Below are 60,948 nucleotides of genomic sequence, written 5' to 3'. Positions count from 1 at the left end.
AATCATTGTTCTTGGTCAGAAATATATCTGCTGTTACTTGAATCTGCCGAATTTTTAGTCTGATGATGATGATTGATTTTTGATCTGTTGAGAGTTCCCTATTTCGTGAAATACGTTAATATGGAACAGGGATATAATGGTCACTATGTACTTTTCTCTATATTCAATTTTGAGTGATTTTTTTATAAAAATCTAAAATCATTTGGGAGATTTTTGTCAAAAGAAATTTTTTGGCTACAAATAAAATAGAATTATGATATTTGGAGAACCATAATTTTTTTCTCTAAATTAAAGAGTTTGTCAAATTTTAAGAGTTATTTGGAGATGCTCTATGAGTTAGCATTCAGTTGATTATGTTAAAATCAAACTGACTAAATGAAAAACTTTAATCGAAACCAAAACGACGAAAAAAGGAAAAAAAAAATAAAACTAAACCGAACAAATAGGTTTGCAGTTCGACCAGTTTGTGATGGCGTAGCTAGTAACATAAAAGCAGTAAAGCAGCTTCATCAACATAAGACCTCACCAGGTCAGGCAATGAGGGACCCGGACCAAGATATCTTCACTGAACAACCCACCGAGCTACTAACTGCACGAAACAGTATCTCGGTATAAAACACGACTGATACGATGGCCAGAATAATCAACCTAGCTCGGTCCACGTCTAGACTGACCACTATTTCTACCAACAAACTTTCTAAAATCACTAACAGAACTTGACACACACAAAAGGTTCTCCGCATCACGTATCTTGCTCGATATACGAGACATAATGAGGAGCTGCCACATCAGCTAACCGATTCTGTGGGGACCAAGAGAAGAGGAATAATCTATTGAGGTAGGTTTGCACAAGGTGAACCTATAAAGCACCTATTGTGCAAATCCTGAGGTAATTCTTTTTTCTTACTATGCACCCTATATTTCTCTTCTCTCCTTACTTACTTTATTCTTCTTACAAAAACTGATTAGACCGTCGGAGCAATTTGCCGGTGTCCCCCACCGCTATATCGTTTGACGTTCTATTTGTTCTGTCCTTTCAGACTCTGTTGACCAAATCAGACGGCAATGATTTATCAGTTTGATTAAACCATAAAAAATAAAAAGTAAACAAAAATTATTTTTTGATTTATTCAGCCAGTTCGATTAATTTAAATAATCAAATCCAAAACAGAACCAATAATAAAAACCTAAATTGTTTATGTCAAAACTAAACAAATTAAAACTAAATTTATAATCAAATAAAACCGACTAAAAATTATCGGTTCGATCAATTAATCCGGTCCGCCATTTTTTTCTCTCATCTCTATTGGGTAGAGAGAAAGAACAAAAAGAATGAGGAGCGGCGAAGTACGCGTGGAGGTCATGGTAAATGCGAGAAACGCGGCACAATTGTTATGTACATGCAACTCCATGTCACTACCCTTTTTGACACGTGTCCTTTTGTCTTCTCTCTCTCCCTAATTTTATCACTCAAATAATTACCTTTTTTGCTTAGCTATTCCAGTATTTAAATTTGTATGAAAATATTATCTATGCCCTTTTAGCAGCTATGACTGGCAAAGAAATTCTACACAAAATGAAGGTAATTTATGCTGATTTTTAATTAATTTGATCCATATTATTTCTCTTTCAATTTAATTTGTTTTTTTATTTGCTGTTTCTTGATTTAAATTATGGATTTTGTACAGAATAATTTGATTCATGTATGTCTGTTCTTGAAATTGAATTGGGTGATTATTAGTGATCATATTGAAGATAGTGATTTTACCAAAAACCCATATGGCCAAATTGTTGTGTGATTTAGTTTTGTTATGATTGATGTGATTTATTTTTATTTTTTTGTGAAGAATTTGGTAATTAAGAGCTTAGAGAAGACAGTCAATTTATTTGCATATTAAATTGTGAACTTGTGCGTTTGTAGCGATTTAAATACATAAAAAAAAGCGTTTTTGGGAGAAATTGAAGCCATAGCTTAGCAAATTGTTGCCTAGCGTTTTAAACTATTTGAGCTATATCTCATTGGTATTCCATCCTTTTTCAATTTAGCATTTTAGAGCACATTTTTGTTATTCATGCACGAAATATGAAGCTATGAAATGCGTACTAATAGGTAGTCGTTTTATGTAAAACATCGTTCTTATATCAAACAATCCAAACTCGGAAATATGCTATGAAATGCCAAATTTAAAAGAATGAGGTCTGTGATAGCAACAGTTTAAACGATATGCTTAAATCGCTACAAATAGTAAGGATATTATATGCAACTAATCCTTATATTCATCATCTATTTTTATAATTATATTATTTGGCTGTTTTGGTGTTTTTCAGTTCTGCAATTTTGTATCGATGCTACATAGGTGGACATTATTAGAATTTCAGTTAGCTTTTGCTGGTTCATTCAGCTGTTGGATAGCTAATTATGCTTAAGTTGTGAATATGTGTATTTACTATAGCCTAAATGTTTGAATGTGCATATGGCAGGAAAAAGTTGGGTTGAGTTCATCTCCAGACTCTGGAAAGGGAAAGAGTAAGATGTCGAAGCATGTGACGCATGGCTATCACTTGGTTAAGGGAAGATCACATCATCCCATGGAGGACTACATGGTTGCAGAATTTAAGGAAGTTGGAGACAATGAACTCGGTTTATTTGCAATATTTGATGGTCATCTAAGCCAAGCAATACCAGATTATCTGCGGTCGAACTTGTTTGACAATATCTTGAAGGAGGTAAGGCATGTTCTTCTTGAGTTGCAGATCCGAATTTATGGTTTTGTGAAGTCTATGCATAGAGTTCGCTCTGTAAAAGTAGTGTTTGAAGTATCTTTTAAGAAAACATTTCATCGATGGAATTCCGTTATAAATTTTATTGAAAATCAATAGAATTTGTATTTCCCATTTAGAGTACAATGGGGACGTTTTCTTCGGTAATATCCACGATTACCAGGTTTTGTCTTCATAGTTGTGTGCTTCTCAAATCTGTTTCACTGATGACTTCAGAATAAATTAGATCCTTAGATTTGCGTATTTTCAACATACGCTATGTTTGGTTTAGGGACTTAAATAGCATGAAATAGAATAACATTGATTAAGGAATGAAAAAGCCATTCTTTACTTTTTGAGAGGAGTATTTATTTTACAAAATCATGGATTAACAATTAATAGGCATAATTTATAGAAATTAACAATTTATTTGGTTCAATTCTACTATAGAATTCATTTCATTTGCAAATGACATAGACATGGCAAATACAATAAAAATTATATGATAGTAGAGTTGCTTAATCTTTTATATGTATATCTAATGCAACTATATTAATTTACTAAATTTTGAGAATTTTATGGACCAAGTGCATAATTAAAGTATTATTCTTCACTAAGGAAATCAATCTGTGCGTGTTCTTTTGAAAACTTTCCTGCAAGCAGCCAGACTTCTGGACAGAACCAGAAAATGCCATGAGGAGAGCATATCGTATAACAGATACAACTATTATCGACCAAGCAGCTGATTTTGGTAAAGGTGGTTCAACTGCCGTCACTCTAATACTAATTAACTGTCAAACACTGGTAGTAGCTAATGTCGGTGATTCTCGAGCCGTAATCAGCAAAAATGGTGTGGCAAAACAATTGTCAGTTGATCATGAGCCAAGTGTAGAAAGGAAGGAGATTGAAGATAGAGGTGGATTTGTATCTAACTTTCCTGGTAAGAACTTCTCAAGTTTAGTGGAGAAATTGACCAACCGTGATTGTCGTTCATTCCTTCAGAGTTTGAAGATAAATTGTTTGTATTATTGGTACTTTGGATACGCCACTTTGGTCTTTGACATTGCTTCTCACAATATATATGGAATTTCATAACATTTTTGTGCTGTGATGAATTTTGTTTTTTGGAGGAAATAATATAATGATTGCGTTATTTGAATTGAATTGTTACGTTTCCAATTGATGTTCCAAGGCTGCAATATGCTTGGAGTAAGTTACTGTCTTGTTCTGTGCATCTGTTTGTCCAAATGTACACGTAGGCATTGAGCTTTATGTTTTGTTGTTTGGTGTTTCAGTTTCATTTTGGAAATACTTCTAAAATTCAGGTATTTTATATTTATAATTTATTCTTGTAAAAAAATTGTTATGTTCCCTATATTTTCCATTTTAGGGTTTTCGCTTCCGTGCAACATAGCATATAATAATGTTGATAAATAAAAAGCCCTCTGTGTTTCTTTGAGTAGAGACTAAATATGCATTCGGACTTTTTTTCCTTTTTTTATGTGTATGACAAGTATCTGGTATCAATTGTTAATCTGCTTGTATCCATCTGTAAATTCAGGGGATGTGCCACGGGTGGATGGGCAATTAGCAGTGGCAAGGGCATTTGGTGATAAGAGCTTGAAAGAACATCTCAGCTCAGAACCCGATGTTGTCAAGGATGTAATTGGTGATGATACAGATTTTATTATCTTGGCCAGTGATGGCTTGTGGAAGGTTGGTTAAACTATAAACGCTACCCTAATGTTTGAGATTCTCGTGCTCTTATATTCTCGAGATGCATTGAATTTTTTCCTTCGTCTGAAAATCCGTCTTCTGTATGATGGCAGGTGATGTCAAACCAGGAAGCAGTAGATGCCATCAAGACCGCTAAGGATGCTCGTTCTGCGGCAAAACACCTTACCGAAGAGGCACTTAACAGGAATAGCACAGACGACATTTCCTGTATAGTTGTAAAATTTCAGTGATCTACGGATTCCTCTATCCAGTGTTGTTTGGTAGGTGAGGGTTTCATTGACGACTAGCCCTTAGCCGGTATATTAACAAACTTCTTCCTTTCTTCTGATATTGTAGTTGCTACGTCACCTCTTACAACATGGTCTGCTGCTTGATTAACTAGAAATTATATCTCCGAAGTTCTGTAAAATGGTTGGATGTGAAGCTGGTACTTGATTTACTTCAATTGTCTATGTTCCATAGAAGTTTCAAATAAATTTCTAATGACATCAGAATCTTGTAATTTAAGCTTCTGCCAGTTCAATTTTTTTTTTAATCGTACTTTACATTTTTATCTATAGACATAGATTACATGTTGCCGGGCGGCAGCCACCCCTTAGCCGTTAGTCACAGATTGTCTTTTTGTAAATTCCGATTTTTTTTCTCTTTTAATTGTGTCATTCCGCCTCCTGTTCAGACGCTAGTTGTTTTTCTAATTTCTCTCTTTGCGTTGAATACAAATGGTTTCATTTTTATATGTATGTTCTTTAAATCTATTCCTTTTATCTAACAAGATTAAGTTGTCAAATCATTCTTATGATGAGTATTTCTTTTAGCAATTATAATGAGAATTTGTGCAACTGTGATGTTAACATTGATAAAGAAGGGGAATGAAAATGCTAAGAGATTCAAGAGGAAGAGCAAGCTCAAAATGACATATACTTGGAAACTATGTCCAAGAAATTGGAAAAAGAAAACCAAGGAAAATAACTTCGCCTTCCATTATAACAATTTGTGTTTTTGCTTCCATCAGAATTCAAACTTGTGTCTGCAACCATGATCTCTCTATCGTCGTCTTACCCCATTTTCCATTTTTAGCTTTAGCAGCGTCGGCGTTCATTTTTAGCTAGCCCAGCTCCGGCTTCTTCCATCTCGCCATAGGTTTAATCATAATCGGTATGTTCCCGCCAAACGATTCTTGATATATTTTCATATTTTCAGTTAGTATTCTTTGCACGAAACATCCGGTCTCTCTAAACATAACCGTTTTCTAGCAAACCAAATCATCCCACATGTTATTCATGATCCCAAATCCTTTTTGGGAATGAGTATTTATTCAAATGATAAAATATTTTCAAAACACATATTTTTTAACTCCTTTATAATTATATTATGACCGTGTAAAATTGACAATTTTATCTTCTCTTTTGACAAAAAAAAAGCCAAGAGAGATTACAAATATAGTTCAAAAAATCCTCTCAAGATATGAAAAAAAGAAACATAAGATGAACCCAAAAAAGAGATAAGAAATTAAAAACAAAACACAGAAAAATTAATCATTAATGGACTAAATTTATTTCTTGCAGCCGTTTGTCTAATTGGATGCTTCTGATGAAAGATGTCATATCTAGACTTGCCATTTTTCTTTCGTAATGAAGGGCTGATCTCTATATGACCACCATCCGCCTTATCAACACTCACAGAAGAAACATAGTTAAGCGCACAAGATATAGCATTGTTTATCTTATTAGAAAGATGGCAAAAGGTATAACAAGTCCTCGAAGTTTTCTTAAAAGTACAGATCAGCCCTTTAATTTTTTTGGCACAAAAAACCCTCGTTTCAAAATCAAACAAAAAAACCCTTTCGTCCGTCACTTTTACAAAATGCTGTTAGAATGGCGATGTGGCAGAGGGAGAAAGTTTTATAATTATCCTTAATGTTTGAAATAGTTACCAATTTTATATTTAAAGTTTTTTTAAAATATTATTTCACCCTCTTTTTCATCTAATCAAACAATATGATAAATCAAACCAAAAACAAATCAATTAATTTTATAATTATAAAATTTATATATATTGAAAAATAATTTATATTTTTAATTAACTATTGAATTTAATTTAAAATCTTAATTAATCAATTAAATATAATTATACCTAAATTTCGTCGAACTTGCAAATTGACTCATAACTTGCAAATTCACTGTTTCATCTCGTTCGTCTCAAATGAAGAAGGCTTCATCCCTCTTCATCTTTTGTACTCTTGTGGCCGACGGAAAAGAATATTTTTATTTTTATTTTGACAAAAATTAATAAAAAGGTAAAGTGTGTGTAGGTCTTTAATTTAAAATTGTAAAAGGTTTCATTAGAAAATTGTTGAAAATATTAAGGTTATTTTTAGACTTTTTTCTACTATATATAACGGAAGAATTTTTTGTTCAATTCGATTTTGAATAAGGAGGGTTTTTTTATGCCCAAAACATGTTTAAGGGCTGATTTGTACTTTTGAGAAAACTTTGAGAATTTTTTATACCGTTTACCTAGAAAGATCGTTAGTCATATGAAGTTGTTCGGCATCAGATTGAGAATTAAGACCTCCTTCCTTATTAACAAAAGTGTTAATCTACAAGTTATCACCACATGCAATATTGGTAAATTCAAAGGTATAGTAATAGTAGGGGCTGCCTTAGAAGAAAGAGTGACAGCCGAAATGTCTAATTTCAGATCCTCTAAAAATACATCAAATGAGTTTGATTCTCTTTGCAACATGAAAAAACCAAAAGCTCTGCCCTCCCTCTCTATCGATCCAACGGAGGGAAGGGCAGAGGCTTTTGGTGTTCCCAATGAAGAATTGGGGCCTTCTAATGGATCAGCCTCTTGGATTTGAGTCAAATCCTCATTAGTAATCACAACCATGCACAATATTGCTTAAGTCACTAATAATAGGATCAAATATAGCATTGTAGACATCTATATTCCGGACATGTAAAAAACGATAAGGGGCTGAAGCATCTAATGATTAGTTTTAGAGAAATTCGTCCGGATGACGAGCTTGTGATCCGCTTGTTTGAATTCAAGCTGATTAGATCAGTGCGCAGTTGCAAATTTAAAGGATTAAAACATAATTAGTCACAGATAGCCAATAAAAATCCAAAGAGATTGTGATATAAGCATAAGAAATTAGACTAATTGCAATATCTTAAAATTTTATGGGTCAATTTGCAAGTTTGAATTCAAGCTGATTAGATCAGTGACATGTTTTTCGTTTTAGATATTACCTTACTATTACCCTTGTCCTGGATTGAAAATCTTACCTTCTCGGCAACCAAAAGACCCTTAGAAGTAGTCTTGGAGGGGCCGAAACTTCCTTGGAAGTTTCATGCTCTTAATTTGCCAACATTATAAGTCAACTAAATTGCTTTGCCTCTCAATAATAGTCACATCATTAGCATTCTCAAGTGCAACATTAGAAGCATTAGCAATTATAGAAGACTTAGATTTCTTTTTAACAACTTTTTTTCATTTACTATTGTTAACTAAAGTGGAGGTAGACTTACTTGAAGATGGTTCTTCCTTAGGAATATTAATAGGGACAACCCTTATATTGTTATTTTGAGTCTTAGGAGCACCAACAAGTAGAGCTAGAATGACCCTTGTAGCTTGAAAATGTGGCAATATGAGAGGTTTCCTTCACAAACAATATATTGAAAGAAACCATCATCTTCTTTTATTCCAATCATGGGAGCTCTTTGACAAGATCCATTTCAACACTAAATCTAGCATGTATGGGGTGAAAATAGTTTTTACTAATATGAATTTTTAGAAATTTACCAAAACTCGAAACAATTGTCTCAAAATAGCTTGATTGTAGTAGTTTAGAGGCAATTGAGCTTAATCAAAGTTGTTGCAAGAGTGGATTCTTGTTTAGGATCAAACGCAGGAGTCCATCGGAATAGACGAAATAGAGATGTGTCAATCCTATGAGAATCACAAGCCATAGTTTTCACTTTCAATCGTACCCACAAATGCTAAATTGATATTTTTTGCACTTAAAAAACTTTAAATTAATTATTCATTTTGAATTTTTCTTGTAGAAAAAGTTTAAAAAAATCATTCATAAGAGTTTTTTTGAACTTTTTTGAATAGAGAAGAGCACAATTTTTAAAATTAGATAAAATTAATAGTACTGAAAGATGCAAATTTAGATAAAATCAACAATTTTATAAGATCGGGATGTAATTGAAAATGAGCTAAAAAGGTGAGTTGTTGAAATTAATTGAATTTGGAAAATAAAATAAAAAGGAAGTGCCTTGTTATTTGAAATGAGAATATGGAGAGTTTATGTGTTGTCCCACATTGCTTAGGAGAACTCAAGTAATTGAGTTTATTAACTTGGAATTTCTCACTTGGGTTTGGGCCCCAAAGGGTACCCAATTTTGTGAACGGGCTAGGAGTTACATCCTACCGTCCGTCCGGTCGGTCGGCCGGCCCGGCCTGGCCTGGTCTAGGTTGGGTGGGTGGTTCGGTTGGCACTATTATTTTTTTTGATACATAACAGATTTTTATTTTTCAAATAAACCTTTGAACTGCTCCATACGTTTTTGACTGTTGTAAACAATTTATTATCAAAAACGTTTTCAGTATTTATGTTCCATCTTTATGATTGTCTCAACAGCTCTTTTCCTCCAGCCTATAAATACTGGTCCCTTTTTCATTTCTAAAAACACAGAAACAAAGCAAAAGAGCAATACTCAGAAAGTGTTTGCAGAGCTGCTTTCACAGTGCAGTGAGAGCAGTATATTTTCCGGCTGTTTTATCCTAGGACGCCGCGGTTGCTAGTCAGCTTTGCACCACCGAGCTGTGCCGCGAACCGTCTAAAAGAGAGCGACCTAGTCCGCGACTCAGCCTCATCGTGATTCTGTTCAGTTTCAACAATTGTTCCAACAATTTTTAGACGTGTCCTTTTACAATTGCTGCCATGAACTCCGATGAGGTTGCTCCCTACGGTTCCTCTAATGTTGATGCCAACAAACCATTCCGGTTTGAAGGTTTGCATTTCAAAAGGTGGAAACAAAAGACTGGATTTTTCCTAACTATCAAGAAGGTGGTTTCTGTGTTGACAATGGCAATGCCTGTCGTTGATGAAACTGCCGAGGAAGAAGAAAAGGAAAAACAGAATGGTGAACTTCAACAGTGGATGACTAATGATTACTTGTGCAAGAATTTTATTCTTAATGCACTAAGTGATGATCTCTATGATTACTACAATGATGGAAAGACTGCAAAGGAAACTTGGGAGGCGTTGCAAAAGAAATATGATACCGAAGAGGCGGGGACTAAAAAGTATGCAGTCAGCCGCTACCTCAAATATCAAATGAGTGATGAAAAATCTGTCGAGGTGCAATCCCATGAATTGCAGAAAATAGCTCATGAGATCATCTCCGAAGGTATGGTTCTTGATGAACAATTTCAAGTTGCTGTTTTAATTGACAAATTACCTCCTTCGTGGAGGGACTTTAAGAATTCTCTCAGGCACAAAACAAAAGAGTTCTCGCTGGAAAGTTTGATCACTCTTCTTCGGATTGAGGAAGAGGCGAGAAAACAGGATCTAAAAGATGAAGTGCTGGTTGTTTCTAACAACACAAGAAAGTTTAGTTCGATGAGTCTGAAGCCTAATGGCAAGAATTTTAAGAATCAGAATCGCAATTCGAACCAAAACCAAAATGTGAATCGCAACAAAGCGAACCAGAATGGTAATCCTTCAAGGAACCATATTGTGAAACAGGCACCACCTGTTAAGAATGACCTGCCACCATTTCTATGCTTTAACTGTGGAAAACCGGGTCATATGGCACGCAAGTGTCGGAACAAGCCAAGTACTGCTCCACATGCTAACTTGACTGAAGAGCCTTTTACGGCTATGATAACAGAAATGATGGCTGAGATCAACCTTGTTGGTGGATCAAGTGGTTTGTGGGTAGACACGGGCGCTAATCGCAATGTTTGCCACGATCGTGCTATGTTCAAAACATACACTGCTGTGGATGATAAGAAAGTATTACTGGGTGATACTCACACCACTACTGTTGCTGGAATTGGAAGTGTTGAACTGAAATTTACTTCAGGAAAAACACTAATCTTGAAGGATGTGATGCACACTCCTATGATGAGGAAGAACTTGGTGTCTGGTTATCTTCTCAACAAGGCTGGATTCTTTCAGACTATTGGTGAAGATATGTACACCATTACTAGAAATGGTATCTTTGTGGGAAAGGGTTATGCTTGTGAGGGTATGTTTAAGTTGAATGTTGAAATTATCAATAAAGATGTTGCTTCTGTTTACATGGTTTGTGATTTTAATACTTGGCATGCAAGACTCTGTCATATAAATAAAAGAATAATTAACAACATGAGTACCCTAGGATTAATTCCTAAAATGAACCAAACTGAGTTTGAAAAATGTGAATTCTGTAGTCAAGCTAAGATAACTAAAAACTCACATAAATCAGTAATTAGAGAATCTGAACCTTTAGATTTAATACATTCTGATATATGTGAACTTGACGGTACCTTGACCAGAAATGGTAAAAGATATTTTATCACTTTTATTGATGATTGTTATGATTTTACACATGTGTATTTGATAAAAAATAAAAGTGATGCACTTGACATGTTCAAGTTATTTGTAACAGAAATTAAAAATCAATTCAATAAGAAAATCAAGAGATTTCGTAGTGATAGAGGTACTGAATATGAATCTAGCTTGTTTATAGAATTCTATAACTCACATGGTATTGTGCATGAAAGAACAGCACCTTATTCTCCTGAAATGAACGGTAAAGCCGAAAGAAAAAATAGAACACTTACAGAAGCAGTATTGTCTATTTTATTGAATTATGGAGCTGCTTCTTATTGGTGGGGTGAAATTCTGTTGACTGTTTGTTATGTACTCAACAGAGTCCCGAAATCAAACAGGAAGATTTCACCTTATGAGATCCTAAAGAAAAGACAACCAAATTTGTCTTATATGAGAACTTAGGGTTGTTTAGCCTATGTTCGGATTCCTGATCCGAAACGAATAAAATTAGCAAGCAGAGCCTATGAATGTGTTTTCATTGGGTATGCAGTCAATAGCAAGGCTTATAGATTTTATGACTTGACTGCACGAGTTATTATTGAATCAATAGATGCTGATTTTTATGAACAGAAATTTCCTTTTAAATTAGGAAATAGTGGGGGCGAATCATCTAGTAATGTTCCTGTGGTCAGGAATAATGAGATTACTAATGATAAAGAACCAGAGATCAGAAGAAGTAAAAGAGTTAGAATTTCGAAAGACTTTGGAACTGATTTCCATGTCTATTCTTTAGAGGAGGATCCTACGAACCTCCAGGAAGCTTTAACTTCATTAGATTCTGATTTGTGGCAAGAAGCCATAAATGATGAGATGGATTCATTAGAGTCCAATCATACATGACATTTGACTGATCTGCCTCCCGGTTGCAAAACCATAGGTTGTAAATGGATCTTAAAAAAGAAATTGAAACCTGATGGCACAGTAGACAAATACAAAGCTCGACTTGTAGTCAAGGGTTACAGACAACGTGAAAACGTTGATTTCTTTAATACATATTCACCTGTTACTAGAATAACATCCATTAGAGTGCTGATTTCGATCGCTGCGCTATATGATTTGGTCGTACACCAAATGGATGTTAAGACTGCTTTTTTAAATGGTGAACTGGAGGAAGAAATTTACATGGATCAACCTGAAGGTTTTGTAATACATGGTCAGGAGCAGAAGGTGTGCAAGTTAGACAAATCTTTGTATAGTCTAAAACAAGCACCTAAGCAATGGCATGAGAAATTTGATAATCTTGTCATCTCAAATGGTTTTAAAGTGAATGAAAGTGACAAATGTATTTACTACAAATCTGAAAAGGAACTTTGCACTTTCATATGTCTTTATGTAGATGACTTGTTGATTTTTGGATCAAATATTCATGTTGTGAATGCTGTGAAATCAATGTTGAGTGCCAACTTTGATATGAAAGATCTAGGTGAAGCGAATGTCATTCTTGGCATAAAAATAACTAGATCTGAAAAAGGAATTTCTTTAGATCAATCTCACTATGTTGAGAAGATTCTAAAGAAATATAACTACTTCGACTGTAAACCTGCATGTACACCTTATGATCCAAGTGTAAATTTTTTAAAAAACACTGGTGATAGTGTACGACAGTCTGAATATGCGAGCATCATTGGCAGCCTTCGGTATGCCACTAATTGTACTAGACCCGACATTGCATATGTCGTTGGATTACTGTGCAGGTTTACTAGTAAACCTAGTATTGAGCATTGGCATGCTATTGAAAGGGTTATGAGATACCTTAAAAGAACAATGAATCTTGGATTACATTATCTGAAGCATCCTGCTGTACTTGAAGGGTATAGTGATGCAGATTGGAATACATTGTCAGATGATTCTAAAGCCACAAGCGGCTATATTTTCAGTATAGCTGGTGGAGCTGTTTCTTGGAAATCAAAGAAACAGACGATTCTGGCTCAATCTACGATGGAGTCAGAAATGATAGCACTAGCTGCTGCTAGTGAAGAAGTAGGATGGCTAAGATGCCTGCTAGCTGAAATTCCCATAATAAAGACTGATACCAGCTGTGTTGATCCATTGCGATAGCACCGCGGCTATTGCAAAAATTGAGAACCGTTATTATAATGGTAAGAAACGACAGATACGTCGTAAGCACAGCACTGTTAGAGAATTCATCTCAACATGAGCTGTTAGAGTGGATCATGTACGCACAGATGATAATTTAGCAGATCCTTTGACGAAAGGATTAGCTAGAGAGAAAGTCCATAAAACATCAAAAGGAATGGGACTAATGCCTATACAATGACTCATTCATAATGGTAACCCGACCTAACTGACTGGAGATCCCAAGAAATAGGTTCAATGGGTAATAACAAATTATGAAGTTGATTCAACATCACTTATACTTTAGTATCCTTGAAAATAAATTTAAATAATAAAATTATGTATCAAAAAAAATTTAAATAATATATATATTTACATATTTGAAAATAAATTTAAATATTTAAAATTTAAACACATATAAAATGTTAACTAGTAAGTAAATTGAAAAGGTATTAGATGAAATGTAATTAAATCAGTAATAGAAAATTATAAGATTTTTAAGTTTTAGCCTGTTTAATAATTTTTAAGTTTTTTTATTTAAAAGAAATAAATTAAGTTGATTTTAAGGTTTGAAGTTGATTCGACCGGCATGGTTAGATTTTTAAAACACTGATCGGATAATAAGCACGTACAGCAATAGAAAATAAAAAATACTACATACATGCACGATCATTTTTCCTTTTATTTGATTATGAACTCATGATACAATTATATTGCTCCCATAATTTTTGACTTAATAATCAATTTGCTCCCTGATTTTACACGCGATAAATTAATTTTCTTATCTATTAGTCCCATAAACTTTATCAATTTTTGAAATAGCTGTAGGAGAGCTAATTAATTAAGGATTTGGATTGATTAATAGGCTTATGGGACTAATTAATAAAGCAAAGTTAATTATAGTATTAAATTTTTCATGGCGTACGTACAAATCCAGGGATAAATTGATAGGTTTACAATTTATTATTTAGGTAATTTAGAGATAGGGTGACAGAAGAGAGAGAGCAAATTAATAAGTTTATCTGAACTGGGATCGCTTGTAAGCTGAATTTGGTGGAGGTGGTATGGTTATCAGATATTTGCCCCTCTCATCAACTTGCCTGCATGGATTTTCCTTCAGCTGATGACCACCAAATGACACTTTCCGACTCGATCCTTCTCCGTATGATTCCGTTGAAGTACTCTTCCTCCGCCGCTCATTGTGTCCGGCCAAACGCCTCCGGCAACTCCTCTTTGATTCATCAAACTCCGCTAGCTCATGGAACCTAAAAACATAAGGAATATATACATTAAATTAAGTTAAAGAAATTTTAACTACGTTGTTGCGAAACTTTTCGAATTTTACATTGTGATGTTTTGTTCTCGTATTTAGAAACGGTTTTGAAATTCTAAAACTCTATATTTATGATATATTTTTTGTATAAAATATGGCTGGTTTTGCATTTTTCTATTTTCGTTTCAGCGTTTTTATGGTATACACTTGCTTCACAAAAAAGAGGAATTCTTGATAATAGATTGATGTATTCAATTTTTTCTAATAACTTTATTACATTGATTAAATATTTTCATATAAGTTAAAATGGATCTCTACACGTTCTAGTTTCAATAAATATTCACATAAGCTCACTCAAAGATTTGAGTTGACGAATTATTTGATATTTTCTGGTCCATTGTTAGAATAAAAAAAATAGTTACTGAACTACTATAAATTTTTTACAGAACGGTTACTAACATTCAATTTGTTAGATAACTAAACTTTTATTTTACAAAAACAAAATTTCACTATAGAAATTCAAGCAAATAATTATCCACATGGCGATGAAAAAATTGAATAATTAACAATTTTCCGTCTTCATGTTACAATATTGCCATAATTTTAAATTAATCTCGTGTTGTTATATGAATAGAAACCCCGTTACGAAAACATTATAAATTGAATGTCGAGAATCATTATGCTAATCCATCGTTACGTTTAAAGTCACATGGTATTTACTATTAGTGATCGTAAAGTATTTAGAGAGATCGTGAAAAATTTGTTTTAAAAAAAAAATCACGTAAAACATGAAGCTTGTGATTATTTATAAAAAGAAAAAGTTTAGAGAAGTGAATTAGTAAATTAACCTGCTGCATTGTTGGCAAAACCTCTGTCTGAGACCAGCAACAGCAACAGCCGCTGCCTTTGCATGAACCTCACAAACCTTATGGCGCCTATGGTACTTCTTTGCATCACTTAAATCAGCTCCACACCTCTCTACTTGGCAACCAACCGCCGATGTTCCGCCACCACCACCGCCACCGCTACTAGGCGCTCGTTTCCCGTACGTCACGACGCTAACTTGTTTCTTCTTTTGATCATGATCACCATAACCAACACCACCATTCTGATCATCTTCTTCCATATCATCATCTAGGAATTGATCGTCTTCGATAATGCAATCGTCTTTCGCCAACGTTCTCTCTCGAAAACCGCGTTTTCCTTCGAAGGTTCGAGCATCCATTGTTAGATAAAGAAGGAGAGTGAGCAAAAGATTTGGTGATGAAACTGGTTGGATGGGAAATTGAGGTGTAGCTACTCAAATTTATGTGGGTGCTTGAACTACTTATTGAAGGTTGAGAGTGAATGTTTTTGTGACCCATGTAGTACCCCATATTTGTTCTTAGCATCGATTTAATACAAAATATTTAATTTGTATCAAAATGGTACAAAAAATTTAATGTACATTTAAGGCGGTGGTTCTTGCATAAAGTCAAATAAATGTATTCTGATATGATATTCAGGAAAAAAGATATTTGTCCAAAATTCAAAGAAGGCCAAACTCATTTTAAAGTTTATGTGCAAATTTTTTGCTTGTCTGGTGTTTTTTTAAACTTCTGAATTTATCTAGTCTATGCACGTAATTTATTTTGCGTTACTAGATCAAGTTTTAGATGGAGAAGGAATGTACATTATACATAGTTTTGAACACGGACCTATTGAATAAAACACTTAAAAAAGACACAATAGACAATAATTTAAAACTATATGAATTTTTTCTCATTTCTATATTGTTGATCACGTAGAATATGACATGGCAAATAATTTTGTTACTAAAAACGATACATTCGCAATTTTCATCCTTGAGATAATCCATTAATTATAAATAGTACAAAAATCTATTTAAATAACAAACATTGAAGAGGACCAAATAATATATATATATATATATATATATATATATATATATATATGTTCGATATTTAGACAAATTCATATAAATATATGCTGATATTCTTTTAATTATCACATCTCACATCAGCATTCATCGGCCTAAATTTATGCGAAAATCATCATTTGAAATGTAAATGAAATGTATAGTATCACTTTGACGTCAATTGAAATTTTAATACCGAGTTGAAATTAAGCGAAAACATTTGGTACAAATGAGTTAATAAGCCAAGGAAAAGGTGAGAAAGGTTGTAGAGGACCACAAAGCTATACAGATATATTCTTAATGTATTTGTATGAATGTGTCAGTGAAAACAATGAATCCATTAGAAGGTTTTGAGAGCAATATTTAAGGCTTTGTAGTTTGGCTTCTTGTGATTTTTCTATCACTTGAAAAACAAAGGTTTCTGAGTAATTCTCTCTTGCTATTGATGGTTAGAGTGAGAGTTTCTTTTTGAGCCTGAACTTTGTTTGGTTCACTCTCAATTATTGGTACCCAATGTGGTCCTCACTGAAATTTATGGAAGTGAAATTGCTGTATAGATGTAATCATTGTTGAAGCAAGCATCTAGGTGTAAGTATCAAGTTCCGGTAAATAGGGTCGAGCGTTAGGTAGGTTCGGTTAAGATAGAACCGAGAAACTCTGAAATTAAATTAATTGATCGACTAAATGCTTGCAACCGAACTAATTGAATATGAAATTCTAACCGAAACTAAACCGATTGCATAAAAGAAAGAAAATTAATACTATTCAAAACCGAACTGAATCGATAAATCGTTAATTCGGTCGGTTCTGTTAAAACTCATAAAAATATAAGAAAAATAAAAGTCAAATTGTTAGTTTATCCGATTGGTTCGGTTAATTTAGATAATCTCAAATCTCTCGACAATCGAGATCATGATCACCAACTGAAGAATTCGAACTCTTGACCTTGGCACGAGTATGCTTTCATAGATACAGTTTTATATAGCGGCTAAGTAGCAGGTATTAAACTATGTGGTCCCCGAACTTTCACTAAATTTCAAAATAAATTATAAATTTTATTTTGTTTCTTTTGGGTACTAAAGTTATAATTTTATTTCACCGAAGGCCACTTGTCGAAAATTGATGCCCAGTTATAATTTTGTTTCTGTTTTGTTTCAACAGTTAGTATACTTTTATCAAACAACACTTATACTTTAGTATCCTTTTTAAAATAAAATTTATAATTCAATGACCTTTCTGAATTTATTTGAAATTTTAAAAAATAACATTCTACCATGTAATCTTCCGATGAAGCGAAATGATACCTTTAGTATCTGAAAAAAAACTCAATAAAGTATATATACCCATTTCAAAGTTTCAATGATTCGCATAGTTTAATACCCGCTAAGTAGCACAAACACTTAATTCAACTAAAGTTTTCAGTTACGAAAACATATCAAAAATTTGGCGTTTCGGATACGAAATTTCATTTTCAACATAGGAAACATGGTTATAACATCGTTTTGCTAAATCCGTGTCCAAATATTCCATTTTCCGTACCCGTGTCGATGCTATATTATATAGCCACTATCACAGACTATTCATATGCTTATTATATTACGATAATGCCACTATTTTAATGACATGTTATAACATGATCGGTTAGTTCAAGAATGACGTGATTAGTCTATCTAAGAAAGAAAAATGTGGTTACCATGCACAATTGCTCTGTCTGTATATACAGAAACTAATTCATATTATATTGGAATGGGAAGATAAATATTGGAAAAGTAAAAGCATTGAGAAGTGATGATAATGAGAAGGACACATCAAAGTTATAATGGAGAGCTGAGTACGGCACAATAATCTGCTGCTTTTGAGTTGGACAACCACAGATTTTGTACTGTAGCAGACTGCCCTCTGATTCCTTTATCTTTTACTTATAACCTTTGATTCTCTTCTAACTTTTCTAGTCCATCTTAATTCACTCTTGTAAAGAGAGTACGTTACTAGTGAAGACATTAATTCTGAATTTAATACATTTTGTTTGTTATAAGGATAAATGTTACTCGGTTAGGTTGGAAGTATTGATATACATTTGTAAACACTAACATGTTAGAATTATTCCTAAAATTTTATCTAATTTATGACTATTTTTAATTGGTTTAATCACTCAAAAGTTTTCCAGTTTTAAACTTTTTTTTTAATTACACCTTGACTTAGAGAAATCCTCTCGGAATCCCCCACATTTATATTCTTTTTCAATTGTACCCCAAAATATTGAATTGATCTCTTTTCACATGATTTTTTTTAAGATATAATCTTTCATTTTTAATCTATATTCTAATTAAACACTAATATTATTAATAATGTAAAAAATCATTCTTCCTAAAATTATATCTAATAACTTTTTAAAATCAAAACCATAAAAATTTCCAATTTAGGGTACAATTGAAAAAAATATAAAGGTGAGGAGATTTTGAGAGGATTTTCCAACGTGAGGGTGCAATTGAAATGGAATTTAAAAGTGGGAGGGTTTTGAGAGAGTTTTTCAACGTCAGAGTGCAATTGAAAAAAAAAATTAAAGAAAAAGAGGGTTTTTAAGTGATTAGGCCGTTTTTAATTAGATTTATTCTTTCATTTTTCAACAAGGGAAAACTTACCTTAAGAAAGAGCAAACTATTATCAATGAGCGGCTAATAATCACCCATAGCATTGCAACTTAAATATACTTATCACAAAACTCTCAAACTTCAAAATGGCTCACTAAATTCATTAAACTTTACTTAATGATCAACTAAACCTTTTTACCATAAAACTGCCCAAAAAACGGCCCAAGCTCCTTTTTTTTTTCTCTAAAAAATGACAAAAATATTATCCTTAATGTCAATAAAAAAATCAAACCAACACAACTTAACCGAATCTAAAATCACCCATCCCGTAAAACCAAATATAATCCATCAATCCAACTAAATCATACCTAAATCACCAATCCATCCAATTAAATCAAACCACTCAACCAGAAACCGCCATACGCCGCCGCCGCCGAAAAAAATTCATCCAAAAATTAAATAAATATTTATTTTTCAATTTCATAAAACTAAATAAATAATTATTCTAATATTTTAATAATCTAAATAAACATTTATTTTTCTCAATTTTTTTAAATTGGATCGTTGAACAGACCCACCGTTAGGGGTGTGCAGTATTCAACCAAAACCGAATTAACCGACCGAACCAAACCAAAATTCTAATTTCTAACATTTCGGGTTCGGTTAATTCGGTTTTGGTTCGGTGAACCGACCGATGCACACCCCTACCCACCGTGGTGGGTCTGTTCACTGGATTCGATTTGAAATTTTTATTTTAGAAAAATAAATATTTATTTAATTTTTTAATATTAAAAAATATTTATATATTTATATATTTAATAATTTAAAATTGAAAATTAATTATTTATTTATTCGAGAAATGATGTGTATCGAAATTTAGTTTTGTTTTGTAAATTTCATTGACTTATTTGCCTTTTTTTTAGGACTTTTGCCAATTTTGGTTTTTTTGATTGTGCTAATATATCCATCATTTATCCAAATTTGTAAACTTATAAACTTTGGTTAAATTTATGCCTTATAAATATATTTTTTCAGTATCAAAATAGTTATATATATAGCTACTATTCGAGGGATATGTTTGGTTTATGAAATAAGTTCGGAATGATATAGCTATTTTGTATAAAATATTTACTTTTTTTACTTTGATTCATAAAATAGTAATTGTATGTTTTTAAGAAATAAGGTCATGTTTGAGAGGAGTGTTTATTCCACAAATTCTTAAAATATCCGTGAAATGATTATTTCATAAACCAAAATAAAAAATAGCCATTTCACACGGAATAGTGATTCTATTTCGCACATATTTCATGAGCCAAACATAACTACTCTTAAAAAGTGAAAGATAGCTATTCCATTACTTAAAAAAAAAACCATCCCTGAATGAAACATAGCCAACATGGAACAAACTTGTGGCCATACACCGATAATTTTCCGACTAACTAAAGATAATATATATATATATATATATATATATGAGATTCTATTTTGCACCATCTTCCACTCTTTCAGGAATTCAGGGTTTTCGAGGAAAGTTCCCAGTCTTCAATATTATGATTAGGTCGACTCGATCAGAGCAGATCATGAATGAATATAAAATCGAAACATAAATAGGTATTCTAGCTCAAAACAGTTACATTGCCTCAAATAATTGTGTAATTCTGGAATTGAAGAAATAGTACCACCATAGGCTGGAACATCTAATTATGATATGACCCAACATAAGGTTTCACATGCCTATTGTACCTTCACATCTCTCAATTCCAAACCTTTGATGAGGTGATGCCTTCCACTTCCGCACATAGGTTCATTCATGTTGAAAATAAGTTGGTGTATATTCTGTGTGATCCTGTTTAAATTAAAGAAGGCAAATCTTGTCGCAGAGTATCTAAATTTTTTGTTTATTTTTTTTATAATTGGGTCCTCCAATTGTATATGTTTATTTAGAGAGATTTTTAGGTAGACTGAGTTTACCAGGTCATCCGTAAACTAGCCTATCACATTGTGACACGTCATTAAAAATAATGGCATTATTGTAATTTTGTTTATTACTTATTTACACTTTTTTTTTTGAAATAAAAAGTTCTATTAATCAAAATCTGATTGATAAGTCAGTACATAGAATTTGATAATTGGAGGGACATGCCCCAACCAATTCGATAAACTAAAATAGTCATATGCTAACACATGAGATTTTCTATCGTAATTAATAGAACATGTATGCATCTCAATTAAGCTAAAGTAGTCATGTGCTATCAAACTAATAATATTACAAGCAAATAATTGTTGTTGAAAGCATCCATTACAACTTTTGAAATAAAGAGAATTAGATTAGCTTCGCTTGCCATGATAATACTAACTTTAATCGCACGACTGCTACAGCTAGCAGCTATAACTTCATCGTTAAAGTCCCTAATCACATCTTCTGTGACATATCTCTTCTTTTGAACATTAAAGGCATCATCTATACTGACGCAAAACATACCGATATTTGGTAAAATCCGTCATAAGATGGTGGCTCTAATTGTTTTAGAGATCCAAGTCGCTTGCATTGCAAAAAACAATTTCATCTCCAACGATGAAAAAAACTACTCTTAATTTCGATTAGAACATATCTAATAAAATTAAGATACTAAGGTAGAAAATAATTTCTAGATCTAGACCAAAATTGGCCAAGAAAGAAATTTTATTTAAAATGAAAGACAAAAACCATGGAAAGGACTAAAAAACTGAATTAGAGAGATTTTGGAGGTGATTTTTGGCCAAAAATGGCCAAAAACCACCTCCCAAATTAACAAAAAGAAAAAACTTACTAGGGTTTGAGAGGTTTTTCAAAAGAGAGAGACAACTAGGATTTTAATCTTTATTTATTTACACTTTTGAATAGTAATATTACGATAATGCTATTATTTTAATGACGTGTCATAATATGATAGGTTTAGTCTATAGATGACGTGTTGGAATGAGTCTATTAAAAAATTTCTCGTTTATTTAATCATATTCTTAATGACATGATTTATGAACGATTAAATTAAAAAATTTAGGAATTTTATTAAACAAAATTATAGTTGGAAGATTTGATTATGAAAAAGAAAAACTGTTTAGTAGTTTCGTTTTCAATTATGCTATAAAAAAACTATGGTCATAAAAGATTATGGAGTAAAAGGAAATTCACTTTCTAAGTGATTCAGAGTTAAATAATTTATTTTAAATATTTTGATCAATTAAGTATAATTTTTTGGATTGGGATTCTCTCAAATTCAAATGAATTTGAAGGGGTCATGTTCACGATCTACACCGTTCATTGTAAAATGAACGGTGTAGATAAAAAAAAAGAACAATTTTAATTAAATTAATCTACACCGTTCATTTTACAATGAACGGTATAGATCGTGAACATGACCCTCTCAACTCTCAAGTTCATTTTAAACTTGAGAGAATCCCAATCCTAATTTTTTTTATTCTAGATCAATTAAAGATATTTTTTTTTTATTTTAGGTCAACTGAAGATAAAATTGGATCCTCCCGGTCTATAATTTATTCATGTTATATAATTTTGTCTTTAATAATTTTAAAAATAGAGATTCATAAAAAAACAAAATCTTAAAAACTGAAAGTATTATTTTTAATTAATCAAAATAATTGATAGTGGATGATTTAATTGCAGATTATGAATTTAAAAATCGGATTTATTTTTTATTTAAAAATCATGCATCTACCTTGACCCTTTATTCAAAAATCATGCATTTGTCTGCTTTGGAATTGCGTACAATTTCCATATTTCATTTTCATAAACATTATTACTATTTTATCCAAGCTAGAGCATCCGGTGACCTTATAGTCTATGAATTAGGATAAATGATTATGGGATTACGAACTTTCTTAAAATTATAAAATAATTACTGAACTTTAAAACATAGTAAATGGTTATTAAACTATAATTTTATTCAAAAAATTAAGATTTTCAGTCATTGAAAAAAAATAAAAATTAGAGTTAATTTTTGGTTGATTATGCGTACAGGTGATATATTGAGATATAATTTGTCATAAATAATCAAATACTAATAGCCACATATGCATAATCTGATCGAAAATCACTTATAAATGTTCCGGAATTTTAAATTTGAAAGTTTAGTATCATTTTAATTTGTTTTAAGTTCAGTTACCATAATTCATAGCAAATTGTGGGTATATGGAGTTGAGTTCGAATGATATTTGGAGTAGGATCTGGCGCATCAAAGCTCCGCTCCACATTTGAAATTTCATTTGGGGGCTTTGCGCGGGTTACCTCCCTACGGCAGTTGCGTTGGCGAGCCGTCATGTTTTTGTGAATTCAGTGTGTGCGTGTTGTAAGTCTGGGACTGATTCAGTAGGGCATTTATTTGTGGATTGCCCCATAGCTGCTACTAGTTAGAGACTGGCGGGGCTGAATATTTGTGTTTCGTTGCCGGGGAGTATTTTGGATTGGTGTAAGAGTTGGGTTAGTAGTCTGGGTGACGAGGAGTTGTCTCTGGCAGCATATATCAGCTGGAATCTTTGGCTCAACAGGAATAACGCAGTCTGGAAGGATCAGGTTGGTACTGCTTCTGCGGTTGTTGAAGGGGCGTGTTTCTAGTTGGCTTCTTGGCAGGCAGCAAACTGCTGTTCCAAAAACTTGGGTACTCCAGTCATTCTCAGAGACGACGGTCGTATAAGATGGAGTCCCCCACCGGTTGGTTGGCTCAAAGTAAATACAGATGCTGCAACTTTTCCAGGACAGCAGCGTGTGGGTGTAGGCATTGTGGTTCGTGATTGGCGTGGAGCTGTAGTCCAAGATAGACAGTGTAGTGGGTTTGGAAATTATTCTCCTAGGTTAGCAGAAGCTATGGGTATCAGGGAAGCGCTTAGTTGGTTGAAAGATACCGACAAGATAATTGTGGAGTCGGATGCAATGGAGGTGGTATTGGAGATTAGGAATCAAGAGTCGTCAGAGTCTGATCTCTTGATCGAAGATTGCTCAGTATTGACGAAGCAGTTTGATAATATTTTATTTTTGTTTGTGAGGCGGTCTGCGAACCAAGCGGCGCATGTGTTAGCGCATCACGCTAGTTCCCTGTCAGGTCATCAGGAATGATTCTGTCACTTTCCTGAATATCTCACTAATGTAACTGCTTCTGATTTGATTTAATAGAATCATTTTTCTCTCAAAAGAAAGTTCAGTTACCATATTTATAGTTTTGGAAAATTTCAGTTACCCTAGGAATAAATGATCCCTATGAATTAATCAGGTATTTCTTTCATGAGCCTGAAAATCGAATTCAATACAATTCAATCATCATTGTCTTAATTAATAAGTGTTAGAATATATTAATCACATCCAATGATAATAATAAAAAAATCAAGCGGTCTACAAGTGAAAAGACTAATAATATTTCACATAAATTGATTTTATTGCAAAATAAATTCATCTATTATTTTTAAAATTCATGGAATTTCTTTGTAATATTATAGTTTCAAATGATTTACCTGTAGGAATTTCAAATTTCCCATGTCACACCACTTGTCATTGCCATGTTATCAATATAACATCTATTTAAAAGTAAAATACATAGTTCGATAACCTTTGAGATTTTATACTAAAATACATCATTATATAAAAAAATAAATAATTTTTTTATTAAATATTAGATTAAATAATTTTTTAAAAGTAACTCATAGAGCCAACATATTGAAATTTTTATACATAATAAAATTTTAAACTAATAAGTCTTTTTAAAAATACTATAGAATACATTTAAAATAATATCGATTGTACATTGTTATTTAAAAAAATACAATACTTCTTTTCAGGATTGATTTTCTAAATAAATTCCTTGAGATGAGACTAAATTGATTAGTTTCTCCTAACTTTCAAAAAAGAAAAAAGAAAAAGAGGTCATACATGGCTCTACAATTTGGACTCAAAATCTTCTATATCCTCATTTTTTGAAAATATGTATATATATTCCTAGCGTTTTTAAATGAATTCATTTACACATTAACATTTTTCAAAAAAGAATATCATATATGCTCCTTACTGTATGATGAAGTGTGAGGGTCTAAATGAATCATTTAAAGAGACAATAAATGCACCTTTTCGAACCATGAAAACATAGATAATTTTGAGTTAAATGTTAGAGACATGTATGACACATATAAAGATGAATAAGCGTCTCAAATAAACAAATTAGACTCTTTTGTATGGAGACTTTCATTTTTAATTTTTTCAAATTGAAACAAAAACATATAAAATTGAATCAACTTTGTAAACATTTTTTTTTGAAAAATTATTTTAAATTTATTCAGAAGACAAATAAAAAAGTTAATTTTATGCTTTAGGTTACAATTGAAATGAAAAATAAAATAAAAAATAGAGTAAATTTGATCGATTTGCAACGTCATAATAGAATCGGAAAGGGGATGAAATGTCAGAATTTTTTAAGACATTAAGCCACAAAACATTAACCAAGCATAAGAAAAAACTCATGAATTTTGACGAGCTCACGAAAAACAACAAAATTCCAAAGAAAAAAAAGGTTAAAAACCCATCGCAAGCTAGCCGCATAACTTTGATTCTACAATATGGTCCTATCATACATATAAATTCAGAAAGAGATAGCTACCAAATTTTCACCTCCCCACTCTTCCGCGTCGCTCTTTACTTTTACATTTAGGGTTGCACAATAGTATGTCATCTTATAGGATTTCACAATCATCACCATGCTCGCACTCAATATTGAGTTGGATTTTGGTCCTATATTCTTTCAACATTTCTTCCCTTTACTTGAACTCTAAAATTATTCCTTTGCACTATATATGTATCATGTATGTACACTACTCTTTATCTATGAAGCATCGATACAGATACGGGTACGAGCATCGGTATGGGAATAGAGAGCAGTAATTTGGAAAAAGGACTGAAATACAGCAGGGACACGGCAAATTAAATGTTTCTGAAAAATGTACATTTATTCGTATAGCCTAAAGATGTAAAAAATATGAATATTATATCATAACATGCATAATTTATCAATATGTAGTTTAATATTAGTAAAAAATTAAAAAAAGAACTAAAAAAGTTAAGAAAATAACGATTTGAGGAGCTTAATTATATCTGAATTGTAGGTTGGGTTTTCTCCTGTTAATTTGTTGATAACAACTGAAAAGAAGAGGAAGAAAAGAAAGCGAGGGCATCATTTTGTATTGTAGCGTGTTTTGTTTTTGTTTTTCCTAATTAGAATTAGGATATATAGTAGCTTACTCTAATAAAACTTGAGTTTTAGGTCCATTTACATAATTTTTCTAAAGAAAATACTCGTATTGAATACATTAAATTAACAAAAATACCACCTTGAAGCGTCCTCGATGTGTCCCATCTCTTTGGACAGTAAATAGTATCAAGACACAAAATTTTCAGTGTCAAATACGTATCTTCACCGTATCTTTGTGTTTTTTTATATATAACGCTCCGAAAAACTGTTGGTGCTTCATAGTCTTCTATTTCTTTTATTTCTTTTGTTTTGCAATGTTTTATAAGTTTGGTCTCATCTAGCTAGCTATATGCACTACAAGAAATTCTGTATGCTAAAAGACATTTTACGACAATAATTTTAAAAATTGTTGTCATTAGTTAAGTTATAGCCTTAAGACAACATTTTATTAACAGCAAAATGCCACGATTGTTTTCTGTTGCTATATGTTAATACTAACAATTTTAACACTATTAGCAGTAAAAATATTTACTGCCAATCTTAGTATTTTTTGTAGTGATGATGTGCCAATCAACATGACCCTCGTTGATTATAGTAGAATTACACTATCACTGTTAGTGATATGCACTAGGTCAATCATGTTTGACCATATTTTGACTTTATCATTTTTTTTATTTATTAATTGACAGTTTTTATCATTTTATATTAATGATTAAAATACTTGAATGGTTAATTCTTTCTAAGGTCATCAAGTATGTAACTTGATAGTAGAACCTTTAGGTTTTATAAAAGAATTATATTCCATCTATCCCTAATCTTAATAGAACATTCAGACTAGTATGATGTTGACTGATGATTATGTTTTACTAATCATGTATATGAGATATTAAGTCAAATCATAGGTGCTATTTGAGAAATAAGGCACTGGATGACCCACTTTGAGAATACTACATAGATCACTGTCATAAGTAATTCTCATTACAGTTCTATTAGTATAATCCTTTGACCTTGAAATCATCATGGATTTCTACATAGCTATTTCATATTTTGATACAGTCTTACATTATCTTTAACAGGATAATGGAATAGATTGTCATTGGATATGAAAGTAACTATGTGAGAAATGTGTGTGACTGAGAAGGAATTTGTCCCTCATTTATTTGAGTAAGATATCTATGGGCCCCTTGAAGAAGATAGACTGAAGGAAATGCATGGCCATGCTAAATGAATTGATAAGGAGTTATCATTTTCAGTCTACTTAGAATCAGGAAACTAATGATTGAATATTATAAGGATGATAGGACTATGCCTTATATTCAATCTGGATATCGAGAGACAAAGGAATTAAAATATTATTATAAATGGTTAAATCGGATTGTCGATATTCGTATAACTTGGGTAGTCATAATGTCTTGCTAGAGGCCACTTATGACTTGTGGGCTGAAATAGGGATTTCGGGCCTACTGCCAACGTTATATGAACCTACAGGGTCGCACACTAAGAACATGCCCAAAACAGTTATGGGTTGTACAAGCCCAATGTGATTAAGTGATAATATATATATATATATATATATATATATATATATATATATATATTAATAAATATATATTAATTCAAAATTTAAGGAAGTCAAAACCGTAGAGATGAAAGCTTTGAATATATTGTGTTAATCTCAATCACATATATTACATCAGTATTTATACTAATAGATGTACAGCTATATGATAAGAAGTACAATTGGAATAGATAACTAATAGTTAATAAACGATAACTATCAAGTCTTTAACACGCCCCACAAGCTGAAGGTGGTGAAGAAAGTAACCGAAGCTTGCTCTTGAAATGTTGAAATAAGGATCGAGCTAATGGCTTTGTCAAGATGTCAGCAAGCTGATCTTGACTGGAAAGAGGAGCTACTGTTAACGCTTTACTGGCAACCCTTTGACGAACAAAATGATAATCCACTTCGACATGTCTTGTCCGTGCATGAAACACTGGATTTGTTGATAAAAAAACAGCGCCAACATTATCGCACCAGATATGCGGAGGAGCTGAGAGCTTGACCTGAAGTTCCGAGAGTAAGACCGAGAGCCATTGTAGCTGAACGCTAACATCTGCTACCGCTTTAAATTCTGATTTAGTCGAAGATCGCGCAACAGTTTGCTGTTTTCTAGAATTCCAAGCTAGTAAATTTGAACCCAAATAAATCAAGTAGCCTCCGGTAGATTTTCGATCATCTGGGCAACCGGCCCAATCCGCATCGGAAAAGGCTGTGAGAGTAGTAGTGGAGCACTTGGTGATGAACAACCCTTCGTGTAATGTTCCTTGCAAGTACCGTAACCCGTTTCATCGCCTTAAAATGGTCCACTGTGGGATGATGCATATACTGGCATAAGCGATTGACTGAGAAGGAAATGTCTGGTCTCGTGATGGTTAGATATTGAAGACTACCGCAAATTTTGCGATATTGCAAAGCCTCAAGTTCAGACAAAGAGGTACCGGCCTTTTGCAAAGGAGAACCAACAGCCATAGGTGTTGAACATGGCTTACAAGAGAGCATACCTGCTGATTTTAGGATGTCAGTAGCATAGCCAGATTGAGAGAGAAGAAGACCCAATGACTTAGAATGCACCTGAATACCCAAAAAGTAATGCAAGAGGCCAAGATCCCGTAGTAAAAACATGGAAGACAATTGCTTAATCAATGAATGAACTAACTGAGCATCATTTCCTGTAACGAGAATATCATCAACATAGATCAACAAGAAACATGTAAACTGATTTTTGTTGTAAATAAAGAGTGATGGATCTGCATGGGAACCACAAAAACCAATTGTAAGCAAAAAATTGCTGAGCTTTTGAAACCAAGCACGTGGTGCTTGTTTGAGGCCATATAAGGATTTTTTCAGTTTGCAAACATAATGAGGAAAATGCTTGTCTATAAACCCTTGTGGTTGAACCATGTAGACATCCTCCTCTAAATCCCCATTTAGAAATGCATTACTAACATCCAATTTCCTTATATGTCAACCATTTGAGACTGCTACGAAGAGATCAGTTCTGATTGTTATAGGCTTCACAACAGGACTAAATGTCTCCCGATAGTCGAGACCATACTCTTATGTATACCCACGAGCAACTAAGCGAGCTTTGTACTTCTCTATAGACCCATCCGCATTTTTTTTAATTTTATATATCCAGCGATTGCCAATCACATTTTGATTAGGAGATGGTGGTGTCAAAATCCATGTTTTGTTACGCAACAACGCTTCCATTTCAAGTCTCATTGCCTGTTGCCATTCCGGTAATTCGTTGGCTTTTGTGAAAGACGTAGGTTCAGGAGGAATTGTAGGAGAAGAAGTTGTTAAGAAAGAGAGATATCTGATTGGTTTTCGAAGCAAAGCCGTGGGACGCAATTCCATTTGATGAATGCGTTGTGGTTGGGTTTGGTTACAATCAGTATCAACTGATGTAGAAGAATTTTGTGAGTTATCCGGATTAGAGATAAGGGTGGTTGAAGTTGTAGATTGTGATAAGTCACTACCTAAAGTACGTTTAGGCTGTGAGATAGATGAAGTAGGAGAACATATAGGCACTGAATGAGAAGATAGTGGTGTAGTAGGATTAGAATTGCTAAAATTAGATGACATACCTGATGTAGGTGAGATACGGTGTTCCACGGGCATTGAATGACTGAGCTGTAACCATGGTAAATTAGACAAGCTAACGGCGGTACATCCGAAGTAGAAGAAGAGAGTTGTTTGAAGGGAAATAGTTTCTCATCAAATGTCACATGACGTGCAACATAAATTTTTCCAGTATTTTTGTCAAGACAACGATACCCGAGATGCGAAGGGGAGTAGCCCAGAAAAATACACTGAGTAGTGCGATACGAAAATTTGTGTTTGTTGAATGGGCGAAGAAGGGGGTATATAGCACATCCAAAGACTTTCAAAAAAGTGAAATCAGGAACATTATGGTATAATAGTTGGAATGGAATTTTATTCTGCAATGCAGTCGTAGGCAAACGATTGATTAAAAATATGACAGTTTCAAAGGAGAACTCCCAATATTTATATGGAGCACCACAATGACCTAACAATGTTAGTCCAATATCAACTATATGACGAATGTTTCTCTCAGAAGTGCCATTTTGTTCATGCGTATGAGGACAAGCGATTCGATGAATGATTCCTGTTTGTTGAAAAAATGTATTTAAAGGTCGATACTCTCCCCCCCAATCAGAGTTGAAGGATTTAATTTTTGTCTCAAATTGTTTTTCTACCATGGCTTGAAATTTGTAAAAGATTGAAGAAACCTCACTTTTGCATTTCATTGGAAAAAACCAAGTAAATAAAGAATAATCATCAATAAAAATGACAAAATACTTAAATTCCGAATTTGAACAAATTGGAGCAGAACCCCATACATTAGAATGAACAAGTTCTAAAGGTTTTTTGCTATGATGATGTGTCAATGGTAAGGTGACACGGTGTAACTTGCCTAAACAACAAGCTTCACACTTATCAGATGAATTTTTTATTCTAGAACATATATTACATCAGTATTTATACTAATAGATGTACAGCTATATGATAAGAAGTACAATTGGAATAGATAACTAATAGTTAATAAACGATAACTATCAAGTCTTTAATAAAGGATAAGTGTTTTTCTTAATTTATTATTTTTTGAAAATAATAAATATAATAATTAGTATATATGGATGATTATAAAAAATGAGTTTTTGATAAACATAAACTTGTAAGAGTTGCAATGAGATTGAAATACGAAATTGTCTCAAACCCTAGTGTTGTTGTATGACTATATATACACATTAAGGAATGGGTTTGATGATCACAAAATTCATTATTCTTCGAAATTGCTTATGAAGCAATAGTGCTAGCACACAAGCACTAGTTTTGGCTAAGGTCTGTTTGTGTAGATACTCGTAGAGGACACATTCTTTTGGAGCGTTTCTGATCCGAGGCCAGATATCACTAAAGTGAACCACCTACTTCCTTCCTACATTGCTGTTTGAATTCGACATACAAGTAAGTATTAATTCTGTTGTTAATCTATTTATTCGAATTATATGGATTTTGGTTTGGGTTTTAGATAAATTTTTGAAATTGCGCTGCGTTGTGAACCTAGAAAACCCAACAATCACTTCAGGGATGAAGGTGGGTGATGATAAAGCTCAAAATTAGAATTTTTTTCGTCAAAAGAAATTCACGACTCGGACCATAGAGGGTGCACAATTCTACTTGTGAGTGGCTTTTCTACTACTGATAAGCCGGTTTTTTTTCTCATCCCTAACAACAATATATAATTAACCTATTAGTACAGACATTGTTATTCAACTTGAGAGTCTCATATTAAATTCTCACTCCTTTAATTATAATAAAAAATGTATAAAAAATGAGCGGATGTGATTGGTTTTTATTTTGGAGACTTAAAGATTAAATTGTTAGAATAAATTACAAAGAAAGTATAAAACCGGTTTTGAAACAAATTTACACGAAAATAAGTGCTTAAAGGCCGGGATCCTAAAGGATCCTTGCTATTTAGGCATTTAGGCGCAAGTTTAAGGTTGGCAAATCAATCATTGTAAATTTAGATTTTACATCTCTCTTAATAATCTTTTAGAATTTAACTTTAATTGATATAGTTTTATGGAAAATTCTTACTTAATCGCGGTTCATGAATTCTCCATGCACCTATCCAATGAGGTGTTAGAAAATCTAATATATTTTTCTCTCTTTTCTCATTATTTTCTATTTCTTTTCATTTCTCTAACACCTCATTGGATAGATCCATGAATTTTTCATAAACCGGGTTTAGGTAAGAACTTCCCTTTATGGTACTATTCAGTACATAATCTATGAAAGATTGGACAGATGATTTTTGGCCAAGAATAATCAAAAACCTTCCAAGTGAATAAAAAAAAAGAAAACTTATTAGAATTTTATAGGTTTTTTTTAAAAGAAAGACAGATAGCCAGAGTTTTTGTTTAATCATCTTGAATGTGAATTTTAATCATGGATAAAATGGACCAATAAATTATCAATATGTATAGCAGTAAGTGAAAGTAACCCTATTTTTTCGGAGAAAGTCTTGTAAAATACTAATTATTTTATCAGAGATTTTATTAATAAACGGTTAAATAGTAATAAAAAGTCAATTTTTTTAATTTAATGCGTAAATGATAAAGTTGTGAATTGTGAATCTATTTCGGTAGGCAAATTCATTGAAAATCTAACTAATATTTTAAGATCGATAAAATATTTTTCGAAATTTACGCCTTTAAGCTACGTGCACTACAAGAAAAGTGAGTTTTAGTAACACTCTATTGATAACATTACGCCAAAATGCACAATCACGATTGTCGTTACCAATTTATTTTAACAGCCATATTTTGAGATTTAATAACAATATTCGTCGTTACTAAAACTCACTTTTCTTATAGTGGTGTCATTCTCTTTTTTTAGAAGAAATGTGGACTTTATTGGAGCACTAGAAAAAGAATTACAATTCAAGCATATAGTTTCATGCGAATACATTAAAGGGCAAATAAATAAACAAAAGCTGCAACCCTCTTGCACAAATCAATGAGATAATAATTCCCGATAATAGCAATATGAAATCGAAAATTGCAAATTGTTGATAAAGCATCACAATGTTTTTTTTGGAAGGAACTGATCTGGATTTCGTCAATTGGGCTTCGTTAATTGGGCATTAGATTCAAAGTGCACTGTAAAGAGAAGAGCTGATTGCTTAGCTACTAAGTTAATTAGTTAGTTGTTATTTTATCAGTTAGTTGGAGTTAGTTAGCCTATGACAGATTCCACTGTAGTTAAGTTGGAATTCTGCCTTCGTATATAAACTGCTCTTATGAGCTTAATCTCAATCTATCTGATTTAGAGATTCATTTCATTCTCATTCAGATCATTGTTAACATGGTATCAGAGCAAGTCATTCCTGTGTTTCTTTTCTGATAACCATTTTTTTCCCCTCACTTTCTCACCTTCCAAACAGTCCTGATTTAGCTCATTTCTTATCATTTCTCTGTCAAATTACATATTCTGATTCAGATTCTCTTCCTCATTCTGGGAAACTAATTTTTGTTGACTGATTCGAACTATAACTCCATTTTTCCTCTTGATTAAAGTTTCAAGGTCTTGAGCTAGCAATGGCATTTTCTTCACAAAATGAAGATTCATCTTCTCCTTTTTATCTTCATCCTACTGAGAATCATAGTTCTGTAATTGTTCAACCAGAATTGAATTCCACAAATTATGCTACATGGAGAAGATCTTTTCTGCTTGCTGTTTCAATTAGAAATAAGCAAGGGTTCTTAGATTAATGCCTGGACCAGATGCAACAATTTGATGATTGCTTGGTTATTACGATCCATTTCTCCATCAATTGCTTCCACTGTGTTTTTCATGGATGATGCCTCAAAGATTTGGGAAAAATTAAGTCAAAGATTTTTGCAACCTGATGATGCAAAAATATGTCAGTTACAGCACAAATTGTGCACTATTACTCAAGGTACAAATTCAGTTGATGCTTACTATACAGAATTGAATGCAATATGGGAGGAGCTTCAATGTTATAGACCCTTGCCACATTGTAGCTGTGGAAGGTGCAATCAAGATTGTTTCCAGAAATTTGTTGATATACAGCAAAAGGACTATGTTTTTCAGTTTCTGAATGGTTTGAATGACACATTTCAGAACCAGAGATCACAAGTCCTTAATACTAAGCCATTTCCTAATATTGATCAAGCCTATAATATGATACTTAGAGATGAGAGCCAGAGAGCTTTATCTCTTCATCAACTCAGTCTAATTGACACAGCTGCTGCAATGGCTGTAAAGAAGAATAAGCTTTATATCATATGTTCTAATTGTGGAAAACAAGGGCATGACAGAGAGTCCTGTTTCGGATTGGTTGGATACCCTCCCAATTTCAAGTTCAAAACACCACCTAAACATCCCAACATGTTTCATAATTCTTCAGGAAACAATCAATACAAACCACAATCACAATATAATGGACCTAGACCTCAGGGTCAGTTTCATGGTTCGTATCAGAATCAGAATCAGCAGGGGCCTAGAGCAGCTTGCAATGTGTAGACTCAGAACAATGAGACTCCACTTATAACTACTGAACAGAACTCACTTAATCTTTCTGCTGAACAGATTCAGAAATTATATTTGTTGCTGAATGATTCAAACAATGCTTCTCACAACAGTTCTGCTCTTCCATGTACTCCAGAACATTCATCTGGTATGACTATCTCCCCATCTATTTTTGCTGCTATGAATATCCAATCTGGAAAGATTAATGCACAAACTTATATAGTTGATACTGGAGCTACTGATCACATAGTATGCTCAATGGATTTATTTTTCACCTATAAAGCAGTTACAAACCTATCTATTCAGTTGCCTAATGGGATGAAGGCTCCAATTACTCACATTGGATCTGTTAAACTGTTTTCAAAATTGATAATTCACAATGTAGTGCCGGTTCCCTCCTTCAGTTTCAATTTGCTCTCAGTTAGCAAATTGACCTATTGCAGAAACTATAGTTTGATATTTCTTGCTGATCAATGTTTGATACAGGATCACCAAACTATGATGAAGATTGGTCAGGCTAAGGTCTTGCAAGGACTGTATTACCTTCAGCTTGCAACTATTGATTGCAAAGTAGTTCATAATAGTTTTGTTTCTGCTATTACTACAAATAAAACAGATCTATGGCATTGCAGACTAGGTCATCTGTCTAAATCTAGAATGCATTTGCTTAAGTCTGACTTATCAATTACTGATGTTGATTTGTCTAACATTTGTGAAGTTTGTCCAAGAGCCAAACAGAAAAGATTACCTTTTCCTGTTCATACATGTGTTGGCAAATAATCGCAAGTGTACGATATCGCTCAAGTAATATAACTTGGAAGACCAAGTATCGATCCCACAAGGAACAATGAACTAAACAACTAATTTCTAATATTCTTTAATTGGCTAGTAGGAAAATAAATGGATTTGTGTAAACTAATTATAATCTAAAGTGAATTAACTCAAGTAATTAGATTAAAAATCTGAAATCAAACAAATAAATTGAAGTTTAAACAATAATGGTAAAAAGCTCAAGAATTGATAATTCCAAGTAAACTAGTAGAAGAATGGATCAAAATTTATCTAGTGATTTTATTATGAATCGAGCTATTCTATTGCACCGAATCCCGCTCTCTCAAGCCTCAAGGATTCAAATAAAATCACAACCTAATTAGCTAATCAATTATTAACTTGCTCTCACAATATTAAAACTGAATTAAATAACTAAATTGTAATTATGAAGCAAACTCAACGACTACCTAAATTCCAACCCGCTCTCACGGTGTTTTCCTCTAAGTTTTTAATTACCTATGTCTATTTAATTAACAATCTCTCAATTAGTTAATTAAACACAAAATCATGAACTAAGTGATCAAATTAATTCAAGCATTAATCTTAGTAATTAAAACACAATTTTACGCACTTAATAAATCTTAATCCAATTCGAAAACTAATCTAAGTGTTCATATCAATCCCCGAACAAAGGATTTAGTTACACATGCTTAAGCTTAAATTAAACAAAGAAGAAGATGAAGAATTAAACATAATTAGAACAATAAATACCGGAGTTGTCAATTTCGGAAGGATCGTCTAGATTAAACTTGAAATCTTCACAATCGTTCTTTGCAGAAACTAATAATAAACTACTTATAAACTGCTGAGAAATAGAAGCTAAAACGCTATTTTAAGAGAATGAAAATAAAACTAATGTAGTCTAAATTATTCTACATCTTAAATTGAGTCTAGTACAAGGTCTTTATATAGTAGGAGAAGTTCCGGAGTCTTCTAATTCGTATTACAAATCAATTTGTAATAGGAATTGTAATTGTAATTGGAGGAGGAATTTCAGTCCAATTCAAAGTCTGCTGCACGTGTAATTCTCTTCTTTCCCGTTCGGGAAACCATAGTCCCGTTCGTGACATGCCCAGTTTTAACATGGTTCCCGAACGGGTGCCTCTTTCACGTTCGAAAAAACTTGAATCCGAAAGCTTTGAGATGTTGATTCCTTCTTGAGTCCCGAACGAGACAAGGCCTTCTCGTTCGAGACTCATGCTTATTCTGCATGGTTCCCGTTCGTGAAACCTTTGTTTCGAACGGGAACAACCCATTTTTCTCAATCTCGTTCGTGAATCTTCAATTTCTTCGTCCGCAAGCTACGCTTTTACTCGTACACGCAATCCACCATAAATTTGCCCCAAATAGTCGTTTTTCACCTAATTTCCACTGAAACACTAACAAACACTATTAAACGTAAAAACGCCAAATAATGTATAAAAACAATACTACACATGATGAAAACCGAGTAAAATCGACCCTAAATATAGGAGTAAAATACTCCTATCAAACCTCCTCACACTTAACCTTTGCTTGTCCTCAAGCAAGAAATAAATCTTACTCTACAAAATATGTTAGAAATCATTAGCATATAACTTAACAATAAATCAATCAAAGAAATCCCCGACCCTATGAATAATATGAAAAACAACCTTCTAAAACCGACAACTAAATAATGATGCAATCGAATAACAATAATAATTCTATGACATAATTCAATATAACAACGGTTACTAACTCATTAGTACAAGGTCAAATTGAATCACACTTCAAGCTTCACTATCACTTGCGGGACATGGAAAATAATCAATTTTTCACTTAGGCAAATCATAGCACAATTTAGTAAAAACTAAACTAATGGCATCAATATTTCAACAAGTAGGGTATATAACAAAGAAAGCTCACAATCGAAAACATGAATACTCACCATAAGCTTGCTCATAGTCCCGGACTCCGCTACTTGATTCGGTAATCAACAAAAATCATATGGTCTTTTATTGGGTTGTAATGTGGCTAAGGTAAAGGGTAGGTAAAAAGGTTAAACAAAGGCTAATTATCAACTTAATACACTATTTATTACTACTATTAACTTCTAGGTTGATCTAACTCCGGTTTTTCGTTTATGTGAACTTATAACTTTCTTTTCTTTTTGAATTCACGCTCTACTCATTGCTTTTTGCAATCTCAGAATTTTTCTTCTTTTTGAAGCTTTTTGCTTGCAAATTTCTATCTCTTTTTTTTTTCTTTTTCAATCTTTTTCAAAGCGTAACTTTAATCGTTTAAGCACAATGTAGTTCACTTTCTCTTTTCACTAATCTCGAGTTATTAATCACCTATATTTATCATAGTCATAACAAATAATATATAAAGTCGATAAGGTAAACAAAAGAGGTAAAGCATAGAACGGTAAAGGGTAAAATACGGTAAAAACAATACAAAGGTTTAAGGCTCAAATTGGTGTAATCTAAGGGATAAGGGTAGTCTATTTAAGTGGTCTAAAAGAAAGGGTATACCTAATTGCCATAATCATCTAATTGTTGAAAACTCAATCGTGTAACTTTAAACGGACACCGAGCAAGTTCTAGGAATAAAACATGAAATCAACACTCACAACAAGAAAATTAAGCTCAAAACTCTCAAAAGTGTGTAGTGTTATGCCATAAACTTAATTCCTACAAAAATTATGCTACTTATGCCAAAAGTTTAAAAACGACTATAAAAATAAACAATCAACATGTCATGAATCCGCATCAAGTTATTCAATTATGTTTCAACGATTTGAACAAGTCTAAATTCTGAATTCACCCTTATTTCATCGGATTATGTCAACGAATTATTAAGTCATTAAGCAAGCATCGCTTATCAATTGTCAAATTAAGAAATCGCGTTCATATATTCATTGATTCGGGGAAATCTAAGATTGACAAATTAATTAAGATACACACCAAATCAACTAACACTTTCATATTTAAAAGACAAAGATTTAAAGCGATACAAGACCTTGAAATAAACTAATTTAACACCTAATACAATCTACTAAAAAGAAAATAACACCCTAATAAAAATAAACTAAAACTGAAAATAAAGATAAATCACCGAAAAATAACCCAAACGAAAAATAAATTTTTCTTCCCCCCTCCTCACACTATTTCTAGCTATGTCCCCAAAGCTAAGAAATAAGAAATAAAAATAGAAAATTGAAAAGAGTTTGGGTTTAGAAAAACAAATCTCGCTCTAGTCAAAGGCCGGTGGATCCGGTGATGGTTCCGGTGATGGATAACGCTCTCCGCCGGCGGCATTAAAATAACCCCGAAGAAAATCCTCTTGCCGATTAAGTCGTGCTCGCATTCGATCTTGCCTCCATTGTAGTTGTGCAAGACCAACATGTTGTTCACGTCGGATATCTTCAAGTAATTTTTGGTTAGTTTCCCAACCAACCCGGTTTTGCTCCCATCCCGTCCGGTTTTGCTCAACCAACTCAGAAAACCGTTGGTCAAACCCGGAAACATGAGCCGCTTCTCCGGCTTGAGAAGTTCCCGCGGGTTCCTTCCCCGCTCTTCTTCCTTCTCCTCCTTCTTCTTCCCGTGCTACCTCTTCTCGTCGTGTTCGTGCCACCAATCGTACCCTTCTATTATAGGGAATAACTCTTCCCTTCTTCACAAACCCGGCAACATCCAAATGGTTGATATTAAGAGACCGTGCTAGAATGGTCTCAAAAGTTGCCAAAGTAGACGCCGTAGGCATACAATTGTATTTCTCGGCCAAAGCACGAATAATGAAACCATAGCCAATCTTGGATAATTCGGATGGAACTTCCCTCAATCGCTTCAAAAGACGATACGCCGTGTTGACTTGGTAGGCTTCTATCTCCGGATGCAAAATAGCATTCAAAGCTAAAAAATCACTCTTGGCCACCTTCGTATATTCACCACGCCCGCCAAACGAGTGCCCAAACCACTTCACAACACCACAATAGCTATGTCTTTGATTTCATTAATTTTGGATCCCCTTGTCCGATAATCATCACGATCCGTCAATTCTCTCCATATCTCCACTTGATCAAAATTTTGATCCCAATCTATCAACCCCGTTCCCCTCATTCCAAACATTTCCACCAAATCTTCAACACTAAGTGTATGGCTAGTGTTGTTGATGCGGAAAGAAATAGATGTAGGAGAACCGCTAACCGGTTTGAGAGTAGAGAAGAATTCACGAGTAATTTCATCGTAAGAGTGATGACTAACCTTTGATAATGCCGATAACCCCAAAATATCCAAATAGCGCTCCACCTCATCCTTGATGCCAAGGCTTTCCATATCATCAAAATCGATTTGAAATGGAATTACCATTTCCCTTTCTTTGATACTCAAATATAAATCACCTTCCTCCTCCGTATGGATTTGGAAAGGTGCGTTATAGCGAGTAGTCAATATTGCCGAGGTGTTAACCCGAGATGAGGATGGAGCGGTTGATTTAGTACGTCCCCTTCCCACGGCCGGTAAGGGTGGATTCGCCGCTTCTTGATTTCTCGTGCTTGAACGACGGATTGGTTGATTTTCGGCATTCTTGCTTCGCACCATGATTGCGGAATGAGAATGTTTCTAAGCAAAAATTTGGAGAATAAGAAAAGAAGAATATTAGAAGAAGAATATGTGTGAAATAAAAAGAAGAAAAATGCAAGGTATTTATAGGGAAAATATAACAAATCTCAAGATTTCCCACCACTAAATTCAAACTTTCAATTTAATAACTTGAAATTGATTTAACGGTTTAGATCGAAGCCATGTACTCAATCCAAGTGAAATTTAAACACTAATGAATGGTTCGGATTTGCCAAATCATCAATCCAAGTGAAAATTTCAAATTTTTGCAAAGCACAAATCTCAAAGAAACACAAGTTTCAAAAGAAACACAAGTCTCAAAAGAAACACAAGTCCCAAGAAATCTACTACACTTTAATTCAAAATTCAAAATTCAAATTATTCAAAATTTTTGATGCTTCCCGAACGGGAATAATTTAATCCCGAACGGGATTAGGCTTATTCCTCGGTTTTCATTTTTGTCCCGTTCGAGACCCTTTCGAACCTAGGCAAAAATGCCTTGTGTCTCGAACGGGAATAGTCTTTCCCGAACGGGACAAAGGCAAAATTTGCCTAGTCCCGAACGAGACAAGCCATTCACGTTCGAAAAAAATGGAAGCTGAGGGCTGGGTCTCGAACGGGAATAGTCTGTCTCGTACGGGACAAAGGCAAAATTTGCCTAGTCCCGAACGAGACAAGCCATTCACGTTCGAAAAAAAAGTGGAAGCTGGGGGCTGGGTATCGAACGAGAAAGGTCTTTCACGAACGAGACCAAGGCCAATTTTTGGCTTTCTCGTTCGAGAAAGGCTTTGTTCCGAATGAGAACCTCCTGAAATCTTTTATATACCTGCGGAAACACAAAAACTCACCCCGGAATTAGACGTAAATAAATAAACAAATAAAAATTAAATAAGCAAAAAGAAAAAATAAAATAAATAAAACAAAACACGTAACCTCTCGAGATTGCCTCTCGAGTGCGCTTTATTTTCGGTCAAAAGCTAGACCGTGGCCCGGAATTTATGTAGGAGTGGTGAACGTGATTTGTTCCACTACTTGATCCGTCAAAGGTCCAAGATACGGCTTGCACCTTTGTCCATTTACTTTGAAGATTTCACCACTAGAATTCTCCAATTCCAAAGCTCCATGACTTGCCACCGTTCGAATTTTGAAAGGACCGCTCCAACGGGATTTTAATTTCCCGGGAAATAATTTGAGGCGTGAGTTGTAGAGCAAAACAAAAGAGCCTTCCGAAAAAGTTTTAGGAACGATATGAGCGTCGTGCCATCGTTTCGTCTTTTCTTTGTAAAGCTTGGCGTTTTCATAAGCATTTAACCGAAATTCGTCCAACTCATTGAGTTGAAGCATACGTTTCTCCCCCGCCGCTTTAAGGTCAAAATTGAGCTTTTTAATGGCCCAATACGCTCTATGTTCAAGTTCCACCGGAAGATGGCATGCTTTCCCAAAAACAATACGATATGGAGACATTCCGAGGGGCGTTTTAAAAGCCGTACGATATGCCCATAATGCATCATCTAGTTTCAGTGACCAATCTTTCCTTGTGTTATTAACCGTTTTCTCTAGAATTCTCTTTAGCTCACGGTTAGAAACTTCAACTTGCCCGCTTGTTTGAGGATGGTACGGAGTAGCGACCCGATGATAGACTTTATATTTCCGCATCAAGGCATCGAATTGCCTATTGCAAAAGTGAGATCCACCGTCGCTTATTATTGCTCTAGGAGTCCCGTATCGATTCATCAAACGTTTGAGAAAATCCAACACTACTTTGGCATCGTTAGTGGGTAATGCTTCCGCCTCTACCCATTTTGAAACGTAATCTACGCACACCAATATGTATTGCTTTCCAAACGACATAGGAAAAGGACCCATGAAGTCTATTCCCCACACATCGAAAAGTTCCACCTCTTGAATGTTGGTAAGCGGCATTTCATCTCTCTTAGATATGTTCCCCACTCTTTGGCATCGATCGCAATGACTAACAAAGTCTTTTGCATCGCGAAATAGCGTAGGCCAAAAGAATCCGCACTCTAGCACACGAGCGGCGGTCCTTGATGTACCATAGTGACCCGCATAGTCCGAGGAATGTCATTGACTAAGTATAGGCATCATCTCTTGTAGTGGTACACATCTCCTCAAAATCCCATCTCCACACACCTTGAAGAGGTACGGTTCCTCCCATAGAAACCGTTTAGCATCGCTCAAGAACTTCTTCCTTTGGTGGTAAGTCAAATCCGGTGTCATTATTTCGGAAGATAGATAGTTTGCGATATCCGCATACCATGGCGTTTCCACTTCCGAAAGTACCATCAACATCTCATCCGGAAACGTTTCATTAATCTCTACGCCACTTATAATTGGTTCCGGAATCTCTAACCTTGACAAGTGGTCGGCGACGACGTTCTCCGTTCCTTTCTTGTCGCGAATTTCGATGTCAAACTCTTGCATAAGAAGCACCCATCGGATTAGTCTCGGTTTAGCATCTTGCTTTGCAAAAAGGTATCGAAGGGCCGCATGGTCCGTATAGATGATAACCTTAGAGCAAAGTAAGTACGACCGAAATTTATCCAATGCGAACACCACCGCAAGCATCTCTTTTTTGGTGGTGGTGTAATTGAGTTGAGCACCCGCCAATGTTCGGCTCGCATAGTATATCACGTGAAGCTTTTTCTCCCTCCGTTGCCCCAATACGCACCCAAGTGCTATATCGCTTGCATCACACATGAGTTCGAAAGGAAGAGTCCAATCGGGTGATGAAATAATTGGGGCCGAGATAAGGGCTTCCTTCAACCTAGAAAAAGCAACAAGGCAATCATTAGTAAATTCATAAGGAATATCTTTAACAAGCAAATTAGTTAAAGGACGAGCAATGGAAGAGAAATTTTTGATGAATCGTCGATAAAACCCGGCGTGCCCTAAGAAGGCACGAACTCCCTTTACGGTAGTTGGTGGTGGTAATTTCTCGATGATTTCCGTTTTTGCTCTATCTACTTCAATGCCGTCCTTGGAGATTTTATGTCCCAAGACAATTCCCTCTTCTACCATGAAATGGCACTTCTCCCAATTCAAGACTAGATTGGTCTCCTCACACCGGGCCAACACTCGTTCAAGATTATTTAAGCACATCTCAAAAGAGTCCCCGAATACCGAAAAATCATCCATGAAGACTTCCATAATATCTTCAATCATATCGGCGAAGATGGAAGTCATACATCGTTGAAATGTTGCCGGTGCATTACAAAGACCAAAAGGCATCCTCCGATAAGCAAACGTTCCATAAGGACATGTGAAAGTTGTTTTCTCTTGGTCATCCGGGAAGATAAGAATTTGATTGTACCCGGAATATCCATCGAGAAAACAATAATAAGCGTGGCCCGCTACCCGCTCCAACATTTGATCGATAAATGGTAACGGAAAATGGTCCTTCCTCGTCTCCGTATTCAACTTGCGGTAGTCAATACAAACACGCCATCCCGTTACCGTCCTAGTGGAAATTTGCTCACCCTTCTCGTTCTCAATCACCGTCATCCCCCCTCTCTTTGGAACGCATTGAATGGGACTAACCCACGCACTATCGGATATGGGGTATATAATTCCGGCGTCGAGAAGTTTTACTATCTCTTTGTGCACGACCTCCTTCATATTTGGATTCAAACGCCGTTGTCTTTGAGCCGATGCTCTTGACTCATTTTCTAGGTGGATCTTGTGCATGACCACCGAGGGACTAATTCCTCGGATGTTCGAAATTTGCCAACCGATCGCCAATATATGTTGCTTCACCACTTTGACAACTCTCGCTTCTTGTGTTTCTGACAAGTTGTTTGAGATGATGATGGGAAGTGTCATGTTGTCGCCCAAAAACGCATACCGTAAGTGAGATGGTAACGTTTTAAGCTCAACCTTTGGTGGAGAGATAGAAGAAGGTGGTGTCACGCTCTCTCTTCTAATCAAATTTTCGGCTTTCGGCTCATCTTCTTTGGAATATTCTTCCCCGGAAGTTGCTTGTGTCTCCTCGGAATGGAATATGACTTTTGAAACCGGGAAAAGTTCTTCCACGAATCCATCAATCATATCCAATTTCATGCATTCCACCTCTTCAAAAGTGTTGCGCATAATCCTTTTCATATCAAACTCTACTTTGTCATCATCGATACGCAAAGTGAGTCGTCCGGCGTGCACATCTATCAATGCCCTCCCCGTGTTCATGAAAGGACGCCCAAGAATCATAGGGCATGTTTTATCCGCCGCATAGTCAAGTACGACAAAATCCACCGGAATGATGAATTTATCTACTTTGACTAGAACATCTTCTACCACTCCGTATGGCTTTTTTAGGGAGTGGTCCGCCAATTGAAGCATCATTGATGTTTGCTTCAAAGTTTGATCACCAAAAATATCCCTGAAAAGAAACAAAGGCATTAGATTGATACTTGCCCCTAAATCACATAGACAATTAATTGAATTTAAATCGCCTATTTTGCATGGAATTGTAAAACTCCCTGGGTCCTTAAGCTTGGTGGGCAAGTCACTAAGGATGAGTGAGCTACAATTTTCCGTTAGGGAAATTGTGCCTTTGTCGTCCCAACTCCTTTTCTTCGTTATGATTTCTTTGAGGAACTTCGCGTATTGAGGCATCTCACGCAAAGCATCCGCAAAGCTTATATTGATTTGGAGTTTCTTAAAAATTTCCAGAAATTTATGGAATTTTTGGTTGTCCGGCGTCTTCTTCAATCGTCCCGGGAAAGGGACCTTCGGCACAAATGGAGGAGGAGGTGGCGGTTTTACATATGGAAGTTCGGTTACTTCCTCCTCATTTGTTCCCGTTGTTGAATCGATCGCTTTCTCTTTACTTGCATGTGGATCATCAAGTTCTTTCCCGCTTCGGAGTTCAATGGCTTTGACTTGCTCCCTTGGATTTGACTCCGTTGTAGACGGTAAACCCCCTTGAGCTCTATTTTGAAGCGAGATGGCAAGTTGAGAAATTTGAGTCTCGAGATGGTGATTGACGGAAGCTTGGTTCTTAAAACCGGTTCTAACTTCCTCAATAAGCTTGTCAATTTTGCTCCCCTCATCCGTATTCCGATTTTGAAAACCGGGTGGGGGTTGTGGTCGGTAGTTGTTGAAGTTGCCTTGGTTTTGTGGACCACGGTTTCCTCCTTGAAAATTTGCTCCTCCCATATTTGGGTTGGCATTGGCTTGACCCGCATTTTCCCTCCACGAAAAATTAGGATGATTCCTCCACCCCGGATTATAGGTGTTGGAATATGGGTCATTGTCTTGCCTTTGCCCATTGACATAGTTGACTTGCTCATTTGAGTTTTGATGTAGGACGGGGCAATCCATTCCCGAATGATCGTGCCCATCACAAGTCTCGCAACCCATTTGAACTACCGCAAGTTGAGCATTCCTTTGATTTGCTTGTTGTTTGTACATGTCGAGTTGTGCTAGAAGTGTCGCATTCTTCGCTTTCATTGCTTCAAATTCTTGGGTTTGCTCGAGGGTCATTATACCCTTTTGAGGTGGTTGCCTCAACCGCTCGGTTGACCAAGAACAACTATTTGTAGCGAGTTCCTCTAGCAAGTTATTGGCTTCATCATAAGTTTTCTTCATAAGTGATCCTCCCGATGCCGCATCAATCGTTGCCCGTGTAGCCTCATTGGTACCATTGTAGAAAATAGAGATAAGATGCTCCCTCCCGAGATGATGATGCGGACAATTTCTTTGAAGCTCTTTGAAGCGTTCCCAAGCTTGGTATAGAGATTCACCATGTAATTGGAGAAAATCTATAATTTCCTTGGTCATCCTTGCGGTCTTACCCATAGAGAAATACTTATTGAGAAAAGCTTGTGCCAATTGCTTCCATGTTGTGATTGAGGTGCTTGGAAGTGATTGAATCCAATTCCTCGCCTTATCCCTCAAAGAGAAAGGAAAAAGACGAAGCTTGATTTGATCCTCCGTCACATTATGGATTTTGAATGTGTTGCATACCTCCGTGAATTTTGAAAGATGGGCGTTTGGATCCTCGCGTTCCAACCCATAAAATTGACAACGACTCTCAAGTAGTTGAATCGTTCCCGGCTTGATTTCAAAATTGTTAGCGAGTATAGGAGGTGCAAAGCATCCATAGTTGGCGTTGTCTACGTTGGGTAAGAAGAATTCACCCAAGGTACGTCTTGCGGGAAGAGGGGCAACCCTCTCGTTTGGCCTATTAAGAGCTAGGCCATCATGTAGTGGTGGTGGAACAATCCCCTCATGATTCAACGGAGGATTACGGTCGTCCTCCATTGTTTTGGATTTCCGCGCTGTTTTTCGGATACTTCTTTCGAAGGATGTTAAATCTGACTGAAACGGTTCTAGCGGTTTTCTGGCACGTCGTGTATTAGGCATACACTAACCAAAACTCCTGCGCAAACACAAACAAGAAAACCAACGTAAAATCCAAGAATCACAAAGTATAAAAATAACTAAAATTAAATAGAACTAACTCAATCTAAGAATAAGATACTTTTAATTAATTTAATCGCAATTGCTCCCCGGCAACGGCGCCAAAAACTTGTTGGCAAATAATCGCAAGTGTACGATATCGCTCAAGTAATATAACTTGGAAGACCAAGTATCGATCCCACAAGGAACAATGAACTAAACAACTAATTTCTAATATTCTTTAATTGGCTAGTAGGAAAATAAATGGATTTGTGTAAACTAATTATAATCTAAAGTGAATTAACTCAAGTAATTAGATTAAAAATCTAAAATCAAACAAATAAATTGAAGTTTAAACAATAATGGTAAAAAGCTCAAGAATTGATAATTCCAAGTAAACTAGTAGAAGAATGGATCAAAATTTATCTAGTGATTTTATTATGAATCGAGCTATTCTATTGCACCGAATCCCGCTCTCTCAAGTCTCAAGGATTCAAATAAAATCACAAAATAATTAGCTAATCAATTATTAACTTGCTCTCACAATATTAAAACTGAATTAAATAACTAAATTGTAATTATGAAGCAAACTCAACGACTACCTAAATTCCAACCCGCTCTCACGGTGTTTTCCTCTAAGTTTTTAATTACCTATGTCTATTTAATTAACAATCTCTCAATTAGTTAATTAAACACAAAATCATGAACTAAGTGATCAAATTAATTCAAGCATTAATCTTAGTAATTAAAACACAATTTTACGCACTTAATAAATCCTAATCCAATTCGAAAACTAATCTAAGTGTTCATATCAATCCCCGAACAAAGGATTTAGTTACACATGCTTAAGCTTAAATTAAACAAAGAAGAAGATGAAGAATTAAACATAATTAGAACAATAAATACCGGAGTTGTCAATTTCGGAAGGATCGTCTAGATTAAACTTGAAATCTTCACAATCGTTCTTTGCAGAAACTAATAATAAACTACTTATAAACTGCTGAGAAATAGAAGCTAAAACGCTATTTTAAGAGAATGAAAATAAAACTAATGTAGTCTAAATTATTCTACATCTTAAATTGAGTCTAGTACAAGGTCTTTATATAGTAGGAGAAGTTCCGGAGTCTTCTAATTCGTATTACAAATCAATTTGTAATAGGAATTGTAATTGTAATTGGAGGAGGAATTTCAGTCCAATTCAAAGTCTGCTGCACGTGTAATTCTCTTCTTTCCCGTTCGGGAAACCATAGTCCCGTTCGTGACATGCCCAGTTTTAACATGGTTCCCGAACGGGAGCCTCTTTCACGTTCGAAAAAACTTGAATCCGAAAGCTTTGAGATGTTGATTCCTTCTTGAGTCCCGAACGAGACAAGGCCTTCTCGTTCGAGACTCATGCTTATTCTGCATGGTTCCCGTTCGTGAAACCTTTGTTTCGAACGGGAACAACCCATTTTTCTCAATCTCGTTCGTGAATCTTCAATTTCTTCGTCCGCAAGCTACGCTTTTACTCGTACACGCAATCCACCATAAATTTGCCCCAAATAGTCGTTTTTCACCTAATTTCCACTGAAACACTAACAAACACTATTAAACGTAAAAACGCCAAATAATGTATAAAAACAATACTACACATGATGAAAACCGAGTAAAATCGACCCTAAATATAGGAGTAAAATACTCCTATCAACATGTAATACAAGTTCAAGTTTTGAATTGATTCATATGGATGTGTGGGGTCCTTATTCAGTTCCTGATGTGAATGACAATCATTATTTCTTGATAATAGTTGATGATAACTCCAAAGTGACATGGATTTATTTGTTAAAGTATAAATTACAAGTTGCTGATATTGTCTCTCAGTTTCATCAAATGGTTCTCACCCAGTTTCATAAGTCTATTAAGATAATAAGAACAGACAATGGCACAGAGTTTCTTTTGTCTGCCTTCTATGCTTCAAAAGGCATTATTCATCAGAAAACTTGTGTATATACACCCCAGCAGAATGGTGTGCCAGAAAGGAAGCACCAACATCTGTTAAATGTAGCAAGATCTTTACTGTTTTAGGCCAGTTTGCCTATAAAGTTTTGGGGTCAAGCCATTCTTACTGCTGCTTACATCATCAACAGAATTCCTACTCCAGTACTCAAAGACATCAGTCCTTATGAAAAACTTCACCAGTGCAAGCCTGACTATGCTCATTTCAGAGTCTTTGGTTCACTTTGTTTTGCTACCAATGTGGATCCACATAAGAAGAAATTTGATTCTAGAGCCAGAAAGTGTATTTTTCTTGGCTATCCTATGCACACAAAAGGATATAAGGTATATGACCTTCATTCTCACTCAGTTTTCATTTCTAGAGATATACTTTTTCATGAAACCTCTTTTCCTTTTCAAGTTTCATCTCTAGCTGATTCCAATTCACATGTTCTTCCTGTCATACCATCATAAAATTTTACTCACCCTTCACCTACTTCAAATAGCCATTCTGATCTTTCTCACCCTGAACCTACATCTGAAACTGCTTCTGCTCTTTCAAATCCTGTATCTCTTTGCAGAAGTACAAGAACACATACCATCCCATCTTATCTTTCAGACTACCAACACCAAGTTTCTACATGCTCCACTTCTCATCCCATACAAAACTACTTATCCTATTCTAAAATTTCTTCTTCTCATCTGTCTTTTGTTAACCAGATTTCTGTTAACACAGAACCAAAAACATATCATCAGGCTGTTTCATCTCCTCATTGGCAGCATGCAATGCAGGATGAGTTACTAGCACTTAGTCAAAATAATACTTGGTCTCTTGTACAATTACCACCTGGTCAACATGTGATTGGATCTAAGTGGGTTTACAAGATCAAATTTCACTCAAATGGAAGCATTGAACGCTATAAAGCAAGGCTTGTAGAAAAGGGTTATACCCAAAGATATGGTTTTGATTATCAGAAGACTTTCAGTCCTGTGGCAAAACACACTACTGTCAGATTATTTCTTGCATTGGCAGCCATTAACAACTGGCATTTATCTCAGTTGGACATAAATAATGCTTTCCTTAATGATGATTTGGATGAAGATGTGTATATGTCTATACCACAAGGTTATCAGATTAAGGGGGAGCAATCTGATAAATTTGCTGGTCAACTTGTGTGCAAATTGCATAAGTCTTTATATGGGCTTAAGCAAGCTTCTAGGCAGTGGAATTTAAAGTTTACAACTTTTTTGCTAACACAAGGTTTTACACAATCCAAGTCTGATTACTCTCTTTTTACTAAGACAGATTCCACTGGATTCATTGCTTTACTGCTATATGTTGATGACATTATTATAGCAAGTTCCAGTTTGGCTGCTATTTCTTCTCTCAAGGCTTTGTTACATATTCAGTTCAAGTTAATGGATTTGGGATCTCTCAAATACTTTATTGGCCTTGAAATAGCACGCAATTCCTCTGGTATTAATCTCTGTCAGTGCAGATATATTCTTGACTTACTGGATGAATATGGTTTGATAGGCTCCAAACTAGTCTATACTCCAATTGAGGCAAACCATAAGTTGATGCATCAATCAAAGGATCTTTTGGATAATCCTACTGCCTATAGACAATTAATAGGTAAACTGCTTTATCTAACTCTCACAAGGCCAGATATCACTTATGCAGTACATGTTCTCACTCAGTTCATGGATAAGCATGCTTCTATCCATCTGCAGTCTGCTATGAGAGTTCTTCGGTATTTGAAAGGTTCACCTGGCCAAGGAATTCATTTTTCTTCTGAGATTTCACTTCAAATGCGTGCTTATTGTGATAGTGACTGGGCTGGTTGTCCAGAAATAAGGAAGTCTCTTACTGGCTATTGCATTTTTCTTGGATCTTCTCTGATCAGTTGGAAGTCTAAGAAACAACAAGTTGTTTCTCGTAGTTCTACAGAAGCTGAAAACAGATCAATGGCTACAACAGCTTCAGAAGTGACTTGGTTGCTATATTTGTTGAATGATTTCCAGATCAAGCATCCTTTACCAGTTCATTTCTTTTGTGACAACATTTCAGCTCTACATATTTGCAACAATCCAGTTTTCCATGAACGAACTAAGCATATAAAACTGGATTGTCATTTCATAAGAGAGAAGATTCAAGCAGGCATCCTTAAACCCATGCATATTTCAACAACTCAGCAGCTTGCTGATATTTTCACCAAGGGTTTAAGTTCAGGTCCTTTTCATAGTTTGTTAAGCAAGATGAGAATTCACAACATTTATGCTCCTCTTGAGGGCGAGTGTAAAGAGAAGAGCTGATTACTTAGCTACTAAGTTAATTAGTTAGTTGTTATTTTATCAGTTAGTTGGAGTTAGTTAACCTATGACATATTCCACTGTAGTTAAGTTGGAATTCTGCCTTTGTATATAAACTGCTCTTATGAGCTTAATCTCAATCTATCTGATTTAGAGATTCATTTCATTCTCATTCAGATCATTGTTAATATGCACATTATCAAAATACAATCTTCAGCTCTGACAATTTCTACTTGAATTGTTCAACTGGATTATATCTTTCAATGAATTCAATTGAAAACCAAAAAAAAATTCCATCATAAACGATTCAAATCTGCACCGCAATAAAAGATCCACAAAAGGACATCAAATCCCATAAAGGGCAATATAAAATTTCTACGAAGGAAAAATATAAACTCCATAAAAGGAGAAATAAGAATAACCATAAATAAAAACATAAAATAGCAAAAGACAACGATCATATATAAAATAAAAACTGAAATAAAGAAAAACGAGACCACCGCCGATTAAATATTGATCGGCTGTGGTCTTGAAGAAAGTCAAGAATAGGGTTAGTTTTTTTGTTGAGAGATGGATGCTGTGCGGCTAGGATTTTGCCACTATAATTTCAACGACCATAAATTTATAGTGGTGTCATTCTAACTAGCAACTCTTCTTCTTGCATTCTTTTTAAACTAGATACCAATTGTTTCGCAACTATAATTGAATCAATTTTTAAAAATCAGATACAATTCCTACAAAATGGTCAAATTATAATAGATTTACGACATTTGAAGTTTGAATATATTTTCGAAAAATTTAAAAAACGAATTGGGACTTTTCGGCACAATTAGACCTTAATAAAATTAAAGTAACTTTTATTTAGCCCAAAAGAACCATTCCTGTATGATAAGGAGGACCAAAACAGCTGTTTGATGAGACATGGATTTCATAAGAGTATCTATCAAAGCTAACTTTTCTTGAATTTATGTCTTTCTCATAACCATTTATTGACGCAAATGGGTTGCTCATATTATGGTTCATGCACACGATAAGTGCAAAGATTGATTCCTATAAATGATACATGCCCTATTTTTAGGTCATTTTTGAAACAAAAAATATTTGTTGGAATTTTATGTATATATCTTTGGTTGCTTTCTATGCACGTTTTAATCAACGTATCAGATTCCACGACTCTTTGTTTTTTGTTTCAAAATTGCAATTCGACAAAACTTTAGGGGTGCACTTTGTATCGTGAGGATAAAATGCTTTGGATGGGATGATGTCAATATGGGAGACAGCTAGCTAGTTTTTCTTTTATCATTTTATAAACTTTGTAGAATTTATTATGAAAATCTATCATATTTATAATTATTTATTAGACGATTGGTTATATTAAAATAATCATTAAGCAAATCATAAATCAATTGTTATTAAATATCTAAAATACGAAAAAAAAATCAAACTATTAATTAGCTTGAATCAAAATGAAATAAAAAAAAAACATAAATAAAGAATGCGGTCCAATGTTTTAGATAATTTATAATTTTCTATACGATTTGGTAAATCTTTAGCGTGTTGATAATTGATTGTAAATGAAAAATTTAAATTCTTTTTAGCAGAATTAAAAACTTAAAAAACGTTTAAGAGATTAGGAGATTGACACAAAAATTTACAGTAGTTCGGATCATATATCGATCATACTCCAATACTTAATCAAAGACTGAAACTTAGAATCCACTAATCAAGATTCATAAAGAGTTTAAACTAACTCTAAATTTAGTGTTTTAAAACTAAACACCGACTATAAGATTTTGTAAAATTAATGTCTAATTTATAAAGATTGAATTTTTTCAAAGCTAAACTCTAACTTATAATGATTATGAGTTTAAAAGCTTACTCAAAAACTACAACATAAAAAAATTGATTTAAAGATGAGAGTTTGTTGTTTTAAGGTTTGTAAATCATTAGTTCCGAAACATTGCAAATTGGTTTATATTAATACTAATTGCAAACTACAAGTAAAATACTAACAAAAAAAAAGTAACTTGGAAGGTAATAGAAGGGTCGCGCCCGCTACCCTCATGTTGTGCCCGCGACATATGCCTTGCTGACAAAATAAACTCGAATGGCTAGTACTACATGTCATCATTTTATTGGGCTTCAGAAATATATCTGTTGAGTTTTCAACGATCTAATTTGTCGCGTGCGTGATGTATGTGTCGCGCCCATGATGCTTCAATAGTCAACTAGGGTTTCAGCCTTTGACCGTCGCGCTTATAAAAGGCTTGTGTCGCGCCCGCGACTCTGATGTCACGTCCGTGATGCTCGAATGTCATGGGCGCGAAAAACTGTTTATTTCTCCAAAATGAGAAATCTTATTTTTTGCTAGAAGACTATGAATTGAGCCGTGAGTGTTCCCAGATGATCCTACGCACTTATGGACCATATTAAATTACTCAAAGTTGATTGTTTATGTCAAAACAAAGGTTATTAATCAACCATGACACTATAACTTATGACCCCCAATCACTAAATCCCTTGAACTTTAAAAGCCGCCGCTAAACCTCCGAAATTTTATTTCATGGTCCAGTAAACCCCCTTTGCCCCAAAATAACAAAACTACCCCTAATATTTACATAAAAACAAAAACAATCAAACCAACTTAATCTAACCTAACTTAAAGACACCCATCCAACCAAATCACACGTAATCCATCCAACCAAATCAAATCTAAATCACTAATCCACCAACTAAATCAAACTATTCAACCGGAAACTGCCACCCACCCATGCTACCTTTTTACCGGCCACCGCCACCCATCCATCGCTGGAAAAGAATCCATCCAAAAATTAAATAAATAATTCAAATAATTTTTTCACATCTTAAATAATTAAATAAGTAATTATTTATTTTTCAATATTATTTATTTAATTAAAGAAATGGTTTCATGCGGGAGTATTGCGGCGGGTGAGGTTTGGTTGGGTAAATGATTTATATTAAGTTTGGTTGGATGGGGGACTTTAAACTTTATTAGATTGGGTTGATTTGATATTTTTACTTAGATTAGGGATACTTTTGGGGAAAAATAGGGGTAGGGGTGGTTTTTTAGGTGGTTTTAGGGTAATGTGGGTTTACTGGATCATTATGTAAAATTTAGGGGGATTTAGCGGCCGAATTTAATGTTTAGGAGGTTTAGTGATAGGGGGCACTAAGTTGGAGTGCCATGGTTGATTAATGGCCTAAACAAAGGAGTATGAAAAGATAAAGGTCTAATATTCTTGCTCTTTTGAGTTTGAGAATTAACATGTTAAAATGGTTAAGTTAAGTAATAAACAAATTGATCCCCCTTCCACCCACAGTTTATGCACATAAGATAAAAACGAATTTAAGGAAGCAAGAAATTTTTGAGAAAAAAAACACTTAGCAATTATCTAAGCATAGAGACTTCTCCCTTTTCGTCAAAAACAAAAACAATAAACGCATAGTTAAAACATAATGGAGCTCTTTGAAAGATAGTTTGAAAATAAATAAAATAAAATATAAGTTTTTCATTTAGTTGAGGTACAATGCATGTCAAATCAAAGTCCAATAATTAACACGATTTTTAAAGTATATCAAAAACAATGTATTAGGAGAATAAGATATGAAAATTTAATTCTCCCCCTCAAAAGAATAATTATTGAAACATGACATAAAAGAATATGTGTTTAAAAAATTGAAACACTTTTATATAACACATAAATTTTATGATACGGTTTTAAGGTTACCTATTTTGCTATTTTCTAAAAATCTTCCTTGGATGCTCATAGAATGCATCCTTACTCTTTGATTATCCACAATATAATATTAAATTTGGCTTAGCGGATATCATTTGTACCTACAAAGTAAATTATTTAGGTACCCCACTAGGAAGCAAATAATTGTTGTTTTTTAGTTATATTTAAGTATAATATATATAGATATATAACAAGAAGCTGAGTTAGTTAAGATGGAGTTACGCGCGGGAGACTTACAGGATTAAAGAGTCTTGAGTGGGGCAATGGAAAGGATGAGTGACCTACTTAAAAGTTGCAAAAATCGACAGGTTGGTGCTGGTGGGTGACCCGTTGCGGGGGGTGAGTGACGGAAGGCTCGGGTGGTTGACGGATTAAATAAATAATTTATTTTACGATATAATTTTTTTTAAAATTAGCGAGAGATTCAAATCCGTGGCTAAATTTGTCACTAATTTTTGAAAATTTCGTCACTATTATTTTCTCCATTACTACAAAAATTTGCGACAGCGACGAATTTAGCGATGAAAAATTCGTCGCTAAATGGCAGAATTTTAGTAGTGCAACTTTGATTCCTTGAAGTTAATACTTGAATAGTGCAAAGGGATTAACCTTAATTGAACTTTTTTAACATAGCAATGAAAACTTTTGTGACCATATTTCGTACAATATACACATTCAATTCCAATTCACATGTAATTACATTTGAGGTTGTTTGGCTCTAATGGTTTTATGATAGCAAGGGCAAGCATGTGAAAAAGTAGGAACATATGAAAATCCATAAACATGTGAATTCCTTTTTATTTACTTATTCCACTTGTGACTATATTGAAAAATATAGTCATGTCTAAAGGGTCTTGTATCCTTGTTTCTCTTAGCCTTTTGAACTAAAAAAAATTTAGGCTTTCTGGTCTGCACATGAGCCTTCTTTAATCCAATTGGTCTGACCAATAGAAGGAACTTCTATAGAAGGATTTTTAGGCAAAGATGATTTGACAAATTAAGTCATATTTGAACTAGAAATATTTTGATTATAGCAAATCAAAATTTCATTGTTGGGCATCTTTGAGATATAAGAATTGTATCCAAAGTTTTCTTCCTTTTTTGAAATTTTGAAAATGATTCTTTTAACTCAAAAATATCATTGTTTAGTTTATCATTTTTCTTAAGTAAGTTATAACCATTTCAATCTTGCTTAGGGATAGATTTTAAAAATAATTTGAGAACTTCATTAGTCAAATTAATCTCCTGAAATTCTTTACTTAAAATAAACATTTCATTTTTGGCTTTTGAAACTTCATTTTAAAATAAAAATATATTGGTATTATAATTACCATATTTAATGACCAATTAATCAAGCATGTTGTCCCAAGAACCATGCTATAAACATCATCATCATGTGCATCAAGTAGCTTTTAAAACCTCAAGTGTTGGTGTCATGACCCGATTTCCACCCGAAACTCGAGCCGAGACCGGCGCTAAGGAATGAGAGTGATTGTTCCGAAACCCGTAGCAAGTCTAAAAACCTTTACAAATTTTTCGCGTTTAAAACATAAAAAAGTTCGCAACCTCGTTGCAGAAACACTTTAAAACCTTTATTGAAAACGCGATTGCAAAACCATTATTGTATTTCAAGACACCATAGCGTAAACATCAGTTTCTTGTGACGTAGCTGCTCTGTTTTCAATATAATGCTAAAATGCTATAAACATAAAACCAGTGTGTCTCTCAAACTACTGGTCCAAGCATTTTAGAAAACACGCAGCTTTTAAAATATATATCTTATACAGTAGTTCAAATCAGAGTTTATCAAAATAGGTTGAACTACTGTAAACAGAAAGACAGACTTCCCGGTACCCAACTTCTTGCAGCTCTACTGATACAGACGACGACTTCCGGAATTGTTGTGGAAGTATGACTTATACTTCATAACCTGAAAGGGGAACACTGGGAAGGGTCAGAAATATAAATATTTCTTAGTGAGTTTACACATTTATAGTTGAATATTCAAATCGCATATATATAAAACCTTCTTATATATAAAATATTACCAATTACTTGATCCAGATGAAACCCTACAAGGTACATAATTGTATGGGTCTCAACCTACACAACATGGGCCTTAGACTGTGAACTAAATCACTGCCGTCTAAGCTGGGTGTCTGAACCGTAACCGTGAAACTTCCATCACAGTGTTACCTGTGACCGTAATCGTTTAGCCGTCTCAGACTGTTAAATCAGGGTCGCTAGCACTTCCAACGCCTAATGACATTAACTGACCTCTATATCAGACACAGGCTCGTATCTATCGTACTACTGGTGATCACACAATCCTATTGACAACCAATAGTAAGTTTGTTCCAATGGATCTTTCATGGTTCAGTTATAGTAGTGCGATTTGTTATTTAAAAACATTTTAAATATAAATTTTCAAAAGTAAAAACCACAAAGTAAACTCACAAAACCCGCTCCCATACTAGTCAAACACCTCGGTGTCTTGACTCTGCAGATCGACACTCGTTGCATCTAGATATAATAAAAACGTCGCACACACATCAAGTATAGACTATATAAACCAAAACATAACTTATAATGATTGAACTAATCCCAACTTAGGATATCTCGTTAAAATTGTATACCATTCCCGGTACAAACTCATAATCCATTTAACATTAATCCATTGATTAATGTATGGTTTAATTTAAACGTCGCAGCGTTTTATTAAACCGACCTTTTCAACCTCCTAGTTCACTTTCTAAGTCCATTTAGGTTGTTTTCGGATTGCATAAACTTGTTAGACAAGGTCGGGTTGAAAATCCCTAACCCCCCCCCTCCGATCGCACAGCCTCCGATCACAGGCTGGGCGTGAAGCAGCTCCGGGAATGATTCCCGGGCTGTTTCGACCTACTCCGGACGTATAAAAACACTAATTCGATATCCTATTACATGTATACGCAATCCAAACATAATTCAGACGTTTAAAATGATCGTTCGATTCTGTAATCGTTTATAAGCGAATATATATTTGAAATATATCAAAATAAACGTTTAATATGGGTTTAATACCTTGATTTCTTGAGTACTCGTCGAGGAAACGGGGTTAGAATCGAGAAACGGTCGAAACCCTAAGTCTTGCGCGTCTTTGAGAGGAAGCAGCTCTCACTTTTGGTTTGAAATGAAGAAATGAGTATTCTGTACTCATTTCTTTCAAATGGAATTATATATATAGGAAAAGTTAAAGTGCAGTTTAGTACTAGTTCAACCATGCACTTTAAACCAACTTCTTAATTAGTCGTCTATAGCCCAAACAGAAACGACTTCCAAATTTTGCCAAACATTACTCAAAAATCCTATAAAATAAAAAACGAATGAAAATATAATTTTTATTCGCATCCGACTTATATTTTATTTTTTAAAAATAAAAACGATAAGTGAAATCCTGCTCAGTCTCGCTCGACTTAATAATTACGTCTAAATTCCACGAAAATTTAACTACAACTTCTTTATAATATTTTGCAAATATTGACATAAAAAATATTCACTTGAGACTTATAAAATATTTTATTTTAATTTTTCAAACTTTATTAGTCCCGTTCTAATCCGATTATTAAAATTTTAATCCCCAATTTAAAATTTTAAATTTCTATAGCCTCAATACGTTTTAAGGGACTCTCATAAATTAAATTTATTCTTAAATCTACTTTACGTACTCCCAACGAATAAAATCATAACACGTGGCCTATTCTGACCATTAAAATCACGGGGTATTACAGTTGGTTCCTCCTCAAATGTCATAAATCATAGGTTAACATCATAGTGGCTTTCATTTTCGAATTGTTAGTGACTATCCCATGAAGTCTTGGATCCTTTTTTTACCACCTCTTCATGAAGAGGAGGATCTCCTATGCTTGACCTTTCCCTTGCCATTAATGCTCTTGAGCTCATTAATTCTCTTGTGAGTCTCATGATTTCTCATTAATTGGTTTTTTTCTTGGTTACTTCATGATGAAGATAACATGTGAAGGTCTTCAAAGCAATGCCATCTTTTTCAGGCTTCTCCTTTTTTATGTTATAGATGTAAGACATCTCATGGAGTAGCAACGTGTCAATCAAATCATCGGTCCTCAAGGTGGACAAGTCATAAACTTCTTCAATAACGGTCACTTTCAGTTGCCATAAGAGAAGAGGAAGGAATCAAAAGATTTTACTATTTATTTCCTTAAAATTGTAGAATTTTCCAACTGAGTGATTATCCAATGAAGTTTTGGATCCTTCTTTATCACTTCTTCTTGAAGAGGAGGATCTCTCATGCTTGACCTTTCCCTTTCCTTTTATGATCTTGAGCTCATTAACTCTCTTAGCTAGTGAGTCTCATGATTTCTCGTTAATTGCTTTTTTTCTTGGTTTCTTTATGATGAAAATAACATGTGGAGGTCTTGAATGCAATGCCATTTTTTTGGCTTCTTATTTTCGATGTTCTAGATGTAAGACATCTCATAGAGGAGCAACTTGCCAATCAATTCATTTGTCCTCAAGGTGGACAAGTCATGAGCTTCTTCAATGGCGATCACTTTCGGTTTCCATAAGACAAGAGGAAGGGATCTCAAGATTTTACTATTCATTTCCTTCAACTAGTAGAATTTTTCAACTGACTCAAGACTTGTAACAATTTCAAGAAACTTTGTAGTCATCAAGGACATAAACTTTTGAAGCCTTCATATTTTCTAAGAAGAAACTCAAGCTTCTTTTCCTTGAATTGATTAGTGTATTCATAGTATTTCTTCAAGGTCTCCCATATAATTTTCTTGACACAAGTCAAGTGCTGAATTCTTCCCACTTCTACTCTTAAAATTTAGTATATGAGAGTTGTGATGGCTTTTCTATTTAGAGCATTCTCATCCAATTGATCTTTGGACCACTCATCGTTTTCCAAAGGGACATCATCTTTGTTGAACAGATGTTTCTATCCATTGAGAAACACATTTCAGAAATCTACCCCTTGCATATCAAGAAAAAGTTCCATTTGGAACTTCCGAATTTTGTAATTTGATACACCAAGAAATGATCTCAAAGTGATGAAAAACATTTTGGTTGCCATTTTTGATCAAAAACTCTTGCACTTAATTAGCACATAAAAGAGCACTAAGCTCCAACACCAATTGTAATTCCCTCAAAGAATGAACAAAAAAAAATATAAGCAATGAATTTATAAACAGAGTCCAACCTCTAGATAAGGCATATCTTATTCAAAATACACTCGAAAATAGAATTTAGTTATATAAGTGTTAAATTAATATTCCTCCACAAGACTCTTGATTTTTTTCAGGACTTGGGTACGAGAACATAATTGGAAGAAATAAGGGTCGAAGTAGGCAGATCACGAACGCTATAGGTGCAGGAGCGATTAGGGGCTAATCACAGTAAGAGAGCCAATCCTGAAATAGAGCTTAGTCTATGAAATGAAGGCTCATCTGAAACAAATAGATATATGCCACCAATTATGTCTCCTTCATCTCCAAAAGAAAAACATCGAGTGCGCGAGTGCAGGTTTCGACAAAGCAGTAGGCGAACGTACTCGTGAAGGAAATGAGCTGTCACGACTCATTTTCATGAATCGCGACCGGCGCTAGGGTATGGGTAATGTAGTACCAAAACCCGTAGTTAGCATTTCAATTAACATACAAACACATAAACCTGCAGAAAACCAATGCTCGGGGGCAACCAAGACTTCAGCCTAAATCTAGCAGTTATAATATTCAGCAATTAAAATAACATGCTTTCCAATAATGGTATTAATTTGGCTTAACATAAATAATCCGGAATAATCATATAACATGCCAGAGCAATAAATAATCAGTTAGACCAATCTGACAACAACTAGAATAAAATAAAGACGTCTAGTTACTACTGCGGTCTAAGAATAAAACCGTTTTACAGTTTATCAAATAATAAAAACCTCTGAGAAAGTAAACGCGGAGATCACCAGACTCTCTCAGATCATCATAATCCTGGGAAAAATTGGAAAAACAACGGGGTCAGATATACTGAGATGAGTTTATACCACTATCTAGAAAACCTTTAAAACCGTTTAAAACATTTAATAACGATATTACGAATAATAGTTGGAACCCTAAACCACAATTCTAAATATTTCCATAATCCAATAGGTCTGGTCCCGAGAGCTAAACTACACCGAGTTACCACTGACCACACTTATACCATATCCAGAGTCCCGAGAGCCGAGCTACACCGAGTTACTCTATTTGGTCCCGAGAGCTATGCTCACACCGAGTTACCACATTTCCATATATAACTTACCCAGATCATTACAAGTGCGCACGCAGTCCTAATGATGCCCATTAGGTAGCATGTTCCAACTAAGAGGCATAATATAAAAACAGTCCGCAATATACGTACAATATATATTTAATATTAAAATAACAATTTACTTAATAAAGCGGTAAATAGTAAGTACAAACTCACTGCTTGCTAATCCACGTGATAACCGGCAAGCAACTAATCCCGGTTTGCCTCTGAAGCACGAACAGTAGACGAGTCTAGATAAATAAAATAATTATTAAAAACAGACCCTAACTCTAGAGAGTACTAGACACCACATAGGACTAGTACAAATAACACGTCAGAATAAAGCAATACAGAACAACACAAAGATACCCCTTAGGTAATAAAGCCCAATTAATACAAGTCTATTGAGTTCTTATTTAAAATCCAATT

General features: G+C 34.3%; 2 protein-coding genes and 1 non-coding gene across 3 annotated transcripts; 2 read left to right on the top strand and 1 right to left on the bottom strand.

Annotated features, from left to right (window-relative positions):
- Window positions 1-1,442: 1,442 nt before the first annotated feature.
- On the top strand, window positions 1,443-5,032 carry LOC126667970 (probable protein phosphatase 2C 39). Its single transcript, XM_050361126.2, has 5 exons — window positions 1,443-1,582; window positions 2,482-2,727; window positions 3,424-3,700; window positions 4,322-4,476; window positions 4,590-5,032. Exons 1-5 carry the CDS (start codon window positions 1,550-1,552, stop codon window positions 4,725-4,727), a joined length of 849 nt encoding a protein of 282 aa, XP_050217083.1. The 5' UTR covers window positions 1,443-1,549; the 3' UTR covers window positions 4,728-5,032.
- Window positions 5,033-13,837: 8,805 nt separating this feature from the next.
- Window positions 13,838-15,800, bottom strand: LOC126667972 (squamosa promoter-binding-like protein 3). Its single transcript, XM_050361128.2, has 2 exons — window positions 15,308-15,800; window positions 13,838-14,451 (listed from the first exon to the last, which is right to left on the bottom strand). The coding sequence occupies exons 1-2, from the start codon at window positions 15,682-15,684 to the stop codon at window positions 14,205-14,207; spliced, it is 624 nt and encodes a 207-aa protein (XP_050217085.1). The 5' UTR covers window positions 15,685-15,800; the 3' UTR covers window positions 13,838-14,204.
- Window positions 15,801-45,446: 29,646 nt separating this feature from the next.
- On the top strand, window positions 45,447-45,553 carry LOC126670899 (small nucleolar RNA R71). Its single transcript, XR_007638888.1, has one exon. It is a non-coding gene; the product is annotated as a small nucleolar RNA R71 (small nucleolar RNA).
- The last annotated feature ends 15,395 nt before the right edge of the window (window positions 45,554-60,948 follow it).

This window comes from Mercurialis annua, linkage group LG2 (genome assembly GCF_937616625.2).
Source record: "Mercurialis annua linkage group LG2, ddMerAnnu1.2, whole genome shotgun sequence".
NCBI lineage: Eukaryota > Viridiplantae > Streptophyta > Magnoliopsida > Malpighiales > Euphorbiaceae > Mercurialis > Mercurialis annua.
The sequence above is the reverse complement of the archived record's forward strand: the minus strand, read 5'-3'. Positions and strand labels throughout refer to the sequence as shown.

Coding starts and splice junctions, on each gene's coding strand:
- LOC126667970 (XM_050361126.2), top strand. CDS start 1,550: ATGACTGGCAAAGAAATTCTACACAAAATGAAG. Junction 3,701..4,321: donor ATTTGTATCTAACTTTCCTG/GTAAGAACTTCT, acceptor CTGTAAATTCAG/GGGATGTGCCACGGGTGGAT. Junction 4,477..4,589: donor CCAGTGATGGCTTGTGGAAG/GTTGGTTAAACT, acceptor GTATGATGGCAG/GTGATGTCAAACCAGGAAGC.
- LOC126667972 (XM_050361128.2), bottom strand. CDS start 15,684: ATGGATGCTCGAACCTTCGAAGGAAAACGCGGTTTTCGAGAGAGAACG. Junction 14,452..15,307: donor TTTTGCCAACAATGCAGCAG/GTTAATTTACTA, acceptor TTATGTTTTTAG/GTTCCATGAGCTAGCGGAGT.